Genomic DNA, 72089 nt, shown 5'->3' on the forward strand with positions numbered 1-72089 from the left:
GGTTGGACACCGAGTCATGGGGAGCATCGAGGTGGTGCTCAGGACTACCGTGTTGATTCAGCAGGTGCGCGACCGACTACGACTCGCACAGAGCCGTCAGAAAAGCTATGCTGACCGGGATCGATCAGATCTTGAGTTCCAGGTGGGGGATTTTGTTTTACTGAAATTGTCGCCATGGAAGGGAGTCATCAGGTTTCGGAAGAGGGGCAAGTTAGGGCCCCGATATATTGGCCCATTCGGGATTTCGACTCGGGTGGGCAAGGTGGTTTACCGTTTGGATCTATCGGACGAGCTTATCCAGATTCACAACACCTTCCACGTGTCTCAACTTCAGAAGTGTATCCCTGACGAGGTCGTAGTTATTTCATTGGACGACATTCAGGTTGATGAGAGCCTGAACTACATTGAGGGACCCATTGCGGTTTTGGATAGGAATAATAAGGTTCTTCGTAACAAGGAGGTGAAGCTAGTGAAGGTGCAATGGCAGCACCGAAAAGGCTCCGAATGGACATGGGAGCCGAAGGATGAGATGCGGGAGCATTACCCCGATCTGTTTGCGTCTGCGGACTTCGAGGACGAGGTCTAATTCAAGTGGGGGAGAGTTGTAACACTCCAAATCAGGTATTACCTTTGGAACCCTTGAAATTATGATTATTGCATAATGGTCCCTTAAATACGATGGGCGTACTTTGGGGTACGCTTAGCGTACCATGCATGGATGATCGCGGAGGGCCAGCATGTACGCAGGGCATACCAAAGGATACGCGGGGCGTACGTGAAGAATGTTCAAACCCTAATTTCCGGATTTAAGACCTATATAAGCATCCTTATCTCATTTGAGCCTCACGCTAACTAGCCTCCTTCACCCTCAGACGTCCCTGAAAACCCTAAAATCATTAGAGTGTATGTTCTTGAGCTTATGAGTGTTTAAACACCATCCTTTTGGTGTTCTAGCTACCAGGAAGAAGAGGATACAAGCTTGAATGAAGAAGAGCATTTGGATCTAACATTTTGAGCAGCCTAGGAAGCTTAAGGAGGTAAAAAGCCTTTACCTTGGTCATTATTTTCATTTCTTGAGCTAGGGTTTTCTCTTTAGTCTTTTTTTTGTATTCTTGGACCACCTCTTGAGAGTTGAGCAACTCCAGAGCTTAGAGAGGATAGATCTGAGGCCCTTTGGTCCATTCCTAGCATAAAAATGGAGTCTTGATGGATGTTTTGACCTCATGCATGGATTAAGATTCTTGGAAAGGTCTTAATGGGTTGTTGGGAGCATATGGAACTACAAAGGCATAAAGTTGCCAACTTTATGCCTTAGGACATCTTAATGAACTCAGATCTAAAGATTAGACGTTGGAACAACAAGTATGAAGCACTTAATGGAAAAGTTGCTTAATATGTTTGTACGCGGGGCGTAGCATAGTGTACGCATCGCGTACAACTCAGGGACTCAGTACGCTAAGCGTACAGAAGTGGTACGCAGGGCATACGCACTCAGATAGGCTTGGACTCGTTTTGGTCTTGAAAGCCCTTTGGGCCTTAATCAGTTATTGGGCATGGACATGTTTTGAGTTAGTGGGTCAATTTAGCTGTTTTGGGCCATGGTTGCTAAGTTGGGCCTTATTGGGCCATGAGGCCCATTAATGATTTTGGACATGGACTTTGGGCCCATTAGCAAAGGAAGACTTTTGGTCCATTATGAAAGGACTTGGGGCTTGGGTTCTTTAACTGGATTATGTTCAGCCCTATCTGTGGGTTAATGGTATTATGTGATATGCTAGTTGGTTATGGGATATATGGTATGCTAGTTATATGTTATACTTGCATGAAAGACCTCGAGGGTTCCCGAGGCACTTAGGTGTAAGACCTTGGAGGGTTTCCATGGCATCCTTGGGCTAAGACCTCGGGGGGTTCCCGAGGCACCCGGAGTAAGACCTTGGAGGGTTTCCAGGGCATCCCTATATTTTTGTATGTATGGTTTATATGGTAGTGGGCTAAGACCTCGGGGGGTTCCCGAGGCATCCGGAGTAAGACCCTGGAGGGTTTCCAAGGCATCCTTGGGCTAAGACCTTGGGGGGTTCCCGAGGCACCCGAAGTAAGACCTTGGAGGGTTTCCAGGGCATCCCTATATGTTGTATGCATGGATTATTTGGTTTATGTAGCTTTTATAACTAATTTGGTTTATGTGATTATGTGGATTGTGTGTGGGGTGTGCTCTAGGGAACTCACTAAGCATTAGCTTACAGTTTATGGATTGTTTCAGGTACTTCTGAGCCTAAGGGCAAGGGCAAGGCTTGATGGCGCGACATACACTCTCCGGTATTTGTTTTGATGGGACACTCTGTTGTTTTGAATAAAATGTTAATGTTATGAATTTTGAAAACAATGGTTAATGTTACTTCATATTTTATGGGAATGTTTGGTTAATTAAATATGAAAAAGTTTATTAGAAAAATTGGGTTGTTACATTGTATGCATGAAATCCTACAGTGATCATCAACTCTCTAATAGACTCCAATTTATCCCCTGGATCTTACTATTTTCAATAAAAACAATCCAGCTGTACGCATAATTCCTCACAAAAGCAAGCAAATGAACAATCAAGTTCGTAATTCGTCAACAACAGGAAAACATAAGGGAATTTTTCAAATAGAACGTCTTCTATGATGTGAAATCAAGTATTAGACATTCGATTAGTCGTTCATTATAAGCTTAATTTCATGAATTTCGTGATAAATCGAGTCAATTTAGGTTGAAAAAATGCAAGTGTATAGACTTAAAAAATACTACCTAAAAGCTCTCATAGACCGTCTTTGTATAGATCAACTTCACTGTCGATTGCGACTTGCTTTAGAGATAGTTAACGATGAGTTTCGTCGATGGTGATGGTGGTTCAAATTACTCAGAAAGATATGTAGAGAGAGAAATAGGAGATAGATATGTAGAGAGAGAAAGATATGTAGAAAGAGAAATAAGAGAGAGATACGTATAGAGAGAAAGATGAGAGAGATACATAGAGAGAGAAAGAGGAGAGATAATGTCTATAAAAATAAAAATAAAGTTCTAATTATGATTTAATAAAATTAAAATATTTTTTAACATATCATTAAAATTTTAACATTTAAAAATTAGTAATCAAAATTTGTTCTCAAATTTTCTCGCAATAAAAAATATTCTCGATATAACATACTTCTATATATATATATATATATATATATATATATATATATATATATATATATATATATATATATATATATATATATATATATATATATATTGTTATTCTGATTCCCTAATTTTCAAATAGCTTTTAAGTGTTTTTAACATTTAACATTTATATTTTACTTTATACATTTCAAAAGATTATAATTATTTTAACGAATACTCTGAACCAATAAAACCTTATGTTTTTCAGTTTTCAACATTCAACTACCGGCTTCCAGCTTCGGGTTAGTTTGTCAAACACACCCTAAAACTATTAGAAATACAATATTTTTTTTGACTAAAAGTTAAAAAAAACATAATGTTATATATATATATATATATATATATATATATATTCTAGTTAGGGTTGTTTATTTATTATTGTGTAGTATAGGGACCCCATTATAACTTATCTTTATATATACGCTGATGAATATATACATCCCTATGTAAGAGGGATTTCCACAATTTTCAATATGGTATCAACCTATTAGGTTACGGATCCAATACCTTTCTTGTAACCCTTTTTTTATTCTTTTCTCTCGATACATACTTGTCGCCTGGACCTGCTCACGCTACTTCATTTCTCTCGACCGAAGTTGTACTCTGAGCTTCTCGGAATTCCTTCACAACAACAGTGGTTACTGCAATCATCACAACTCTTCTCATCCCTCACCGATCTACCGCGGACACCTATTGTCCCCCACCAAAAACTTCTGAGCATTGGTTCATCAATCCATTACTATCCTTCTACCTACGTTTAGCTTTCTGCTCTCCATTTTTTGTCTTTAATTACTCTTTATTTTTACGATTTTTCCTTTAGGAGCATGGCATCTATGCACTCTAGAAGCAACTCTGTCAGTCCCACTTATCCCACTATTGCTGAACTATTTTTTCTTTGACAAATGTGTACTCCCATTTTAGTTTTATACTATATGTTGATGGATCCAAATACAAACTTTGGCGCATAAAATTTATTTACATCTATACAGGTGAAAAGGTTCATGACCACATCACTGGAAAATCCAAACCTACAAGCGATGATTATGAAGATTGGGTTGTCATTGAATCCTGAATTAAGTCCTGGTTTTACTCTATTTTCTATAGTGATCAGTGAACCGCCAAAGATCCGTGAGACAAAATGGATGAATTCTATCTCAATAACAAGATGTCAAGAATGATTCAGATTTAGGAGCAATTTGTCAATACAAAAAAGGGTTGTTACTCTATCACTAAGTTTTGCCACTCTCTCATGAACTTAGCTGATGCTTTGGCTGACTGTGATTCCAAAATTGATGAACTAGAATTAGTAATGCAAATTCTAAGGTAACTTCATCCTTCCTACTGCAGTATCGTCGATGTAATCACCAACACAAATCCTTTCCCTTTTTCCTTGAAGCTAAAAATATGTTCCTCATGCATGAATCTTGCAAAGAGTCAACCAATCCCGCCGGTGATGCACCACTCACCTCCTCGACTACTTTGTACACATCCGCACCATCGAGGAAAAAATAGTGGGTGGGTTGCTTCCAGGGCGGGTAAAACTAATGTTTCTGGTGGTTCCAATTCTCTTTCAGGTACACACGACATTCAAGGATTCTACAAAGCTCATTTTGGCGGTCAACAACATCTGGGAAATCCAACCACCTTGCAACATGTTCTCCTCGTTCCAACTCCACATCAATATGCCTTCGAATTTCAGCCATTTGCTTGTAAGAACCCAAAATTTAGAGAGAGTTGGCTTTTAGTCAACTATTGACCAAAAAGGAAAAATGGTCATTTAGAAGAATTATGTAAGATTATGAAGTTGCAACTTCATGAAAATGCCCAATATGATTTTAAGTCACTAAGATGAGATTATATATGTGTGAGTTCAAGAGAAAGAATGCATGAGAAGATACATTTTGGCCAAAAGGGTAAAATGGGTACTTTTATGCTTTTTGGGCCAAGTTTGCGACTTAATAGATTAATAACAATATTGATTCGGTAAGAAATGACTTAACATAGTTGTAGAGTATGTTATCACCTTTGCGTGGATATAAAGATCATAAAAAACGAGTTTAAGACGAAGAAGATATGTAGGTTTGAAGATTGAAGAAAAATGCCCCCAAAGTTGGAATGGAATCAACAATGCACTTTGTTGATCTCCAGTTACCGTAGCATGGTAAATATCTCACCACGGAGTGGTGAGGGATGATGAGGATTCATACGAAACTCTTCATCGTAAGTGGTAGGCAACCTACCTTGCACCACAGTGTGGCGAATGGGCACCACGTGGCGGTGGTGAAAGTAGATTGTTGTTATGGAAAGTCATCGCGGCTCGGTTAGAGGTTGACCATGATTTCATTAGATGCACCACATCATGGTGAGAGGCCATCCGCGACGCGGTGTCGAAAAAAGATTAAAGGTTGTTAATCCTTCATTCTTATCATAACGCACCCTCAAACCCTCCATAGTCAAGCTCTAGCGATTTTGAGATTGGAGAAGGATCAAGAAGTGATCAAGGGTGTTTGTGGATTCGATTAGACATGGAAAGCTCCTAAGGCATAAGAGAAAAGAAGATGGATCAAGATGCATCAATGGAAGAAATGAGCCATGGGTAGTTAGTGTTTACTAACTAACAAGGTGACTTATATCACTTTTTCTTAGGACACGTGAATGATTCATGCGGGAATGAGATGATCGTTCCTTAGGATACATAGATACAGTATGAGATGGGACCATTGGGTCTAGATGAGAACAGAATGTTGAGGCATTAGAGTTGAGAATAGAAAGATGAAGAATATGAGACAAACATTCTAAGAGTAATAGATATGTCAAGAACAGAGTAAATGAATCATCCCAAAAATACGATCTAAAAATTTCGTATCTAAGTATAAATAAAACCATAGTTATCCCAAACACATGTCATAATATCTCAAACATCATATCAATGTATATCAAAATATCAGAGTATAAACATCCCAGGCTGAACAAATGGTGTGTGCACTGCAATCATCCCGAGCTCTTCCCCTTGCTACCGGAAGTACCTGAAACCAAAACTAAAAACTGTAAGCGCGAAACTTAGTGAGTCTCCCCAAACTACCACATACCATACACATATAACATGAAACTAAGAGATACGGGCCCCGCCTACACTCATGGAGATATGGGCCCCGCCCACACTCCGCTATCTGGGAGATGCGGGCCCCGCCCACACTCCACTAGCTATGAGATACGGGCCCCGCCCACACTCAGCTACTATGAGATACGGGCCCCGCCCACACTCAGCTGCTATGAGATACGGGCCCCGCCCACACTCAGCTACTAAACATACATACAAGTATCACACAGACCACAAGTATAACTAAATTTATCAATCATTCATATATCCATACTCAAACTAAGCTATGAGATACGGCCCCCGCCCACACTCGGCTAACTGGGAGATACGGGCCTCGCCCACACTCAGCTACTAACATATCATACTACGGGCCGACCTTGGTGCTGTAGACCCGTTCCTACTAAAGGAAACTCACCTCGCAAGGCTGACTGCTGAAAACTCGAGTGAGGAATCTCTGACGGCTGCTCCCATGACTCCCCGGCTATTATTATCACAATAATACTTAGTCAAAACCTGATAATTCTCCTTAGGGTAAAATGTGTTGGGTTTTGGTATACTACAACATCCTATGGTGCACATACAACCCTAAATACCTTGGATCTATGTTTTCACTAATTATACATGCAAATGGTTTCCAAGGTATTAATCTTACAACTAGCATGCATTTAACATAAAAATATAATATACTAGTTGGCATGGCATACCTTTTGATGGAGCTTGAAGTCTTGGTGTATTTGGCCTTAAAGAGCTTAGCCCCAATAGTGTGGAAGCCTCAAATGAAGTCACAACACATCATGGACAAAGGTAGGACTTGAGAGAGAATTCCATGCACCAAAAACCTCCATATTTCTCTAAGAAAATAATTGTACACGTTGTTGGTCATGAAGTAGCACATTTATATGTTGGATTCCAAGGGTCATGGGTATAACCCAAATCCATACCCATGGGTGTTATGATCCATGGTCCATGTGGCCCAACTCTTTATGTATCCATACATAAACTTGGTCCAATATGGATGATAAGCCCAACACATATAAATATAACTAATTACCATAATTAGTCCCCATAGATTTAATTAGTATCTTTTGATCACTAAATTAATTTCAAATTAATTCTTGATCAATACTAATTAAAACATATGATTTCATATTAATATATTATAACTTATAATATATTAATAAACCATAAATAACCTTCTCTCAAAAGTCCATCCTAACAAATTGCCCTGATGATATGCAACCCAAATGGACCATGCTACTCTTGGGTCGAATACATACCAATAATAGTTATGAGCTTAGACACCTAATCCAACAGTCTCCCACTTGGATAAGTCTAAAACTATTATTCAAGTATGACTCCAAGATCCCGACTAGCAATCGTAGCTCTTAAAAGTCGCTGTCGAACTCTGAACAAATCAATGACATGTCCATTAGATAAGGGATCATATATTCCTCCCTTCTAGATATCATATGGACTGAGACATGGATTATAATCATTCTCTCTGTCCATTTTTTGTTTCTCGATTTCCGATTTATGATGACTGACTAATTGAACAAATCAAATTAGTCCAGGCCCGGCCGAGCACTTACATTTTGTCATCACCAAATCATCGAGGGGCCCACAGATATCGCTTTTATCCCGAAGGTAAAAGGAATGGATAAACTTCGACTCATATGGCTTGTTCTACTACTTGTTGAATCATACACAAAGGCACGTTTTATAACATCGAGTTACCGAATGCGTTTTCATGCAATCAATGTACAACCAACTCATAGTAACAACTCATATCTCTAGGTTTGAAGAATATAAGATATTATCGTCTCATGATCACTCGTGATAAAATCCATGAAGTGATTCAAATGAGCGTGGGTTGAATCCAATACAAGAATCCCTATTCCAGGAGTACTCATGAATGTTGTAGTAACTCTTACTATGTCCACTACCTTGGACATCTACAAACCCGATTCATGACAGTCTTGCCTTAATACCTACTTCCAACGTATTATCAACTGTGGATGGTTTGAATAACTTAGTCATTCGGAAAGAATAACCTAGTTATTCTGGAAGTCAAAACATGCAAAGTGAAACACAAGAATAATACTAATCGTCTATGGTCCCAAGCACCTTTGAGAGTAAATAAAACACCTTTTATTTAAACACCATATTGATTACTCATTATTCATTGTATAATGTTTCAAATAATCAACTTTATACTTGAATTAAAACAATAGTTGTCCCATGCTCCAAGCATGTAAACTATGTTTTCTAAACACTAGTCATGCCATACAACAAGTATGCACACTATGTTTATCTATGATCTTTACTTTGTGAAATAGATCAATTGAACATGATTCCAATGATGCTCATTTCACAATCCCAAATCTCTATCGTAAATATAAGAATTCCAAATTCCTACCATTTAACGAAATTTGTTAGATTCTAAACTTATATGCATTGACCCTCTCGTAATGACTATGCACAAAGTCACAAAGACTTGTCAACATACATTACAGAGCATTCCTATGTAGATCAATTCCATGGAAACGAAGTCTCAAAATTCAAAGTACATTACTTTGAACATCCTTCTTGCATTAAGCTTTCTAATCTTACATAGATTTGAAAGAACAACTTCCACCTATGGAAATATTTCCATATTCTCATTTTGACTATCACTTCTGAACAAGAGTTGCCTCTTTTCAGAATATGTCAATTATGGTCCTTTCCAAAAATTAACACTATACTTCCAACTGTCCCAGAGCAACCAATCTTTGGTAAACCTTAGATTGTCCTCGACAATTGTTTAATCATTTTAGTCATATCCAATTCTAGACTTTTCCCCTCTTAATGCCCTGAGCATTTGGAAAATTTAGAAAGGATGAATATTGCGGCACATGCAATCGATCCTATATCCGAAGCATATGGGACACGATTCATGATGTCTCACATAAAGACATGACCATAGACCAGTCTTTTGCTACAATATTTTTTATTTGCCATGTTCTCAAACTTTGACTATGAAGAGGGATGCCGTAATCATAATCGAATTTTGAAAACGCAATATATATAGAATTTCCTTAAGTCGAACCATTCCAACATAAAATTCATATATATACTTGACTAAACATGATTAAAATCTCACTATCTAAGATGATTTGAAATGAAGTATAATTTCCTCTCCCTTAATTATAGCAAAACAACTTTTCCCAATTGAAACCCTTTTGTTTTCTGTAATTAACACTTAACATAATAATCATGCTCCCACTAACATGATAATTATTAGCATAACACTTATGCTCCCACTAGCTTTGACATGTATCCAGAAATTAGCTGGGCTTATAGAAATCAATACTTTATTGACTCTCTTACCAAAGTTTAGATTTCTGGTACAAGATGCTTTGATAAACTTTATCAAAATCATACACCTTTCCTTAGATAGCTCATATGAGTGTCTAAACAATTTTTGAACTATGAAAAGGGATGCCGTAATCATAGTCTCAAGTGTTTAGACATTTTCCATTTCTCACAAGTCCATGCTAGTGTGCCGGTTACCCACACACGCTCCACTAACGACTTTGAGAATGCAAATATCACAATTGCTATCTACTTAAAAAACTACTTAGTGAAAGTGTTTCCTCACCATCATTTTCATGAATCGGAGAGAAAACTTATGACACTTAGATTTTATGGTGTATGAGTTCCTATCCATATGAATTTTTGTCAAAACCATAATCACAAGACAAGGTTAGTGACACTTCCAAATTCATATGGATTGAACTTGTGCAGACTTAACTTCTTGCCACCTGGCAGCCCAAGGGCCTGCCATTGCTTCCAAGTAGTTATGCAATCAATTGATAACTCTCAGAACTCCTATGCAAAGCCAACTTTAACTGGAATGGGCATAGAAATGTCAACACGATAGGTTATAAACCTCAAGTCGTGTGCTAGTGAAGAACTATAGGTTTTATCCTTGATTAGTTCTTGAAACTTTCAAGACCTTCAAGACTCCCACTATCCTCTTGACATATAAGACTCTCTTGTCAAGAACTATTTCTTGACAAAACAAATATTCAAGGGATAGTGCGGATTCTTATCAAGACTAACACTTCACGCAATTGGCCTAAGTTGGTCTCTGTTTTATCCAAAACATCACAACTTACCAATTTCAAATGTACAAGAGTAGAAAACATTTACTCTTACATTTGACTAGTGTTAATAAACCTTTTTTAAGATGTGTCACTCAAGTTACAATTTTGGAGTATGACTCTAAGACTTTGTTTTTGGAACGAAGTATGACTCGTCTTCTTGATTTAACCATTCCAACAATTCATGACTCCTCTTCTTAGCCATAAGAATGCACTAAGATGTCTTTAGAGGATTAATTGTGATATGGTATCTTAATCATTAAGATGATCATAAAACATGATACTAAAGTACTCTCCCATCTTTTCAGATTTGAGAAACTTTTATCTTTCTGCCTAATTTGATTCTTCTCATTCGTTCTGCCATACATCGAATATTTTCCAATGTTTCAGAATTATACTTAAACTTGTAAGTATAACCATATTTACTAAACTTTAGTAAATCATGACGAATAGTCTTATCAATCTTTGTGGTGGACTTGACCAGTGCACACGAATGTGTACTCAATCCCTTAGTCCTTTCACTTGACTTAATTTTCCAAAGATGAAAATTCTCATTCATCATACAACTTGTATGATTCCAAGTTTCGGTCCAATTGAAACTTGGGTGATGAGAATCTTTCCTTACTTGGTAAATTATGACACTACCACATCCGAAAGAATCAAATCCATTTTCCAATATTGCTATCAATGGAATCATATAAACAACCATTTTCACAAATGCCACTGTAAGGATATTTAAAATAAATAAAAATAAATAAAATAAAACCTTATCTTTTATTTAAAACTTGCGGAAAAACTTATCCTTACAATGCAAATGCATATGAAAAAATTGTTGTTATCTATTCCTAAGCAATACATCATAACTCTTAAGCAACAACTCATAATTCTGATCACCGAACCATGCGATCGAAATCCATCTTCGCGATCAGAATCAGCATATACTTCCTTTAAGCCTCCTCTCTTCGATTCTACAAAACATCAAAATGTGATCTGGTCACATCATGTATAAGAATCTCAAATAGGAACTTAATAGAGTTAGATAGTGCACGTTACCCGAAGTAGAGTCAAACTCTTTGACTTTACCAACCTTATGATTGTTCAGGTAAATTAGGCAGCTTCGCAACCAATGCCCCATCCTTTGGCAATAGAAGGTTTGGGAAGTTGATCTTCTAATCAAATTTGCTTTACTAGTCCTCAAATCATTTCTGATTCAGCAGCACCAAGAAAATAGGTAAGATCATTAAAGGTCAAGTCATGATCTGTCACATAGTAGTCCCAAAAGAACTCACTATGTGACTTAGAAAGTGATTGAACGTCCAACTTTCTCAAGACTTTGACACCTAACTCTCCCGGTCTTGTTAATATGTGACTTCATCTCCAAGATGTGATCACACATAGATCTTGCTTGCCAATAGGGCATGAGTGACCTTGAACTTGTGGGTTAGGGAGAATAATTGGAGGGGGTGGAGGAAGTGAAATTCCAAGAGATTTGGGAAGATCATAGATGTCTAAACTAGACATCTAAAATGGGAGATATTCAAGTTAGTTGATTTTTAAGTCCTTAATATAACACCCAATATGAAATATTAAGGCTAGGACCCAACACAATATTTTATAACTTGGAAGAGGGATGCCGTAATCCAAGCTATAAGATATTTGAAGGTAGGCGAATGACGATTCACCAATTTCCACCATGAAAAACGAAATAATTTATTAGGTTTTAATTGGATTTAAAACTCCTAGATCTTTTGAGATTCATTGGACTTTTCAATGGCATGTTTCAATCTCGATTGTGCCCTCTCAAATTTTGTGACTGGGATGCCGAGGATCACAAAACAAGGTGTGAATAACCATGCAAATTCACTTGGTACCCTTAATATTATCACCTAATCGATGTGCCGGTTATCCACACGCGCTCCACCGATCTATGATAAACATTAAGTCACCCTTTGTTATCCTTACTAGTCCAAGTTAGTGTGCTGGTTACCCACCCACGCTCCACCAACGACTTGGTAAGGTACAAAGTGTGAATTTCATGGGTTAGCACCAAATTCACATTTTCCTAAGTAACTAAGATTGGAAATTTAATAAGTGTTTAGTTACTTAGTATTTATCATTATACTTTTAATGAAGGGAGAATTATAGTCCTGTCAAACCCGTTCGGCTAACGACCCTCCACCAGTCAAGGAAGCGGTGGGTGAGAGTGGACACCCATTAAACTGCCATTTTATAGGCAGTAACCTTATACCCCCCTTATAGACCGGCTTCGTGAATGAGGCTTACTAACGGTAAGACTGACTTTGTTCTTATACATATATATAAGTATTAACTATTAATATTATAATAGTATAAGGGTGTATTTTAAACATTTAAAATACTTGGTGGTTTAATCTATTAATTAAACTATACTTTTAATTTAATTAAACTTAAACCATATCTTTATGGAATTATTAACTCTTTTAATTAAACACTTTAACTAATTTAATGAAGTCCATAAAGTTTGAACTTTAACTTTTAAAATTCTAGAGTTTGGAATTAAAGTGTATATGGGGGGTGACTTTACAAATTCCAAAACTTGAGGAAAAGTTTTGAAACTTTTCAAAACTTTATGGTTTCCATAACTTATGAGTTTTAAAGTGGTTTAATGGAAAAACTCTTCAAGTTCCATAACTTGTAGACAAGTTATGGAAGACTTTAAAAGCATTTAAAAAATGTGACTCTTCATTTTTCATAACTTATGGAAATTTTATGAGTTTTAAAATTCATAAATGTGACTTTTCAAGTAACTTGAAGACAAGTTACAAAAACACATATTATTACCAACTTCTAGATTAATTTGGATTGAAAACAACTATCTCATAATTTTTTCTATTAATCTAAACAAACTCATAAACATGAACATTCATAATCAACATTTTTCAAGCATCATATAAACATGTATAAAACTTGAAACTTTGATTATTATCCTTTATTTGGATGAGAATAAACATTACCATAGTATCAAAAACAAATTTTATGAAAAAAACACTTTGTGGTAATGATTCTAATCCAAAACAGGCCAAAAAACTCGAAGATATGCTATCATGGGGTCCAACTCGTCGAGTGCATGAACCAACTCGACGAGTTGGATGAATTTGTTCATGGACTCGTCGAGTCTCCTGTTCAGAAAGCAAAAAATTCAATTTTTTTTAGTTTTTTTCCAGCAACTTGCATCAAGTATAATTGAAAACAACCCATGGCTCTGATACCACTGTTGGGCTTTGGTATACTACAACATCCTATGGTGCACATACAACCCCAATACCTTGGATCTATGTTTTCACTAATTATACATGCAAATGGTTTCCAAGGTATTAATCTTACAACTAGCATGCATTTAACATAAAAATATAATATACTAGTTGGCATGGCATACCTTTTGATGGAGCTTGAAGTCTTGGTGTATTTGGCCTTAAAGAGCTTAGCCCCAATAGTGTGGAAGCCTCAAATGAAGTCACAACACATCATGGACAAAGGTAGGACTTGAGAGAGAATTCCATGCACCAAAAACCTCCATATTTCTCTAAGAAAATAATTGTACACGTTGTTGGTCATGAAGTAGCACATTTATATGTTGGATTCCAAGGGTCATGGGTATAACCCAAATCCATACCCATGGGTGTTATGATCCATGGTCCATGTGGCCCAACTCTTTATGTATCCATACATAAACTTGGTCCAACATGGATGATAAGCCCAACACATATAAATATAACTAATTACCATAATTAGTCCCCATAGATTTAATTAGTATCTTTTGATCACTAAATTAATTCCAAATTAATTCTTGATCAATACTAATTAAAACATATGATTTCATATTAATATATTATAACTTATAATATATTAATAAACCATAAATAACCTTCTCTCAAAAGTCCATCCTAACAAATTGCCCTGATGATATGCAACCCAAATGGACCATGCTACTCTCGGGTCGAATACATACCAATAATAGTTATGGGCTTAGACACCTAATCCAACAAAATGACCATTTTACCCCTGGTCAAAGCCAATGCTTTGGTCAAAGTCAACTTTCTGGTTGACTCAACTCGTCGAGTTGCTCCATCAACTTGTCAAGTCCTAGAACCTGAAATCGCGATCTAACTCGTCGAGTCTATCCCCGACTCATCGAGTTCACAGCTACTCATGGTCGCGATCTACCGAATCAACTCGTCGAGTCCCTTTACCGACTCATCGAGTTCTTCCTTAATCTAAAACGGGACAAACCAACTCAACTCGTCGAGTCCCTCTATGGAATCGTCGAGTTCCCTATCTGATTGATCTATCTCAATGGATTAAGCTCCTACCCTTCAGATCCAAACTCCATACTTCATCTACACACTCGGGATACACTTTTAAGGGTAAAGTTTCCAACTTTACCCGGTATTAGTCCTTCTTAATAGGTTTAGCTCAAACCCTAACTCTCTAGAAGATAGATCTTGGTCCACAAGCCATAATACCCTAAACCAAAGCACACTATACTAGATCTAGGCTTTGAACATCAGTTGGACATGTAAAGTTCCTAGCTTTCCTTCCAAGCATGGCCTCTTATGGCTAAAAAGGCCATATTAACGCTTATAAGCTTGCATAGGGCTTCCATGGTCATAAATTTTGCACCTTTATGCCATTGAACCCCTTCTAGATCCCAGATCTGAAATATAAGTCACTTGGGACGTCCAAATCCCAAAGACCAAGGTTCTTGCACCAAAACCCTCATAAAATGGAAGTAAGTAGATCTAAAGAATGAATGATCAAGTTAGAGACTTGATTACCCGAAAGTGATGAGGATGGAAGGAAATCCGTGGATCTACTATCTTCTCCTTGAACCCTCTAGCTCCTTCTTCTTCTTCTAGCTTCAAGAACACACCAAATCACTCAAGAATGGATCACAAACTCACAAAATGATCTAGGGTTTCGTGGATTAGGGTTTAGGACTTGGAGGATGGAAATGAGGCCAAAAGGTGGGGATTAAGATGCTTAAATAGGGTGCAAAACCCTGAAATTAGGGTTTCACTCTGACAGAACTACTCGCCGAGTCGAGGGCTCTCGAATCGTCGAGTAGATACCTGAAATCCCGCGTCCAAGACTCAATTCTACTCGAAGAGTCTGGGGATTCCAACTCATCGAGTAGCTCTATAAAAATGAATAATTTTGCAAATAAATGCGTACATGAAACCGGGAATTACAATTCTCCCCCACTTGTCTTAGACTTCGTCCTCGAAGTCTGCTGCGTCTGAAAACAGCTCCGGGTAGTGCTCCCTGATCTCCTCCTTGGGCTCCCATGTCCACTCTGAACCCTTGCGGTGCTGCCACTGCACCTTCACTAGCTGAACAACCTTGTTCCTCAAGGTTTTCGTATTATGATCCAAAATCGCCACCGGCCTCTCAATATAGTTCAGGTTGTCGTCAACCTGAATATCCTCTAAGGGCACAATCGTTGAATCATCCACTAAGCACTTCCTCAACTGGTAAACATGGAAAGTGTTGTGGATCTGGTTTAGCTCTGCTGGAAGATCCAACCGATACGCCACCTTGCCCACCCGGGCTATAACCCTGAAAGGACCAATGTATCTGGGGCCCAGCTTGCCCCACTTTCAGAATCGGATGACACCTTTCCAAGGTGACACCTTCAGGAGGACCATGTCGTCCACCTGAAACTCCAAGTCTGAACGCCGCTTGTCGCCGTAGCTCTTCTGCAGAATCTGAGCAGTTTGGAGCCGGCTCCGGACCTGCTGGATCCGCTCTGTAGTCTTAAGTACTACCTCAGTACTCCCCATGACTCTCTGACCGACCTCGTCCCAATAGATTGGGGTCCTACATTTCCTCCCGTAGAACATCTCAAAGGGAGGTCGGTCTATGTTGGCGTGGTAACTATTGTTATACGAAAATTCCGCTAACGGAAGATACGTATCCCAACTGCCACCGAAATCCAAAACACATGCGCGTAGCATGTCCTCGAGAGTCTGTATCGTCCTCTCGCTCTGTTCGTCCGTCTGAGGGTGGAATGCGGTGCTGAAGTGGAGACAAGTACCCATCTCCTCGTGAAACCGCTTCCAAAACCTGGAAGTGAAACAGACATATCAGTCTGACACCACCAAGACAGGCACTCCATGTCGTGCCACTATCTCGCGCACGTATATCTCATCCAGCTTCTCGGCTGAGATACTCTCCTGGATCGGGATAAAATAAGCGCTTTTGGTCAACCGATCCACGATGACCCATATCGAATCTACTCCATGTGCGATCCTGGGAAGCTTGGTAATGAAATCCATAGTGATATCTTCCCATTTCCACACGAGAATATGCAGCGGCCGCATCTTGCCGTGGGGGTGCTGGTTTTCGTCCTTGACCTTCCTGCAGGTCAAACACCGCTCTACGTACCAAGCCACATCCCGCTTCATGCAGGGCCACCAATAATCAGGGCGAAGATCCCGATACATCTTTGTTGCCCCGGGATGGATGGAGAACCTCGACTTGTGGGCCTCATCCATCAGAACTCGTCGTACTCCTCCCTAGTATGGAACCCAGACCCTCCCATGCAGGGTCAACAACCCTTGGCTGTCATAATCAAATGAGGCCACCCAACCTACGATCCGCTCATACTTCTGGCACTCTCCCTTCAAGCCCCCTCCCTGCGCATCCCTAATCTACTCTAGTAATGGAGTAATCACTGTCATCATCAGCCATATATCTCGAATCGGAGTCGTCACTGCCTTGCGGCTCAGGGCATCGGCCCCTACATTGGCCTTGCCCGGGTGGTAAAGGATCATGTTCAGATTCGTCTGATCCATGAGGTACCTCAAACTCTTGTGGTCCGTGTAAATGGTACAAAGGACCCCGTAGAGGTAATGCCGCCAAATATTGAGGGCGAAAACCACATCCCCTAGCTCTAAATCATGCGTCGGATAGTTAGCCTCGTGAGGCTTCAGCTGCCTCGAAGCATAAGCTATCACATGACCCCTCTGCATCAAAACTGCACCCATGCCTGTAATCGAAGCGTCACAATAAACCACGAAATCATCGACCCCCTCTGGCAAAGTCAAGATTGGTGCCTCGCACAACCGCTGTCTGAGAGTCTCAAAAGCTGCCTGCTACTCAGGCCCCCAACGGAAGGTCACCGACTTCTTGGTCAGTCGGGTCAAAGGAACAACAATCTTGGAGAAATCCTGGATAAATCTTTGGTAATAACCCACTAGACCAAGGAAACTCCGAATCTCAGTTGAAGACCTCGGAATCTCCCACTGCATCACGGCCTCTATCTTGGCCGGATCGACCAGAATACCCTTCTGGTTGACAAGGTTCCCAAGAAACTGCACCTCACGCAACCAGAACTCACACTTGGAGAACTTTGCAAAAAGTATCTCCCTCCTCAGTGTCTCCAGCACCTCCCTCAGGCGCTCCTCATGCTACTCCTGAGTCTTGGAATAAACCAAGATATCGTTAATGAAAACTATCACAAACCGATCTAACATCGGTCTGCACACGCGGTTCATGAGGTCCATGAACGAGGCTGGAGCATTGGTGATCCCAAACGGCATCACCATGAACTCATAGTGACCATAGCGAGTCCTAAAAGTTGTCTTTTGCACATCCTCGTCCCTGACTCGCATCTGGTGATAACCCGATCGCAGATAAATCTTGGAGAACCAAGATGCACCCTGTAGCTGGTCAAACAAATCATCAATCCTCGGGAGGGGATAACGGTTCTTCACTGTTACCTTTTTCAGCTCCCGATAGTCTATGCACATCCGATGCGACTCGTCCTTCTTCCTCATAAACAGGATCGTGGCTCCCCATGGCGAACTACTCGGTCTGATAAATCCTTTGTCTAGCAGCTCTTGCAGCTACATAGACAACTCCTGTATCTCGGGAGGAGCCAACCAATATGGTGCCTTGGCTATCGGAGCCGCACCAGGGACTAGGTCAATCCTGAACTCAACCTGTCTCTCCGGAGGTATCCCAGGTAAATCCTTCGGGAATACGTCCGGGTACTCTCGCACTGTCGGTACATCATCGACTGTCGCCTTACCCTTATCCCGGGTATCCATGACATAGGCGACATAACCCGCGCAACCCTGCTGAAGGTAGCGCCTCGCTCTCGCTGCTGAGCATAGAGTCAATCCACCATGCGGCCTCTCGCCCTGAATCACTATACCTCCCCTACTAGGAGTCCGAATCCTCACTATCTGCTACTCGCAGTCAATCACTACCCCATTGGGGCTCAACCAATCCATACCCACTATAACCTTATTCCCTCGCAGTGGAATAGGAACTAGATCCATTGAGAACTGCTCATCAAATAAATGTAGTGTACAACCTCTGTGAACCCTCGCAACCCTAACGGTCATGTCATCTGATATCTCCACATCAAGTGGGAAATCCAGCTCCCCCGGAGCTCCTACGAATCACTTGCTGAGCGCGAGCGACACAAAAGATCGGGTGGCACCCGAATCAAACAGTACCAAGGCTGATATACCATTCATTAAGAACGATCCTATAACAAACACATAAAAATAAGCAAAAATCAATAGAAATAAAGAGATAAGGAGAAGATACATACCCGTAACAACATCAGGAGCTGCACGTGCCTCCTCTGCTGTCAACTGGAAGGATCTGTTTGATGGGTTTTATGCATAAGAAACAAATCTATGAGCTCATACAAACCCTAATGCTTGGATCTAGGTTTCTCTATTGTACATGCTTTGAATCCAAGACTTATAAACCATAGATCTATCAAATAAGAACTGAAATAAGGGTTTAGTAATTACCTTTGATTGTTATATAGCAATAACAATCAATCCTTGCTTTGATTTGCTTCAGAAAACTTAGTGCCTCAAGTGTTGCACCTCTAATGGAGTCACAAACACCACTAAGCAACTTGGATGAAGAAGGAGGAGAGAGGAGACAGCCAAAACGTCCAGAAACCCTAATCTAAGAGTTGTCCACGTTTTTGGGCATAAGGGGCTCTTTATATAGGTGTAGGCTATTAGGGTTTACAACTAGGAAACCCTAATCTGACTGCTTAGGCCCTAAGCAGCCCATGGATCCCTTTCTCTAGAGTCATGGACGAAATCTTATGGGCTTCCCCATAAATTTCGTCCACTCTACTCTATGGAGTCCATTAGCCCACTCTTGCAATTATCTTATAATTACAATTCCAGCCCCTTAAGTTTAATTAATCTCTTTTAGCCACAAAATTAATTATCAACTAATTCTTGACTAATATTAATTAAACGATATGATTTCTCCTTTAATATATTATTCTTATAATATATTAATAAATCATAATTAAACCTTTCTCTCCTTAACTCACCCTACATATTGCTATGGTGAAGGCAACCTAAAAGGACCATGCTCATAATCGGGTCAAGTACATACCAAAATAGTTATGGACTTAGACACTAATCCAACAGTCTCCCACTTGGATAAGTCTAATAACTATTATGCGTATGACTTCAGAACTTGATCAGCAATTGTAGCTTCCAAAAGCCGCTGTCAACTCTGATCTTATCAGATACGCGTGTCCTTTAGATAAGGGATTATATATTCCTCCATTCTACAAGATATCGTATAGACATGAGACATGGATTGAAATCATTCTCTCAGTCTATGTGTCGTTTCCCGATTTCCGATTTATGACGACTGACTAATTGAACAAATCAAATCAGTCCTGGCCCGGCCGAGCACTTTCCTTTGTCATCACTAAATCATCGAGGGGCCCACAAATATCGCTTTTATCCCACCTTGGGTAAAAGGAATGGATAAACTTTGACTCAAATGCTTGCTTGCACCTACTAATCGAATCATACACAACAATAAGTTTTATAACACCAAGTTACTGGTGCGTTTACTTATCATCAATGTGCAACTGATCAGGAAGTAACAACTCACACGTCTTGGTTTCAAGAATATACAATGTTATCGTGTCACCAATCACTCATGATAAAACCATGAAGTGATTCAAGTGAGCGTGGGTTTAATCCAATACTTTAATCTTATCAAAGCACTCATGAATTCTGCAGCAAACTTGTGCTATGTCTAAACACTTTAGACAATCTACAGACAGATTCATGACAGTCTTCCTTCATACTTACTTCCAACGTATGACCGACTGTGGAGGTTCGAATAACCTAGTTATTCTGGAAGTCAAAACATGCAAAATGAAACGCAATAATAATATTAATCCTATATGGCCCCAAAACTTTTGAGCATAAATAAAAAACACTTTTATTTAAACACCATATTGATTACTCATTATTCATTGCTTACTGTTTCAGAAAATCAACTTATTACTCGAATTATAACCACAATTGTCCCATGCTCCAAGCATGCACACTTTGGTTTCCTATGGTCCATACTTTATGAAATAGATCACTTGGAAAATTTTTCCAATGAAACTCATTTCACAATCCCCAATATGTCAGATGCTAACATTTTATGCAACGATCTTTTCGTAAAGTCATAGCACAAAAGACATCAAGACTTGGCCAATGAAATCACAAAGTACTCTATCTAAAATTGTTACAAAACAATTATATAGATGTGATGTCTCTCACTCAAAGTACATTCCTTTGAACATCCTTTTTGCATAAAAGTTTCTAATCTAGACATATTTCTTAATACCCAACTCCCATTAATGGAAACATTTCCATATTTTCCATATGACAACTCATTCTTAATAGAATCTTATCTATTCACAATAATGTCAATATAGTCCATCCAATACTATACTTCCAACTACTCACAAGCGACAAATCCTCAGTGAACCTCAGATCGTCCTTTGATAGTTGTTTAATTATTTTAGTCAGAACCAGTTCTAGTCCCTTTTCCCTCTTAATGCCTTAGGCATTTGGAAAATTTTAGAATGGTTAAATATTATAGCATTATGCTATCGATCCTATACCCGAAGCGTATTGGACACGATGCACAATGTCTCATATAAAGACGTGATACTTTATCAGCCTTATGCCATAATATTTTATGTGCCATGTTCCCGCAATTTGAACTATGAAGAGGGATGCCGTAATCATAATCGAATTTTGAGAATGCACTATGTATCCTTGACTAAATTTATTAACATTTCTCGATCTAAGCTTTAGAATTTTGAAACGAAGTATAATATTCTCTCCCTTAATTATAGCAAAACAACTTTTCAACCCTTGCAACTTTGCAAAGTGAATCTTTGTTTTCTATAATTAATATTGCTAACTTGCAATACTTACCATAATAATCATGCTCCCATTAACATGATGATTATTTTCTTACCAGCATAACACTTATGCTCCCACTAGCTTTGACATGTATTCAGAAAATAATTGAACTTCTAGAAAACAATGCTTATTGAATTCCTTAAGTTCATATTTCTAATACCTAATGCTTTGATAAGCCTTTATCTAAGCTTTTTTAAGCTCATACACCTTTGCCTTAGAAAGCTCATATGTGTGTCTAGACAAATTCAGAACTTATGTTACTAAGTCCCAAATGTTCAGACTAATTGCCAATTCTCACAATTCGAACTATGAAAAGGGATGCCGTAATCATAATCGAATTTGAGAATACAATTCTCACAATTGCTATCTTCTTAAAATCTCTCTTAGTGAAAACATTTCCTCACCATCATTTTCATGAAGGAGGAAAACCTTATGACACTTAGATTTTATGATGTATGTGTTCCTATCCATATGAATTTGTCAAAACGAAAGTTTGTGACCGATTCAAAACCATATGGACTGAACTTGTTCAATCTTGATTTCTTGCCTCATGGTAACACAAGTGCCCACCATGTCTTCCAAGTGGTTTAGCAACTCACCCTTACATATCAATGTACTTTCCATTGATCAAGGTGCTTTGTCTTTATGTATTCAAATGAGAACTCATAGAACTCACATACATATTTAGCTTAATTGGAATGGCACAGAAAAGGAGTATGTCATCCACGATAGGCTTTAAACCTCAAGTCGTGTGCTAGTGATGATCAACTAGGTTTACTCTTGATTTGTTCTTGAAACTTTTCAAGACCATTAAGACTCCCACTGACTCCTTGACACATAAGATTCTCTTGTCAAGAAACATTTCTTGACAAACAATTATTCAAGAGTTAGTGTAGCCTTTTGTCAAGTTTAACACTTCACATAATTGGTCCTGGTTGGTCTTTGTCTTATCCAAGACATTACAACTTACCAATTTCAAATGTGCAAGAATAAGAAAACTTTTCCAAATTCCACATTTGTCGAGTGTTATAAACCTACTTAAGACTTGTCACTCATGTCAGAATCTTGACTCTAAGACTTGATATTGGAACGAAGTATGATTGACTTCTTGATTTAACCATTTCTACAATTCTCGATTCCTCTTCTTAGACATGCAATTGCACTAAGACTCACTTAGAGGATCAATTGAGATATGGTTCTTAATCATTAAGACTTATCATAAAACACAATAAAAGGTACTCTCCCTTCTTCTTGGAATGGAGAAACTTTTATCTTTCTGCCTACTTGATTCTTCTTATTCGTTCTGCTATTGATTGAAACTTTCTCGATCAACTCAGAATTATACTTAATCTTATAAGTATAACCATATTTACTAAACTTTAGTAAATCATGACGAATATCTTTATCACTCTTGTGTTGGACTTGATCAACGCACAACCTAGTGTACTCGATCTCCTAGTCCTTCTCTTGACACTTTGTCAAAGAATTAGTCTTATTTCCAAATATGAAGTTTCTCATTCATCACGCAACCAAGTTCCATGACTCCAAGTTTCTGTCCAACTGAAACTTGGGCGATGAGAATCTTCCCTTATTTGGCAAACTCTCGACATTTCCACAAATAACATAATTAAGAATCAAATCCATTATAGAAACAATTAAACATCAATTTTTCATACACACCATTGCAAGGATAAATAAATAAGACAAAATCAAAATTTATTTTATTGCGGAAAAACTTGTCCTTAAAATGTAATTCAACTGAAAAACTATGCTATTACATATTTCTTATCAATCTATCCTAACTCTAGAGTAGCAGCTCAAAAATCTAATTCTCGAGTCCATGCGATCGAAATCCATTTCTTCATGATCAGATTCAACACGCTTCTGCCTTAAGCTTCCTCTCTTTTCTTCGATCCTGCAAAAACATCAAAATGTAATCTTATCACATCATGTATTAAGAATCAAAGAATAGGAACTTATAGAGTTAGTTAATAGATTTTACCTGAAGTAGAGCCATACGTCTTGACTCTCCCATATCTTAGATCTCTCAGGTAAACAGGGCAGCTTCGTCTCCAATGCCCCTTTTCTTGGCAGTAGAAGCAGATGGACTCTTTTGGAATGGCACAAGGAACTATCTCAGAATTTACCTTTTCCAGATTTCCAATGTCACCATTTTTAATGTCCATTGAAGTTTGGAAGTTTGATTTGCCAGACAAATTTGCTCGATCAGCACGCCAAATTATTTCTGATTCAGCAGCTATAAGCAAATAGGTCAAATCAATGAGGGTCACGTCATGGTCCATCATATAGTACTCTATAATGAACTCACTATATGATTCAGGAAGTGACTGAAGAACCCAGTCAACAACCAACATTTCTGAGATATCGACACCCATCATCCTTAACCTATCAATGTGTGACTTCATCTTTAAGATGTGTGCACACACAGGTTTCCCATCTTCGTGTTTACTTGCCAATAGGGCTTGAGTGAGATTGAACTTTTCAAGCCTTTGAACTTATGGGTTAGGGAGAATAATTGGAGGATGTGGAGTAGGTGAAGCATGACTCTCATTTCCTTGATCGTATCGTGGAACGTCATCTTCATTTGGAAAGCTTGTTCCAAGGGACTTGGGAAGACCATTGTAAGATTTAGACATCTACAAAATGGGAGAAAATTCAAGTTAGTTGATAAGAATCCTTGATGTAACACCCAAATGAAACATCAAGGCAAGGATCCAACACAATATTCTACAACCTAGAAGAGGGATGCCGTAATCTAGTTGCAGAATATTTGAAGGTAGGTAAATGACGATTTACCAATTTCCACCATGAAAAACGAAAAAGAAATTTAAGTTTTAAATGAATTGAAACTCCTAGATCTTTTGAGATTCATTGAACTTTTCAATGGCATGTTTAATCTCGATTATGCCCTTCTATTTGTGACTGGGATGCCGAGGATCACAAACAAGGTGTGAATAACCATACGAATCATGTGGTGCACCCAATTGCTACTATCACCTAATCAATGTGCCGGTTAACCACACACGCTCCATTGATCTATGATAAACATTGAGCCACCCTTCGCCACCAATGTCAATCCCAAATTTAGTGTGCCGGTTAACCACACACGCTCCACTAACGTTTGACAAGGGTACGAAGTGTAATTCCATGGATTAGCATACAAATTCACATTTTGCCCTAAAGTAACTAAGATTGGGAATTTGTAAAAGCATTTAGTTACTTTGTACTTCATTATACTTATAATGGAAGGTTTCGTCCTATCCTACCCGTTCGGCTAACGACCCTCCACTAGTCAAGAGTGCGGTGGGTAAGAGTGGATACCCATTCAATCGCCATTTTATAGGCAATTTCCTTAAACACCCCTTATAGACTAGCTTCGTGAATGAGGCCTACTAACGGTAAGACTGACTGTTTACTCATATATATATAATATTAGACTTTTAATGTTACATATATATAGTATAGGGTGTATTTTACACTTTTAAAATACTAGGTGGTTTTATTAACTTTCTCTTTTTAATTAAACTTTTAATTAACTTAACAAAACCATGAGGGTGTAATTTGAACTTTTCAAAATACTAGAGTTTTAGAATTTAAATATTACATAATTAAACTATTAATCAAAATTTTAAATTCCAAAACTTGAGGGAAAGTTTGAAACATTTCAAAACATTAGGTTTTAGAATTTAAATATTTCAACATTAAACTTTTAATCAAAATTTTAAATTCCAAAACTTGAGGGCAAGTTCTGAAACTTTTCAAAACATTAGGGTTTAACTATTTAAATTTCAAAAACAAAACTTTTAAGTTCAAATTTAAACTATAAAACCTAGAGGGAGTAATTTGAAACTATTCAAACTTACTAGGGATCAAATAACAAATAATATAAATCAAACAATTAATTTAGTGATTATCTATATTTGATCTAATTCAATTTCTTGCAAGATAAGTTACCCAATTAATACAAATAATCAATTTTAATCATATAAGGAATTTATTATCTAATCAATTGGTAATTATCTTGTGTTTTGGCAAGGATAATCATTTAATTAAGATCAAATTCGGATTTTAACTTCAAAAAACGATTTAGGCATCAAATCCAAGTCAAAACAACAACTAAATCCTGAAATACCCTCTGTTTGACGCTCGAACTCGCCGAGTCAGCTCTGAACTCGCCGAGTAGGGGCCAACTCGCCGAGTCCAGATACTGACTCGCCGAGTTGAGTCGGGCAGAGGCAAAAAACTCGATTTTCAGCAAGCAAAACAGTTAAGCATCACATACAATTGAAACCAACCAGGCTCTGATACCACTGATGGGTTTTATGCATAAGAAACAATCCTATGTGCTCATACAACCCTAATGCTTGGATCTAGGTTTCTCTATTGTACATGCTTTGAATCCAAGACTTATAAACCCTAGATCTATCAAATAAGAACTGAAATAAGGGTTTAGTAATTACCTTTGATTGTTATATATCAATAACAATCAATCCTTGCTTTGATTTGCTTCAGAAAACTTAGTGCCTCAAGTGCTGCACCTCTAATGGAGTCACAAACACCACTAAGCAACTTGGATGAAGAAGGAGGAGAGAGGAGGCAACCAAAACATCCAGAAACCCTAATCTAAGAGTTGTCCACGTTTTTGGGCATAAGGGGCTCTTTATATAGGTGTAGGCTATTAGGGTTTACAACTAGGAAACCCTAATCTGACTGCTTAGGCCCTAAGCAGCCCATGGATCCCTTTCTTTAGAGTCATGGACGAAATCTTATGGGCTTCCCCATAAATTTCGTCCACTCTACTCTATGGAGTCCATTAGCCCACTCTTGCAATTATCTTATAATTATAATTCCAGTCCTTTAAGTTTAATTAATCTCTTTTAGCCACAAAATTAATTATCAACTAATTCTTGACTAATATTAATTAAACAATATGATTTCTCCTTTAATATATTATTCTTATAATATATTAATAAATCATAATTAAACCTTTCTCTCCTTAACTCACCTTACATATTGCTATGGTGAAGGCAACCCAAAAGAACCATGCTCATAATCGGGTCAAGTACATACCAAAATAGTTATGGACTTAGACACTAATCCAACACTGTTCTCCGCCACTGGCGCCTCTGCCCGGCCCTGACGGCCGTCTGTAATCCTCAATGTGGCAGGGGCGGGTGCAGCCACTATCCCCGTTGCTGCTAAACTCGGACACGGGGACCTCTTGTGGCCCCTATTATTGCACTAAAAGCAAATCAGATCAGATAATAAGGTGGTAGTGGTGGTAGAAGTAGCAGTACAATCCCTGCTCACATGCCCAGTTCGGCCGCACTTAAAGCAGCCCGGACTAACCGCCATGCACGTCCCCTCGTGCGACCTACCGCATTTGCCGCAGCAGCCTCAGCCCTGATGGCTCTTCCCTCGGGAATCTGTCTTGGGCTTCTTTCCCGAACCCTCCATACCAGATGCCGTATCTGGTATCCTCTTCCTCTCCATCTCTAAATCAATCTCTCTCTCTAGCTCTGGCAATCGTATCCTCCAGCGTTTTGCAGTTGGATCAGCTCACAAACTGCCGAATGCCACTCCTCAACATCTCATGTTATCGGGCCTTTTTCATTTCCTCGTCCGCCACATACTGCGGAACAAGAAGGGCCCTCTCCTTAAACTTGGCAGTGATCTCCGCCACATTCTCTGTCGTCTGCTCAAGATCCTGGAACTCCCTCGCTAGTTGTTGCACCTCAATCACTGGTGCAAGCGCGACCCTGAACCTGGTCAAAAAATCACTCCAGGTCATCGCATCCAAAATTGCATCATCTACAATGGCTCTCCCAACCTCCTCCCACCAGTCACGTGTCCTGTCCTTCAGAAGACAAGACGCAAGTCTAACCTTGTCCCCCTCGGGACATTTGCTGGTGTGGAATGCGTTGGCGACATCCGCCAACCATCTGGTGCTCGCAATGGGGTCCCGAGCCCCATGGTAGTTGGGAGCTCCACAAGCCCTGAACTCCCTGAAAGTCAGTGTGTGCGACCCCGTCATGGCCGCCACCTCGGTGCGGAAAGCGCTCAGCTTCTCATCCAGAAGCTCCAAAATACCCTCCTTGACCGAACCAAAGATCACAGGAGTCTGTTCTAGAATGGTATGTGTGATCTCAAACGAGATGAAGTCCCTTGTCTGCTCGTCAAGCTGCCCGGCTCCAGAGCCCGAGCCTGATCCCTCACCAGTGCCTGAAGTGCCAATTGGCCTAGTGCGTAGCGTCACCATACTGAAAATACACCATAACAAACATCATCACGCTCCTCATAACTCGAGGGATCTCACATTCTACAAGTTTCCTGAGCTCATCTCAGCCTTCCTTGATTCGAGTACGGATCCTTTGCTTTCAGTAGTACGGACCCATACTATCTTCCATATCTATCCGTATTTTCCTCAAGAACTGCCTCGACTCCACCAAGTCCCTTCTACTACTAATACTACTACTGATCTCATGCTAATCTCATCCTAGTCTTGCCCTAGGGTAATCACCAACCCACTATCCGCTATCAGCTGCATAAGAAGTCCCTGATATCTCCCCTAACTAGCTCGTGAATACTATTACATATCACTAAGACTAGATAATTCTTCGAATGAGAGATCCTACCCTACAACGGTTGGACTCAAACAAGAGTTGTGCAATAGAGCTAGACCTAACCTTCTGAAATTATTTAATCCTCGCTATATGTAACTTAACATATTCATTTACTAGTTAGTAAAAGATAACCAGAACTCCTAAAAGCACAAAGCAAGCAACATTCGAGCATCGAGTAAACATAATCAAGCATATCACATTCAGGCCATTACTAACTAATCTGTACTAGCATGCGGTTCATAAAGCTGAGATACATATAACAGGCACATAAGGCATCCTTCCTAGATCCTTATTTGTAATCTAGCATGCAATTCTCAAAAAGCTGATATCATAACAATAACGTGTATGGGTAATTTGGGAGTACTTACTTCAGCTCGGCTGATTGCATGCACCACACCCTTTTTCTCTTTTCAAAATTCTTTTTGTAAAAATGATTTTGTTTTGAAAATTTTCATACCAAGTCCTTAGTTTGAGTTCATACACACCCAAGAGTGTGCCCGAATCCCTCAAACCAAGGCTCTAATACCAACTTGAAACATCCCAAAAATACGGTCCAAAAATTTCGTTTTTAATTATTAATAAAACCATAGTTATCCCAAATACATGTCATAATACCTCAAACATCATATCAATGTATATCAAAATATCAGAGTATAAACATCCCAGGCTGAACAAATGGTGTGTGCACTGCAATCATCCTGAGCTCTTCCCCTTGCTACCGGAAGTACCTATAACCAAAACTGAAAACTGTAAGCACGAAGCTTAGTGAGTCTCCCCAAACTACCACATACCATACACATATAACATGAAACTAAGAGATACGGGTCCCGCCCACACTCATGGAGATACGGGCCCCGCCCACACTCCGCTATCTGGGAGATACGGGCCCCACCCACACTCAGTTGGCAATGAGATACGGGCCCCGCCCACACTCAGCTACTACGAGATACGGGCCCCGCCCACACTCGACTACTATGAGATACGGGCCCCGCCCACACTCAACTGCTATGAGATACGGGCCCCGCCCACACTCATCTACTAAACATACATACAAGTATCACATAAACCACACGTATAACTAAATCTATCAATCAGTCATATATCCATACTCAAAATAAGCTATGAGATGCGCGCCCCGCCCACACTCGGCTAACTAGGAGATACGGGCCTCGCCCACACTCAGCTACTAACATATCATACTACGGGCCGACCTTGGTGTCGTAGACCCGTTCCTACTGAAGGAAACTCACCTCGCAAGGCTGACTGCTGAAAACTCGAGTGAGGAATCTCTGACGGCTGCTCCCATGACTCCCCGACTATTTTTATCACAATAATACTTAGTCAAAACCTGATAATTCTCCTTAGGGTAAAATGACCATTTTACCCCTGGTCAAAGTCAATGATTTGGTCAAAGTCAACCTTCTGGTTGACTCAACTCGTCGAGTTGCTCCATCAACTCGTCGAGTCCTAGAACCTAAAATCGCGATCTAACTCGTCGAGTCTATCCCTGACTCGTCGAGTTCACATGATACTCATGGTCGCTATCTACCAAATTAACTCATCGAGTCCCTTCACCGACTCGTCGAGTTATGCCTTAATCTAAAACGGGACAAACCAACTCAACTTGTCGATTCCCTCTATGGACTCGCCGAGTTCCCCTATCTGATTAAGCCATCGCAATGGATTAAGCTCCTACCCTTCAGATCCAAACTCCATACTTCATCTACACACTGGGGATACACTTTTAAGGGTAAAGTTTCCAACTTTACCCGGTATATAAATATAACTAATTACCATAATTAGTCCCCATAGATTTAATTAGTATCTTTTGATCACTAAATTAATTCCAAATTAATTCTTGATCAATACTAATTAAAACATATGATTTCATATTAATATATTATAACTTATAATATATTAATAAACCATAAATAACCTTCTCTCAAAAGTCCATCCTAACAAATTGCCCTGATGATATGCAACCCAAATGGACCATGCTACTCTCGGGTCGAATACATACCAATAATAGTTATGGGCTTAGACACCTAATCCAACAAAATGACCATTTTACCCCTGGTCAAAGCCAATGCTTTGGTCAAAGTCAACCTTCTGGTTGACTCAACTCGTCGAGTTGCTCCATTAACTTGTCAAGTCCTAGAACCTGAAATCGCGATCTAACTCGTCGAGTCTATCCCCGACTCATCGAGTTCACAGCTACTCATGGTCGCGATCTACCGAATCAACTCGTCGAGTCCCTTTACCGACTCGTCGAGTTCTTCCTTAATCTAAAACGGGACAAACCAACTCAACTCGTCGAGTCCCTCTATGGAATCGTCGAGTTCCCTATCTGATTGATCCATCTCAATGGATTAAGCTCCTACCCTTCAGATCCAAACTCCATACTTCATCTACACACTGGGGATACACTTTTAAGGGTAAAGTTTCCAACTTTACCCGGTATTAGTCCTTCTTAATAGGTTTAGCTCAAACCCTAACTCTCTAGAAGATAGATCTTGGTCCACAAGCCATAATACCCTAAACCAAAGCACACTATACTAGATCTAGGCTTTGAACATCAGTTGGACATGTAAAGTTCCTAGCTTTCCTTCCAAGCATGGCCTCTTATGGCTAAAAAGGCCATATTAACACTTATAAGCTTGCATAGGGCTTCCATGGTCATAAATTTTGCACCTTTATGCCATTGAACCCCTTCTAGATCCCAAATCTGAAAGATAAGTCACTTGGGACGTCACAAATCCCAAAGACCAAGGTTCTTGCACCAAAACCCTCATAAAATGGAAGTAAGTAGATCTAAAGAATGAATGATCAAGTTAGAGACTTGATTACCCGAAAGTGATGAGGATGGAAGGAAATCCGTGGATCTACTATCTTCTCCTTGAACCCTCTAGCTCCTTCTTCTTCTTCTAGCTTCAAGAACACACCAAATCACTCAAGAATGGATCACAAACTCACAAAATGCTCTAGGGTTTCGTGGATTAGGGTTTAGGACTTGGAGGATGGAAATGAGGCCAAAAGGTGGGGATTAAGATGCTTAAATAGGGTGCAAAACCCTGAAATTAGGGTTTCACTCTGACAGAACTAATCGCCGAGTCGAGGGCTCTCGACTCGTCGAGTAGATACCTGAAATCCCGCGTCCAAGACTCAATTCTACTCGAAGAGTCTGGGGATTCCAACTCGTCGAGTAGCTCTATAAAAATGAATAATTTTGCAAATAAATGTGTACCAGAAACTGGGCATTACAGTAAAATTATGAGAAGAGCATGATAGGGTATGAGCAAAACAGACAGAGTTTGAAAAAAAAAGAGATGTATTAGAGAAGAGTATGAGAGAGATAAAGAAATAGTAGATAGAGTATGCACAGAGTATGAGACGACCTTCAGAAGATGATAAGAAAAAGTATGTCTAGAGTATGAGAAGAGGCTAAGAAAGAGCATGAAATGAAAAGAAAAGAATATAGAAGAAGAGTAGAGTACAGAAAGAAAAGAGAAAGATGAGATGAGATAGAAAAAGAGTAAAAAGTAAAGACAATAAGAATAGTAGAAGAGATAGATGAAAGAAGAAATAATAGTAGTGTATGCTATTAGAGAAAGAGATTAGATTGCAGAGTAAGATAAGGAGGAGAAGAGAAAAGAAAGAAAGAGTAGATGAAACATGAAAACATATTAGAATATAACTCACCAGACATGTGGTATGATGTAGTAGATATGTTTCATGTTTTGCAGATTCAGATAGCAGCTGTGGTACGTGAGAAGACAAGAGCACAAAGACCTAGACTATATTTTATTTCCTTGTTGTTTCAAATTATAAGTGAGATTTTATTGTAAACTCGTTATTGGGGTGCAAAACCAATCCCACATCGGTAAAAAAGAAACTAGATGCTAGCATATAAGGCAATGGATAACCCCTTTTATCACCAATTGGTTTTAGAAAATGGAACCTCATTGTTCTTCTCTATTGAGCAAGTTTGGGCTAGTAGTGATCCTAACAAATGGTATCAGAGCTACGATCGTAGCCCAGGTGATGTGGTAGGTGTAGGTGGCACAATCCCCAGTAATTCCTAGTCCAACGATGTTGATCATGAAGCCTTGTATCAAAAGTCTTCTTGATGGCCCAGGTCAGGTGAGCGTGTCCTGAGAGTATAAGCAATATGAAAAAGGATTTAATCTATTGAAAAGTCATTGGAGGGGAGGCCAAGAGCAGAACTTAGGTTTGAGGGGGGGGGGGGGATTGTTGGGGTGCAAACCCAATCCCACATTGGTAAAAGGAGAAACTAAATTCTAGCATATAAGGCAATGGATAATCCCTTCTATCACCAATTGGTTTTAGAAAATGGAACCTCATTGTTCTTCTGTGTTGAGCATTCTTAGGATAGTAGTCATCTTAACACCTGCGATTAAACTTAGGATGTAAAGTGTTTTAATTTTAGTAGAGTTCTGCATTTAGTAGATAAAATTGATGGGTTTCTTAGGTTATAACATTCATGTACAATGCGGAAAATTACACTTAACATTTAAGGGTACATGCAACCTATTAAGGATCTATGTCTTCATATTAAGGCAACATAATATGAACTACAATTCCTAGATCGAAATTATGATTTAGTGTTACAAACCTTTGAATTGTTATTGTAAAAAATTCCGTCCTTTGTAGACCTTTAGAAAGCTAACACCAAAATGATGATTCCTATAATGGCTCACACCCAAAACTTGAAACTAGAATAAGAGAGAAGAGAGGAGAGGGGAGCAAATTTTTGGCTGGAATATCTCTAGCAGTAGTAGTCGAAATTTTCTAGCCAATGAGCCCTTTATATAGCCGCTAGGAAAACCCATATAACTCTGATTGGAACTTAAAATTATATTATTCCAAATCTTGGTAATTATCTGCTTCTCTTTGATGGAGCATTCTATATTTCCAAGGAAGGAAACCAAAACCGTCCCCATTAAGAGGTTTCTAGAACCTCTCCTTTGCTCAACTATTAAGTAATTACCAAGCAGCCCCTACACTTCTAATTAATTCCAATTGACCCCAAATTAATTCTAATCATTTATTAATTAATTTAATCTATTTCTAATTAATTGATTAATCATATCATAAGCTAATAAATTATTTACTCTATCTACAATTGTTATTCTAATCAGTTTCTAGTTATGAGGGCAACCCAAAAAGGACTTCGATTATAATTACAAATTTATACCAATTTAGTTATTATCTTAGACACCTTAATCCAACAATTTCCCACTTGGACAAGCCTATAACTACTATTTCTAGTATAACCCTTGAACTAAACATCAAAGAGTGCTTTCTAAAGCCACTATCGAACTGATTCAAATCATACATTATCCCTAAGATAAATGATCAACTACTCCTTCGTTCTTCAAGATATCGTATGGACACGAGACATGTATTATAATCAATCTCATTGTCCAAGATTTTTTTTCCCGATTTCCTAATTTATGAGGATATCATCAGACTACCTATTGAACACATCAATCTAGTCTTGGCTGGGTCCAACACTATAATGTCAACATCAAATCATCGAGGGGCCCAAAGATATTGCTTTTCCTGGTAGGGAAAAAGGAACACATTACTACTGATTCATAAACTATGAACTATATATCTCCGCTTTAAGAATAGTAAATATTATCGTCTTAGAATTACTCGTGATAAAATCCATGAAGTAATATCTAAGGTTGGGTTATTCGATACTCAAAATCCACATTTTCAAAGTACTCATGAATATTGTAGTAGTCCTCATGCAATGCCTCATCTCCATAGATAATCTACAATCAATTCATGATAGTCTTGATTCACTACTTCCAAAAGTATGTATGACTGTGGAATTTGAATAATAAAATTATTCAGGAAGTAAAAAATGCAAAATGAAACACAATGATAAATAATTGAAAATGGCAGCTCAAATACTCATAAATAAATCACCATTATTCAATCACCAAAAACAATTACAATTTATATTGTTTAAAAGTTTCAACCTATCAACTAATTACTAAAACTAATGTTGTCTCTCAAACCAATGCTCCTAGCATGCTTGATGTGTTCAGTCTTGCTCAGAGCCATTATGAATGAATCTAAAGGATTGTATTCTAATGACACTCGCTTCGCCAAGAGATGCCCATATTCAACTCGATGTCTGATGTAAGGATATTTCATGTCAATGTGCTTAGACCTTCCATGATCTTTTGGTTCTTTGGTTAAAGTAACCACGCCTTCGTTATCACAAAAGAGTTCCATTGGTTCCTCAATAGTCGGAACGACTCCAAGAAGCCTGATGAAATTCTTCAACTAGGTTGCTTCCTTTGACACTTCACTCGCTTCTATGTACTCTGATTCATAAGTAGAATCAACCACCATCTTCTTTTTGGATCTCTTCCACGTCACTGCCCCACCATTTAAAAGGAACACCCAACCATATTGTGAAAAAAAGTTATTTCTATCTGTTTGGAAGCTGGCGTCAATATAACCATTCACTCTTAATGTATCACTGCCACCATGAACTAAGAACATTCATTTGGTTCTTTGCAAATAATTTAGAATATTCTTGAATGTTGTCTAATGGGATCTGCCTGGATTATCTTGAATTCGAATAACCATGCTCAAAGCATAAGACACATCAGGATGAGTACATGTTATAGTATACATGATCGATCCTATAGCAGATGCATATGGGACTCAGCTCATGTCATCTATTTCTTCATCAGTACCGGGACACTGATCCTTACACAATTTAACAATATGATGAATTGGTAAGTCCCCTTTCTTGGAATTTTCCATACTAAAATGTTTTAATATTTTATCCAAGTATATACTTTAGCTAAGTCTAATCAGACATTTCTTTCTATCCCTGAAAATCCTTATCCATATAATGTATGTCGCTTCCCCTAGATCCTTCATAGCGAAACATTTCCCAAGTTAAGATTTCACTTCTTGCAAGGTTGGAAAATTGTTTCCTATAAGTAGTATGTCATCCGCATACAACACTAGGAACGTCAGTACAATCCTATTAGCTTTGACATATACACATGACTCATCTTCACTTCTAGAGAATCCAAAATTCTTTGACTTTCTCATGGAAAAAAAGATTCCAGCTGCGAGTTGCTTGTTTTAATCCATAGATGGATTTATGTAACACCAGTGTACCAGTTATGTTCATTTGTGGCTCAATTCTTTAAAACGTTTGCAAATATGGTCCCTATGTTGGTCGTACGAGACAGGTACGTCGGGCTTAGGCATGTAGCGGAGGATCGCGAGCCCCTTCCGTATGTTGGGCGTACGACATAAGAGGGCAAACCTTAATTTTTAGAGTTTGGACCATATTTAAAGATCGTTATGGCCTCCCACCCTTTCTTAACTCCAGCCTCCGTCTCTCTTAGCCTCCATTTTGAAACCCTAACTATGTGTGTATGTGTTTTGAAGATTTGGAGTGTCATTTAGGTGTTCTTGGTGGTGAAGGAAGACTCTTGGAGTTGTGGTGTTTTACTCAAGCCTTTGGATCCAACAATTACCCATCCTTGTGCATCTTCTGGAGGTATAAAGCTCCAACCTTGATGCATATTTCTTTAGATCTAGCTATATAGTGAAATTTGTTCATTAATGGCCCCATAGCCTTTGATCTTGTGAGTTTGAGCAACTCCAGACCTAATGAGGAGATTTTCCTTTCATTTTGAGAATGGTGGTTCATAAAAATGGGATCTTGATCTTTCCCAATCATGCATGTTGGATCTATTAAGCCTTTAGGTCATGAATAAGACTTAGAGTTGGATTTTGGACTCCTTGTAGCCATGCAAACGCATAAAGTTTGCAAATTTATGACTATAGACGTTCATTAGACTTGGATCTAAAGTTTGGACGTACAGTCTTAAGGCTTTAAGACCTTAATAGAGTTTTTGGAGCCAATCGCGTATGTTGGGCGTAACCCAGGGAACGTTGGGCGTACCAGGGTGCGACCCTATAAGCCTCCCGAGGATGAGTTGTACGTTGGACGTAGCTCGGTGTACACCGGGCGTACGCTCAGTAAGCCTTTTGGGCCGTTTTGAGACTTTTGGTCACTAGTAAGTTTTTGGGCTTGGTTGGTTGGGCCATGTGTGGAGGGGAAATGGTATTTTTCCCTTGGTAGGATAAATTATGTTTTGGACCATTATGTGTGGGTTAAACCCTGATTATTAATTAGGGTTATTATTGGGTTATGATTAGTGCGAGGAGCCATTTTAGTAGCAACTCGAGTGTGCGATACAGTTATCTTTCGTCATAGGTGAGTTTCCTCACTGTATCCATGGGTTAAAGGCACCAATAGCGGCCCATTATTATGTTATGTAGAATAGTAGTTATTATGTGACTATTATGTTTGTATGCTCGAGTTGAAATAAACCCCAAGTAGGTGCCCACTATTGTATGATCGGGTTGAAATAAACCCCAGGGTCGGGCCCATTATGGCTTTTTGGGTTGAAATAAACCCCATGGAGGGGCCCACTATCGTATGATCGGGTTGAAATAAACCCCATGGATGGGCCCTGTTAACGTTACCTAACGGTCACGTTAAATGTAACAGAAAATATAATAGAGATGTTACTACCTTGGTTAAGACCTGGTCTTGGCCTAAGAGAGCCAATGCCAGAGCGGTAGCTCATTTCTCATCACATGGGAAGAACATTCCATGTGATCTCCTCATTCACTCAAAACCAATGAGAAGGCAACGAATAGCCCGGGTGACGCCCAGAACTGATGTCATCTGGCACTCAGTTAGCGTGAGTAGCTCTCCCAGTAAGAGGAGGCCACGTTTCATGCTCACGAGGCGCGGTCCCCACGATCCGTTAGTAACAGGTATAAAAGGATCTCTTCCGTATCAAGGAAGGGATCCATCTTCTCTCTTATGAAGATTACCCTAAAATTCCTCTCTCTCTCTCTAAAAAGTAACTTGATCTTCGGAGCGACGTCCTAGGAGAACACCCGGTCGTCCTCGAACGGTTCTTCTGTGATTGTGTTCTTAGGAAAGCTCCCGAATTAATACGCTATTAGGCATCCAAACCCCTTGAAGAGCATGTCACAACAGGCCCATATTTATTTAGTGGGTTGGAATATACCTTAGGGCTAGGCCCAGCTTATACGTTTGATATGTGGTAATTTGAGGAAACTCACTAAGCTTTGGTCTTATAGTTTATGTTTATGATTTTAGGTACTTTTGGTACAAAAAGGAAGACCCGACGTGATGGCACAACATCCACCCCTCATAATTTATGCACTTTTTGGATACTATTACTTTGATTTTTGGATATTGTACACTGTTATTTACTTGGATCTATTGGATGATTGAAACTATTGATTTTTAAATGAAAAAAAAATTATCATGGTTTTTGGGGGATGTTACAATTTATCAAGCTTACACACTCTATCAGGAAGTTTGGCATGTACAGAACCTTCTTGATGACTCATGTAGACGTCATCAGTTAACTTCCTACTTAGGAAATCAGTCTTAACATCCATCTGCCATATTCCATAATCATGAAAGGCTGGAATGGCAAACATTATCCTAATAGATTTAATCTTAGCTACTGGTAAGAAGGCTTCATCATAGTCAATCCTTTGGGTTTGAGTAAAGCCCTTTGCTACCGACCTTTCTTTGAAGGTGTGCACTTTCCCATCCATGTTGGTCTTATTTTTGAAGATCCATTTTCATCCTACTGTCTTTCGACCAGGTACATGATCAAACAAGTTGCATACTTGATTATCATACATGAACTGAATCTCATTGTCCATTGCCTCTTTTCATTTTGCAGCCTTAGGGTCTGTCGTCGCTTACTTGTAGTTAACAGGCTCCTCCAAATTCACCAATGTATTATCACTAATGAATGTGTCTCCATCTGTAGTTATATGAAAGCCATAAAACTCATATGGTATGGTAATTCTACCGGATCGGCGAAGAGGTAAATAATTGGCAATGGGCTACTCTGGAATCTCATCCTCAGGTTGAGTGCTAGTGTCATCTAAGGTTCGTTCATTGGATGACTATGAAACATCTTCCAAGTCAATAACACTCCCACTATCCTCTTTGAATATGATTTCTCTCTCTCTCTCTCTCTCTCTCTCTCTCTCTCTCTTTCACGAAAGACTCCCTTTTGAGCTACGAAGACCACGTTATCACTAGATATGTAGAACAAGTGTCCAATGGATTACCGAGGGTAACCAATGAAAATACACTTCCTAGCTCCGGGTTCAATCTTTTCATGAGTTTCTCGTCTTACGAGAGCCCCACAACCCCATACCTTGATATGTGCGAGCGAAGGAGCTTTCCCTGTCCACGACACATAAGGTGTTTTGGCAACCTTCTTTGTGGGAACAATATTTAGGATATGGGCAGTTTTCTCTAAGACATACACCCGAATGATGTAGTAAGAGTGGCTCGAATCATCACGGAACGAACCATGTATAACAATGTTCGATTGCGGCTATCAACCACACCATTAAGTTGTGGTGTCCTAGGAGGTGTCAATTGTGAAACGATTCAACATTCCTTGAGATAGTCGTTGAACTCGATACTAAGATATTCTCCACCTCTGTTAGATCAGAACATCTTTATCTTCTTTCCCAATTTATTCTCAACCTCATGCTCAAACTCTTTGAACCTTTCAGAAGTTTCTAATTTATGTTTGATTAAGTAGATATACCCATACCTGTTATAATCATTTGTAAATGCCACATAGTATCGATTAGCATCCCTTGTGGTAGATCTGAAAGGCCCACATACATCTGTATGGATCAGATCTAGTAGTCCTTCACCTCTTTCGCATGTTCCAGTGAAAGGTGATTTTGTCATCTTGCCCAATAGACAAGATTCGCATTCATTTTCTGACTTTAAGTCAAAAGATTCCAACACTCCGTACTTTTAGAGTTGGGCGATGCGTTTCTTGTTTATGTGTCCAAGATGACAATGCCATAAGCATGCCTTGTCAATACCATTAGATGAATAAATATTGAATACACTATTGCCTAAGTTACATATGATAGTTTCATACACGTCATTACAAGGAAAAACTTTGAAAATAGAAACACCATTTTTGTAAACTAAAACAGAACCATTGCCATTATCAAATGAAAAACGATAGCCTTGTCTAAACATTGCATGAAATGAAATAATATTTCTAGTCATATGTGAAGCATAACAACAATTAACTAAATCTACTATAACACCACTATCAAACATAAATCTATAAATCCCAACCTTGGTGACATGTAACATCCCAAAAATCAAGGTAAAAATTTTCATTTTTGAAACCAATCCAAAACCATAAGCGTTTACAAATCATAGTTTCCAAAAGTTATAAGCATGAATGAGAGTATCCCAAAATCATAATCTCATAAAAATCCATGATGATGTGCACGATTAAGCCTTCGCCTTGCCCCGATCATCTGAAGTACCTGAAACATAATACTGAAACTATAAGCCAATGAGTTCCCCCAAAGTACAACACACAACATATAACATATACAATCATGCATGCTGCGTCCAATCAGTCATCAGACTGGAATACCCTTAGGTTCATAGCCATCGAGCTGGATTACCCCCGCCCCAATCAATCATCGGACTAGTATGCCTCGGCCCAATCAGTCATTAGACATGAATGCCAATACGCAACGGGTCTAATCGGTCATCGGACTGGTATACCCTCGGGTTCACAGCCATCGAGCTGGAATACCCCCGGTCTATTGGATCACGCACATAACAGTAAATCCTCAACCCAAAAACCGTACTATGTCGACATATGCAGTAGATAAACATATAACCAGTCAGCAGACAAACAGGAAGATCTACAGATCACCAGGATACAAATCTAACATATCACTACAGCATACCAACATCCTATATACCAGAATACAGATCTAACAGATCACTAAATCATAGCAACATCCTATATATCAGGATATGTAACCTAGTGGGCTAGCATTGGTGCCTTCGACCCACATCTATTGTGTGGAAAACTCACCTTACAATCTAACGAAATAGCTGAACAACACGCTGCTCCGAATGCCAACTCTACTGGTCATCTTTACAACAATCAGTAACTTAATATCATACTATAACTCAAAATACCCAAAATACCCCTAGGTCAAACTTGGTCAAATCCTGTTCAAGGTCAAAAATGTCAAATCCTAGTAAAAAAGTCAGCTACTACGCCTGGCTTATCATGCTTCTTGATCGAATTGCAGGGTCTTAACCACGTATGTGCAACGCCCAACATACTACGTATGTACACCCTCCTTCTCATTAAGTGATTATTCCTTAAGTCCTTTCCATCTAAACTCATATCTAGACTCAAAACATCGACTTAAGTCATAAATTTTCCACCTTTATGACTTTCCATGGCTAGAAAAAGTCCAAAACGCTAAAACCCTAACGTATTAATCCATTAAGACATCATAGCTCTTGCATGGAAAGGATAGAAGGACCAAGATCAGATTTTTATGGTTCCCCATAGCTCCATAATGGATAAAGTTTCCAAATTTATCAATTAGGATGGTCCACACAACCAAGATCTAGTCTTAAAGTCTCATAGGGACCAAAAGTGCATCTTTATCAACTTAATTCATTAAGTCCAAGTCTCCAACTAAATTAACTTTAATTAATTAATCTATTAAATCATTATCAATCATCAAATCAATAATGCATATTTATCTTCCTCTTTTAATTAATCAGATTCTAACAGATTTAGATAAAAATTAAAACTAAACATAAACCGTAAATTTGAAAAATATTGCAAAAATCCAAAACCACCAAAAACTCAGCAGGCCGCGACAAGCCAGGCTAAGGTGCACCGCATCCTGCGATTCAGGTTTCTTTTTAGAATTTTTTTCAGTTTTAAATCTTGTACATATAACAAAAACTTAAGGCTCTGATACTACCTGTTGGGTTTTCTATGCAACTATACGCTAGATTAAGGCAACAAAAACATTCAAAAATCATCATAAGTGTACATGCACCCTAGGATATAAGTTTTACTGTTATAGAAACGTACTTTTAAAACATGAATATGAACTATCAAAAGTGAAAATATTGCTAACTTTTCAAGTATAATTGTATATACTTGTGCTCCACTTGAAGATCTCGAACTCCATGCAATCACTTGGAAGGACTAACACCGAAAGCAAAATGCATATAATGACACACACCCAAAAGACTAAAACCCTAGAATATTTAGGAGAGAGAAGAGGGAACTTAGAGAATTCGGTTTCTCTAAGTATATAGAGAGTTAAGAACAAAATAAATGAAGGCCAAATGGTCTATGTATAGCTGAGGTAACTTGCAGGCAAAGCAGATTTGGATCAATTAAATAATCAGATTTAATCCATATTCAAATCATTTTCGTATCTAGTACCTAGATTAATTCTGGAAGCTTCCAAGAGCTTCTAAAACCGTCCATACCCTTTAGGGATTCTAGAATGCGCCTCTTGTTCAACTTTTGAACAACTAACATTCAGTCTCTACACATTTAATCAATTCTTGATTAATTCTAATTAACTCCAATTAATTCCAAATTAATTACAGTTACGTATTAATCAATTCTATTTATTTTCTAATTGATTTATTAACATGTAATAAATCAATTTATTCATTATCTCAATCTCTTAACCTATTCTAGCTATTATAGCTCTTGAGGGTAACCCAAAAAGGACTTTGTTATTATTTCCAAAGTTATACCAATTTAGTTATGATATTGGACACCTATTTCCATCAAATACAAGAGTTGGTTATTTATCAATAATCATATTACTAATAAATATTCAATATGTGCCTATTTGATTAAGGTGTGACCCTATAAGATCATATGTTATTAGCAAATATCATTCAATAAAGAGTCTTGAGCATATAGATCCAAAAATTTGTTCAAGAGATTCTCTCATGTGCGGATATGTCTACGTGCAATCCATGTAACACTCTCGCTGATACGAAATCCAAAATTTCCGTTGCTAGAGAGTCGGTTTTTGATTTGACTCTCTACCGAAGCCTTGCAGGAGCCCTTTAATATTTGACTTTCACTCGTCCTCATATTGCTTATGTTGTTCAGCAAATTTGTCTCTTCATGCATGGTCCACGTACTCCTTATTTTTTGGCTCTTAAGCGCATCTTAAGGTATCTTCGTGGTATCCTCTCTCACGTTCACATTCGTCATTCAGTCGTCGATCGCCTGATTTCTTATTCTGATGTTAAATGTGATGGATGTCATATTATTCATCGGTTCACATATGGGTTATGTGTTTACCTTTTCCTGGTCCTCGAAACAGCTGGACGTCGACTCTTGTTCTAGTGCCAAAGTCGAGTACATAGGGATAGATAATGTATTTGTTGAAAATGCTTGGCTATGTAATCTCCTTCTCGAACTTTATTGTCCCTTGTCTCATGCTACGGTTGTCTTTTGTGACAATGTCAGTGCTATGTACCTATCCTCTAACCCGATCCAACACCAAAGAACCAAGAATGTGGAAATTTATTTATATTTTGTTATGGAACGTGTTACGAGTGGTCATGTGCGTGTTTTGCATGATCCATCAGTATATCAGCATGCAGACATCTTTGGGTCTCCCTACACAATTATTTATAGATTTAACAGATAGTTTAAGCATTCGATAACCCCATGTTCAAACTAAGGGTGTTATATATATATATATATATATATATATATATATATATATATATATATATATATATATATATATATATTCTAGTTAGGGTTGTTTAATTATATACATATTAATTCTCATGAGATGGTGAACAGGAAAGTTTGGGTATTTGGAATTTAGCCACATCATTCTCCGGTTTAAGATATTTGCCACGACATTTTTGAAGTTTTACACTTGCATCCCGTAGCCATCTTCCTTTTATCCGCCTTCGCTCTGCTTTTGCGTTACGGCCAAATTTGGGGGTCGTCTTTGAAAAGTCTGCTGGCTTGCATTCATACGTGTTATGTTCCGGGTGTTTTGCCGCCACTATCTTCCAATGATCTTCCTTCATTCGCCGCCTATCCATGTGATTGCTTCTTATTTTACTAGATTGCTTCACCCACGATTGTGCATTGGTTGTACCTTTGGAGGTCTGGTTGGGAACGGTACCTCTTACGTTCCAAAGCCTTTTGGTTGCCACTCCTCTTTTTCACGTTTTTTGGAATATTTTTCCTATACTTGGTATTTGTGTTGGATTTTGTCACTTAATGAAGTGGCGATCAAAGCGTGAGGATTTTCAGACTGCTGGCTTCATCTGTGTTTCATCTTACTTTAGGGCTTTGATAAATTTCTTGCTTTCTATTTGACGCATGCGATGATGAGTTTTATCTGTGAAAAAATTCGGATTCAGCACCGTTTTTGGGCAGGGCAACTCGGAAGGCATATCCGATTGGAATATGCAACCTGTGTTTGCAGCCATATGTTGGATTCCCATTTTTTTAGCCTCCATTACATATTCCCTGGCGACGACGCTCTAAGTGAAATTCTGCAATTCGACTTTTGTACTGTCATTTTTTTGAGTTTTGTTGGGTTTTTTCTTACTGTTATCACACACTGTTTCTCTTTCCATCCGTTCACACCTCAAAGTAAATGTGAATATGGTTAGTGTTTATATTTATGTTATTTATGATAAAAAGGATTTCTCTCTTGATTTTCTTACCGCAATAAAAATGTTTTTATATATATTTTTCGGTAGATGTAAGATTTTAAACTTTCAGATTTGGTGTTGGCTTTAATGAAGATCTGGTGCTCAATTCCAGCTTACCATTTTTTTTACCTACGTTCTGTTTAATTCAAATGCAATTGATGTAGAAGTGATATTTACTTTTATAAAGGGTAAGTTTGTCATTTTTGGTTCTGTTAGGGTCCTACCTATCCTTACAATGAAATATGGTTGGAAGGAATATATTATACTACTTTAATTTTAATGTTTTTTCTTACCATTTATATGTTAGGCTGCTATCTTTGGATTTCCATCTGTTAATGGTTGGTAATACAACAAAGCATACGCCAAAGCAATTTCGGTAAACGGCTACCCAATTAAGACCATATGTTAAAGGAATGTTGATGGACTTTGTCTCTCCATTGTTTCCTTCAGCATTTATATTCATTCTCAGCATAGGAAGGTTGTCAAGATGTTTTAGTAATTAATGTTTTCCCTTTTTCTACTTTTTTTTTTTTTTTTTTTTTTTTTTTTTTTTTTGTATATTTACTCCACTTGCAAAATTGGCCAACACTTTGTGTAATTTGCTACCCTCGTGATCAGTATGACCAAAATACCCTTTTTCTGTTGCTTTAGCTAGTGTTGCCAGTGGAGCAACTACGACTGCTTTGACCCAACATTTTGCTCTTCAAAATAACACAGCAGATATAGCTGCAAAGGTAGTTTTCTTGATTTTATATGGCTATATAATAAGAACACAATAATAATAAATTAATAAATTAAAATATTTCTAAGGAAGGAACCCATGAGACAGTGGCAACAATGATGGGAATGGCTTTAGAGATTCTTCTTGCACACTTACAATAGGACACTCAACTATCATATTGTTCTCTTTTCTGTCCCTCACAATGTTTCACATGTATGGTTAGTTATGCTTCTACTTCTTATTGAAAAAATCATTCTTAAAAAATATATATATTTTACTATTTCTTTCATGTTTTGTAGTTAATTACAAAGCTGTTAGCTGCCTTAATCCCACTGCATTAAAGTATGAAAGACGCTCAATTCTTTTGTTGCATTTAACAGAGACCGGTGGAAGTGATTTTCAAATCTCTCTCTATTACAACATTATAGTTTATTAATAAATTAATAAACGTAATTGCATTTTTCCTTACTTCTTTCTGTCTCCAAAAGAGGACTGTTTTACAATTTTTTAGAATAGTTAAAGATCAGGGAAGACTAATTTTCGAATATGCTATGAGAAAATTTTGAACCTTATAAGTTGCTTCATGCTTTTCATGTATACTTTGGATGATGCTTGGACTCAGTTTCTTTTACAAAACTTGGCATATTTCTTATTATATAATTTTTTTTTTCTTTCCATTTTTTATATACAGGGAATAGCTGGAGTTGCAATTGTTGGTCCTCTTGGACTTGTCATACCTTAAAGAAAACCAATGATCGACTTCCCAAACCAAAAGATTGTTGTTGCTGATGATGTAAGGTTCTGCAATCTTCTACATAGAACTTCACACTCTAAACTTTATTTTAGGTATTAAATAATTACTTAAATGTTGTTAGGAATGAACGAAGAGCGCGTACACACACAAAATTGCAGCTTTTATAAGGAAAGTGTAATGCTATAATTGGGTATATTTTTTTAATTATAATGTCTTAACACATTTAAACTGAAGTCAAGGAAACCGTCTTATCAGTGAAAAGTGACAAAATAGAAACTTATGAACATTTAAACAAACCTTATCCAACCCGGCACCAACGGTGCGGGCAATTCCTGCTAGTTATTATTGTTTAGTATAGGAACCCCATTCTCAATACATAAAATTATATCGCAAAAACTATCCATAATAGGCGAACCCATTGCATGCCACATAGACAAGAACATCTCTACGGTTTACAAAATTAGAAATACCCATTGCATGTCATATATACAAGAACCTCTCTACAGTTTATAAAACAAAAAATTTTGAATTTTAACGCTACAACTAATTCTAGAATAGAGTGTGTGTGTGTTTTCCATTTTAAAAAAATCGATACCACAACAAAAACTACTTGACAATTACAAACAAATAGATTGGTCGTATCGACTTCATCAAATTATTGAATATCAAGAAGAAAATAGAAACCAGATTATGTTCAGTTTAAATCACAAGTAAACACAATAAAACTTATACAACCACAAAGCTTCTACACGGAGGATGCATTAGTAGAAACAAGAAGGTTGAGGCAACCGCGGATGGCGGATTGGCGGCAGTTTCAAAAGTTTTTGGGCAAAGGGTACGTCGGACAGGGGTTGTAACGTTACGTTTTCCATTTGAAAGAGGAAAGAGATCAAAGGGCTTGTAGTCTAGTGGTAACAGGTGTTAATAGAAAAGCCTCCATCGTACATGGCTTGACAAGTTTAGGATTCAAGTCTTTGTGCGCGCGGAATAACTTATGAGTATAATATATAGAAACTGTTTCTTTGATGTTCTAAATAAAAAAAAATTAAGAGAGAAAGAAAGAGAGAGATCTAACTAAATTGGTTGGGTTTTACGGAATATGGGCCATGGAGTAAAGCAAATATTGGGCTAAATTACTAGATCTTTTCTTGGGTTCTTGGCCGAAATTACATGAGAGAAACAACCAAAAATCAAACCAAATGGAATGGTTTAATTAATTGCAAAAGTGTATTCAAACAGCATCAATTGGTTCGGATTGATTTTAGTAGACTGGTTCGGATTGATTTTAGTAAACCAGCGTTCGGTCTATTGTCTTTTTGAAATCGATTGTACAGAAAAGACAATAAATGTTGTGATATAGTATGCATTACCTCTTGTTATAGTTACACTGCTCTTCAAAAACAAAAAGGATAAACCTAAAAGAAATGTTGATTAGACGTGGACAGAGGGATTGGTTAAATTATTTAAAAAGTCATCGGTAAGCACTGTATATAAATTATTTAAAAAATCAAGTCGTAACATTGGAAAATTAAAAAAAAAATGTTATATTATTTGAAAACGCATCTATTAATACTATCATGTTAAAAAGAGAGATCATATTTTCATATCTATTTGTAATGGTGCATTTTTTTTATACATGTTCGGTAAGTTCTAAATCTAAAAGCTAAGTTCTAAATCTAAAAGCTATTTCAAATAGCTTTTTAAAAAAATTATTATAATTTTGTAAAATGGCTTAATTACCCTTTTCAAAATCAAAAGTGTTTTAAATAAGTCATTTTATGTAATTTTACATGTTTAAAAGATTTCATCTATTTTTACCGAATAATCATAAAAATATCAGCTTCTATCTAATTTTGTCGAACACACATTTTATGTTGCTCTTATTATAAATTTGTCAATGCAAAAATGACTTAAGAAATTGGAAAGTAGTATTGTAAGATTAAGAGAAATGTTAAAAAAACTAGTGTTACAAAATCAAACATATATTTTATATGTATTAAAAAGTGTCTGGACGTCTATTGTCAGTGCAAGATACCATAGAAAATGTCCATGGTTCAAATTCTAACGCGATCAAAATATTAGTAGTGCTCCCTCGAGTTTGGTTTAGGTTGCTCAGATGGTGTGGTTTACTATTTTTTTTAATACATATTTATACACAAAATTATGGTTTGAATGTAAAAAAAAAAAAAAAAAAAAAAAAAAAAAAAAAAACCTTGATTTATATAAAAATATGGTTTTTAAATGTAAAAATGTATTTATACGGTTTAAAATGTATTAAAAAATATTTATACGGTTTAAAATGGAAAATGGTCAACATTAAACAAAACAGGAAAAAATGATGTTTGATTTGGAACAAAAAACAGACTGTCGAAATTGAAAAAAAAAATAAACATAGTGTCAAAATTGAAACAAATGAAAACTTAGTGTCTTCTGTGAAAAAAAATTCAATTTGACACATCAACATGTCATGTCAGCATACCACGTTATCATGCCACATCAGCAGGTTACCGGGTTGATCGGTCAAATGGTCAAAATTGTATAAAATTAAAAAACACTGTGTCAAATTTGAGACAAAAAAAACACAGTGTCAAATTTGAATTTTGATGTAAACTTAGTGTCTTTTGTGCTATTTACCCAACATTAAAAACTCTAAGTAATTCAAAAGATAAGTCTAAGTATTAATGTTTAAGAACGAACGAAACCATTGTTCATGCTGGTTTATTTAACCAAGTAAACACAAACTCATGTCCATGTTTACTTATTAAATAAACAAACATAAACAAACTTGTAACATCTAGTCTGCAGGAATTCTTTTCTTAAGTTAATCTTTTTAAAAGTTGGAATTTTATATGGCCACGACGTGGCATTGGGTGGGCCACGGTGTGACATTGGATGAGGAAGAAGACGCATCTGCGCAACACCATGACGTGGTATATAGTTGGCTACAACGTGGTGGTTGTATTGGGCCAAAACCCTAATTCCGGGATTGAGGCCCTATTGAAGGGCATTAACTCCAAGGGTTTCTCATTTTGCCAACCTCCACTATCTGATATCGAATTCCCTCCAAACCCTAGCCTCCATATGTGTGTTTTGAGTGTCTAAAGCCATTCTTGTGAAGGATGAAGAAAGAATGAGCTCATTTTGGTGTTTGGTTGCTTGGTTCCAGCATAGATCTGGCATCTTCACTTCGTTCCTAACCTTTAGGAGGTATAAAGTCTCTGCCTTTTTCATTAAAGCATGCTAGATCTAGGTTTTTGCCCACTTTTCTCTATTTTGGGTTGAGTAGAATGCTTGGAATCCATAAAGTTAGCAACTTTATGGATTATTAAGGTCCCTTAGTGGACATATGTTACAGATCTAAAGTTTGTTGCTATTTTGGGCTTCATGTATGTGATCTTTGGTGGTATTTCTCCATTTTGACCTAATTTTGAGTGTTAGAATTGCATTGGTCATGCAAGACTGAAAAGCTTATTTCCTTGTAAAGTATTAGGCCTTAGGAAGGGATCTGGAGAGTTTGAAGGAATGGCTTAATAGGTTTGGAGCTAAATCTGTTAAGCTGCTGGAACCCAGTACCCACAACGTGGCATTTTGGAGACCACGACGTGGCGACTGAGGAGGGTGCCTGAATGTTTTGTCTTTTAGTGCCCACGACATGGCCTATGCGTGGCCACAACGTGGAGTCCTGCTGAGGTTGACATTCACCTTGACCGTTGACTTTGTCCATTGTTGACTTTTGGTCAATTTTTGGGTTTTAGGGTGTAGACCGAGAGGGTACTTCTTTATTGTTGTTAGGTGTCTCATTGTACTTGTCTACCTTGTATGTGAGCTATTGTGTGTCAGCTGCTATTCGTGAGGTGAGTCTTCTTGCTGTATTTGCATGTATGGTAGTATATGTTGACCTGCTGTGTAACATCCCAAAATATGGTCCCAAAAAATTCATTTTTAAAAATAGATAAAATAGTATTTCCAAATAACATCCATACGTCTCGAATAACCAATGTATCAAATATCATATAAAATCAGAGTAAAACATCATATGCGGAATCTCAATGGTGTGTGCGATGCAGTCAACCCGAGCTCTTCCCTTTGTAACCGGAAGTACTTGAAACATAAAATGAAAACTGTAAGCACAAAGCTTAGTGAGTTCCCCAACATACCCCATACCATACATAATAAATCAAATAATGGGCCCCCGTCCGACCTCGGGCCTCGCTCGGCATCAGGCCCCGCCCGGCATCGAGCCCCGCTCGATATACAAATCTGTTATTCTCAGGCCTCGCCTGTCACTGGGCCTCACGTGCTATACACATCTATATCACATAATCGTACTAATACACATAATGATCATAAACTCTAGCATATGTTCCAGTCTTCAAGCATTGCCTGGCATCGAGCCCCGCCCGGTATTCATAGCAGCACATGAAACATGCCAGGGTCACGCATACTCCTAGCATCCTAGCATAACCAATAAGGGTCAGCACATGACACATGCCAGGGTCACGCAGACTCCTAGCATCCTAGCATAACGAATAAGGGTCGACATTGGTGTCTTAGACTCGCTATAGCCCGGTAAGGAAACTCACCTCGAAAGCTGAATCTCACAGAAAGAAATCCCTAGTTGCTGTCCTGACGACTCCTCGAGCTATCAGTACAAAATAACACCCAATCAATACTTGGGTTCCAATATATGTCTAATAATCTATTATTGGGGAAAAATGACCATTTTACCCCTAGCCTAATTTGATCCATGACTAAGGCCCAAATCCACCATATAAAAGGCCCAACACTAAATAATCTTCCAAGGCCCACTAATGGCCCACTTATGGCCCAATTTTCCAAATTAGGCCCAAACCCCTCAAACGGGCCTTACCCTAAAGCCCAATCATATCCATAGTCCAAAAACCTGATTTCAGGTGGCCCACTAAAGTCCAAAGCAATCAAGGTCCAAGAAAAAGGCCCAAGGAAGCCTATTGATGGATCGAACATTGGGTGTTCCCTTGTGGAACATTGGGCGTTCGTCACCTGCCAACTGTTCGTGAGCCTCAGCCGGAACGTTGGGCGTTCCTCGACCCAATGTTGGGCTTTCGCACATTGATTCCCAAAAGTGATTATTAAGCACTTAGTGCTTAAAGCCACACGACTAAAACATAGATCCAAGTCCTAAAGAACATCTAGAACCATAAAGTCTCTTACTTGGTGGCTTTGCATGCCCCAAAAGGTCCCAACTTCAAGATATAGCATTCAACTTCCATAAAAAGGGCTTAATCTCATGCATGGGGCTTATCCAACTCTAAAGATGCTAACTTTATGAATCTAGAACATCATAAACACCAAGAGAAGCAACTCAAAGCTTCTGGAGTGATCATAACTACAAGATCTCAACTATGGGACCAAAATGGGACTAAAATCCATAAAAATTTAGATCTAAACTTCTAATGAGCAAGGTTAGAGCTTTATACCTCAAATATGTTGGAAATAGAGCAGAGAACCAAGATCTATAAGCTCCTACTTGAACCACCACCTTGAACCAAGCTTCTCTTCCTTGAATGAGCTTCAAACACACACCAAAACACACACAATGAGCTCACAACACTCAAGGAGGCTCTAGGGTTTCGAGATTAGGGTTAGAGGCTATGGAGGCTGGAAAATGAGGCCAACACCTGGGACTTAAGGTGTTTAAATCGGTCTTAAACCCTAAAAAATGAGTTTGAGCTCCACGCGTAAACGCCTCGCGTTCGAGCTCCGCCTCCAAAACTCCAATCTTGGCAAGAATGGTCCCTCATCCCCCACAAACATGCAAAACAAGGCCAAAAAGCAATAACTTGATATATAAGGGACCAAAAATAAATAATACTTGGATCGACCGTTACATGTTGGGTCTTATATGTTGATTATTGCTATATGTGAATCGAGTTGCTGATAACTCCTAGACTGTTGTGAGTCCATGTGACTGCTAATAGTCCCTAGGGTTGTTGATAACCTATGATGTGTGTTGTTAATCCACAGGGCATGTTGTTAGTCCATTGAGACTGCAGATAGTCCCCAGGATTGTTGTAAACCCATAGTTGATTATATTGTGTCTTGTATGTGACATTTGTGACTGTTGTTAGTTCCAGGGATGCTGTTAGAACATAGTTGATTATTATGATGTGTTGTATGAGATATTTTAGGGAAACTCACTCAAATTTATGCTTACAGTTATGGATTAAATATTTTGCCGGTACTTATCGGATTGAGAAGGCGGTATGGTACAAACACATCGGCGGATTTATGATTTGAGTTTCCGCATTGTCTTCTTAATAACTCTGATTCTCAAATAATTGTTTATGAACAAATGATCTGACAGAATGTAATTTTGTTAAATTTGATGTTTTTATTATCTTAAAAATGAAAATTTTGATATGGTATTTTAGGATGTTACAAGTTGATATCAGATCCCTGGTTTGAGGGGTTTGGATGAACACTAGTGGGATTCCAAATTAAAACTATGGAACTAAGAGTTTTACTAAACCTTTTTAGAAATAATTCATTTCAAGACAAGATGCAATGCGTACAATCAGTCGGAGCTCGAAAAGTGATTTCCCAAGATATCCATACTTGTTTTATATGTTGTAGTTGACTTGTTGTTATATGTGTTATAGTATGATGTGCATGATACAAGTTAGACTAAGGATCTACTCAGGGTTGCATGCTAGAGTGTATGCTTAGGAGAGATGCCTTCTGTGTCTGATATATGAGTTGCTAGAGATGTAGGATAGTGTGTAGACTAAGGATCCTCAACAATTGCATGCTAGAATTGCATGATCCTTCTGATTCCTTTTTGCCTGTTGTCTTTCTGCTTGAATGTTGCTTGCTCTGTGTTATGTCAAATTTATATTGATGTTAGTCAGCTATTAAGCGAATACGTTAAGTTACATGTCATAAGGATTAATAATTTTAGAATGTCTGATTTGGCTTATTGCGCAAAACTTGTCTGAGTCCAACTGTTGTAGTGCAAGATCTTTCAGTCGAAGGATTGATTAATTTTTTATGCATGTAATTCTATTTGTAAGATAGTTAGTTGACATTGGTAGAAGTTTCTTTTGCATCTGATAACAGGGTGGGGGTGAGTATTCCTAGTGATCTTGGTAGAATACTAGAGTGTGCTGGTGTGCGTACTTGCGTATGAGAAAGTCTAAATTGAGAATATATGCAGTTTGTGATGGCTTTTATAAGCTTTTGAGTGTGCTATGAGATGTGCTTAGATCTTGCTGAAAAGTTTCACAAGAAAGCATGTCAAGAGAGGTATGAGGTCGTCAAATCATTAATGGCATGCAAGTTGAAGGAGGGAGAATTTGTCTACAATTAAGTGCAGAGAATGCAGAGATATGTGGAGGGTTTGGAAAAGATCAACGTGTATTTTGACAAGGAGTTGGCCATAGACATGGTCCTAAACTCTTTGCCGCCCAGTTATGATCAATTTATCTTAACTTATCATTTGAACAACACAGAGACCACATTGACCCAACTTCACAACTTGTTGTAGACAACTGCAACGGGTATGAAGAAAAATCAAGTCCCTTCTGCGACAAGTACTCATGTCCTTTCCATTGGGCAAAACAAAGGAAAGAAGAGGAAAGCAAATCCTCAATCAAACTGGAAGGGCAAGACCCATGCTGGAGCGTCTGGCAGTGGGTCCAACTCAAATCCCACTTCTGATATTCTTGATGTTAGTGACCCCAAAGAGGCCATTTGCTACTATTTCAATGAAAAAGGGAATTGGAAAAGAAGTTACCCCAAATACTTGCATGACATCAAGGATGGCAAGGTTAAGCCATCATCGGCAAATATGTACACTATTCAAGTCAATAACTCACAACTTACTTGTTCTTGGATCCTTGATATAGGATATGGTTTCCACATTTGTTCTGATTTGCAGGGACTAAGTGGAAGTGAGGAGATGGAGCATAGAAGAGTAAGTATGATCATGACGAATATGCGATATTCACCTGTTACCAGGATTGGAACTTATGGTCTTGTGATCGGTGGTGATGTTAGAATAGATTTGATTGATTGTTGCTATTCATCAGAAATGACACAAAACATTATTTCTTTTCATGTGTTGTTTAGACAAGGTTTTCGATATTCATTTGATGATGTGAATGGTTCGGTTTTAGCTTATAAAAATGGTGTTTTTATGTTAAAAGCTTTACCTTGTAATGGTGTGTATGAAATTGTGATTTGTGTTTATAGCTTAGGAAATAGTGTATTTCATATTGATTCGTCTACTGGTGTAGACAAAGCATGCTTGTGGCATTATCGTCTTGGGCACATTAACAAGAAATGCATCGCCCAACTACAAAAGGATGGAGTGTTGGAATCATTTGACTTAAGGATAGATGATGAGTTCGAGTCTTGTCTTTTGGGTAAGATGACAAAATAACCATTCACTGGAACATGTGAAAGAGGTGAAGGGTTGTTGGATCTTATCCATACTGATGTATGTGGACCCTTCAGATCTGCTACAAGGGATACAAATTGATACTGCATGACATTTATGGATGATTATAGTAGATATGGATATATCTACTTAATCAAACATAATTCAGAAACCCTTGAAAAGTTTAAAGAGTTTAGACACAAGGTCAAGAATCAGTTGGGCAGGAAGATAAAGATGCTCTGATTTGATGGAGGCGGAGAGTATATTAGTATCGATTTCCACGACTACCTTAAGGAATCTGGAACAGTTTCACAATTGACTCCTCCTAGGACACCGCAACTTAATGGTGTGGCTGAGAGTAGAAATCGAACCTTGTTATACATGGTTCGTTCCATGATGAGTCGAGATTCACTTCATATTTCTTTATGGGGGTATGCCTTAGAGACAGCCTCCTATATCCTATATCTTGTTTCTACTAAGAAGGTTGCCCAAAGTCCTCATGAGATATGGACAGGGAAAGTTCCATCGTTGTCACATGTCAAGGTGTGGGGTTGTGAGGCTCTCGTGACATGAGAAACTCATGACAAACTAGAACCCATAGCCGAGAGGTGTATTTCCATTGGCTACCCACAAAAGTCTTTTGGATACTTATTCTACAGACCTAGTAAGAACATGGTCTTTATAGCTCGAAGAGGAGTCTTTCGCGAGATAGATCTCATATTCAAAGAGGATAGTGGGAGTGCAATTGACCTTGAAGAGATTCAATAGTCACCCAATGAAGTAACCTAAGCAGATACTAGCTCTCAACCAGAGGATGAGACTCCTTTTGATCCCATTAACAATTCATTACCCCTTCGTTGATGTAGTAGGGTTAGCATGCCACCTTTGTTCTATGGTTTCCATATAACGTCGGATGGTGACACGTTTATCAGTTATAGTACACTAGTAAATTTGGATAAGCTAGCTAACTACAAGGAAGCGATGGTGAACCCTGAGGCAACCAATTGGAAAGAGGCAATACATAGCGAGATCCAGTCTATATATGATAACCAAGTTTGGAATTTAGTTGATCATGTACCAAGTCGAAAGACAGTTGGGTGCAAATGGATCTTCAAGAAGAATACCGACATGGATGGAAAGGTGCACACATTCAAGGCACAACTGGTTGCGAAGGGCTTTACTCAAAACTAAGGGATTGACTATGATGAGACCTTTTCACCAGTGGCTAAGATAAAGTCTGTTAGGATTATGCTAGCAATAGTAGCGTTTCATAATTATAAAATATGGAAAATGGATGTTAAAACCGCTTTCCTAAATGGAAACTTGACTGAGGATTTTACATGAGTCAGACAGAGGGTTTTGTACATGCCAAGTTTCCTCACAGAGTGTGTAAGCTTGAGAAATCTGTTTATGGATTGAAACAAGCATCTCGCAGCTGAAATCTATTCTTCCATGAGAAAGTCAAAGGGTTTGGTTTCTCTAGGAATGAGGATGGGTCATGTGTGTATGTCAAGGGTAGTGGGAGTATAGTGACCTTCCTTCTATTGTATATTGATGACACGCTCCTTATGGGAAACGACATTCCGACCTTACAAGGAGTGAGATCTTGGCTTGGAAAGTGTTTCGCCATAAATGACCTAGCGGAAGCGGCCTATATTCTTGGAATAAGGATTTTGAGGGATAGAAAGAAATGACTTATTGGCCTTAGTCAGATTACATACTTGGATAAAATAATAAAACATTTTAGTATGGAGAATTCCAAGAAAGGGGATTTAACCATCCATCATACTATTAAGTTGAGTAAGACTCAGAGCCCCGGTACTGATGAGGAAATAGTTGACATGAGTCGGGTCCCATCTGCTTCGGTGGTAGGTTCGATCATGTATGCTATGACATGTACTCGCCCTGATGTGTCTTGTGCTTTGAGCATGGTTATTCGATTTCAGGGCAATCATGGCAGAGCTCACTGGACTGCAGTCAAGAACATTCTTAAGTATCTATGGAGGACAAATGACATGTTTTTAGTCCTTGGCAGCAGTCATAAGTTAAGAGTAAGTGGATATAGTGACGCCAGTTTTCAGACAGATCAAGACAACTTTTTTTTCTCAGTTGGGTTGGGTGTTTGTGTTAAATGGTGGAGCAGTGACTTGGAAAAGTTCCAAGCAGGATACGGTGGCTGATTCTACTTGTAAATCAGATTACATCACAACAAGTGAGGCATCGAAGGAGGCGACTTGGTTGAAGAACTTCATCGGCGATCTTAGAGTAGTCTCGACCATTCAACAGCCATTTGAACTTTTTTGTGATAACGAAGGGGAGGTTACTTTGACAAAAGAACCAAATGATCATGGTAGATCCAAGCATATCGACAGAAAATACCATTATATCAAATATAAGGTTGAAGAAGGTCATATCTTGGTGAAGTGAGTATCATCAGAAGACAATCTTGTAGATCCTTTCACAAAGGCTATAAGTAGGGTTAAACACAACCAACATGTTAGGAGCATTGCCTTATGAGACGATGTTAGTTTTATTAGTTAGTTGACAGTTTTGAAACTTTGTAACAAAATAAATTTAATTGATTTTGGTGATTAAGTAATAGAGAATTATTTACGAGTATTGTACTGCTTTTTTCAATTATTTATTCTTGAGTTTCACTTTGCATGGTTTACTTCCTGAATGATTTGATTATTCGAAATTCCACAGTCTCTGAAACTTTTGATAGTAAGTAATGAATTAATATTTTCATGAATATATTGTATATTGTCTATGGAGATTAGACATTTCAATAGGTTGCTACAGTATTCATGAGTACATAAAAAATGTAGATTTTGAGTGGATAAACTCACACTCAGAGAATTACTTCACGGATTATATCACATGTAATTCTGAGATGATAATATCTTTTATTCTTCAAACAGATATATATATATAAGTTGTAATTTACAACTCGGTTGTACATTGGTATTGCAAAAACGCATCAGTAACATGATTTTATAAAACGTAGTGTTATGTATGATTTGGTGAGTAAATTATACAAGTATATAAGTCGAAGTTTATTCCTTCCTTTTTCCCTAACAGGAAAAGCAATGTATGTAGGCCCTCAGTGATTTGGTGTTGACATTATAGTGTTGGGCCCATCCAGGATTGAAGTGATGTGTTCAATTAGTAATTTAATGACGTCATCACAAAATCAGGAAATCGGGAAACAGATTTTTGGACAATGATATTAATTTTAATCCATGTCTCATGTTCATACGATATCTTGAAGAACGAAGTAATATTTGATCACTTATCTTAGGGCCAATGTCTGATTGGATCAAATTTCGGCAGTTACTTCGGAAAGCACACTTTGATGTTTCATTTAGAAGTTATACTTACAATTGTAGTTACAGACTTATCCAAGTGGGAGACAGTTGGATTAAGGTGTCAAATCCAATAACTAAATTAGTATATACTTGAATTAAAAGCAAAGTCCTTTTTGTGTTGCCTTCAAAACTAGTAATTGACTAGAGTGACTTTTGGAGAGAGAGAGAGAGGTTGATTTATTGATTTATTATATGATTAATAAATAGCAATAAATAATTTGTTAATATATTATAAGATTAATATATTAATTATAAAAAGTATTATTTAATTAATAATTAATCAGAAATTAAGTGGAATTAATTTTAGGATTAATTGGATTAATTAAAAGTGCAAGGACTTAAGTTGTAATTGTTCAATAGTTGAACAAGAGAAGAATTCCAGATTCTTCCTTGGGTGGGCCGAATTTTGGCTTGCATCTAGGGTGTCTAGAACGTCTATGTGGATAATGTGGATAATTAGGAAAGTAGATAATTTTAGATTTCAAATAATATTATTTTATTTCAAATTAGGGTTTCTAGGGTTTCCCTATCAATTATAAATAGGACCCTTGGGAGTCCTCATTTTCTTCCATCGCTTGTACCAAAGGAATAGTCGAAATTCCAGCTCCATATCCTCTCTCCTCAAGTGTTCTAATTGCTAGGGTTTGGGTACAAACCATTAAAGGAATTTGTTTATGGTGCTTGCTTTCCAAGACATTTGAAGAAAGGAATTGCTTTGATTATTTGCTATAATAATCAAAAGGTATGTAAACATTAATCCCTTGTTATTTTTATTATAGTAGGGCCTCCTTAGGGTTCTTGATGTCCATAGATTATAGCTATCAATGGAGAAAACTTAGATTCAAAATAGGTTGCATGTGAACTTCAGGGTTAAGTTATTTCGTCTTATGCTTTGAATTATAAATTATAAAACCTATCAAAGGCCATGTCGCAAGTGGAATACGTATTATGGATTCGAGAAGATTGGGTATAACCGAAGAGACATCAAGTTATTCCCATTTTGGGTAAAAGAGTTATTTTGATATGTTGAGTTTTTCAGAGTTATATTTTGAGCATCTGTAAGGATTCTTGAAGTTTCAAGAGGAGGATGAGGTTGTGGATCAACTCTCCAAGTGTAATGTTTTTTGTGCGAAAGCTCTGTTTGGAAGGTGTTTAGTCTATCCAATAGTATTCTAATCGATTTCGCTAAGTTTAGTTGGTGATGCTGGGGGAAAGGTATTTGTAGTCTCCATCAAAGACTCGGAGTTTTCTTGTTAGAAGGATCATCTTGTGCTTTTTCATGCATTTTGAGATTCATGTCGACTATGTTCATGGTTAAGACGATTTGAGGCTTTGGTGTTGCAGACGTCAGTCGATGATGGTTCGAACCCTAAGTTGGGGGAGAAATTGGTATTCTGTTTGGAGGATCATCGGCCGGACTAATTTTTATGGTTTCATCACGATGGGTCAGTGGAATCTGCAGTTTAGGTAAGCTAGATTTTGGTTTGGGTTTATGGTTGCATCGGGGAAAGAAAGTGGGTTACCATCGAAGTGCTTGTGATTAAGAAGTTTCTCGTTGTGTTCTCAAGTATTTATCGGAGTCCTCCATGGTTGCAGAAAATTTGAGGACTGATAAGATTGTGAGTGTAGAGCAAGTTATTGTCACGTTATACCTTCAAGGGCGCATGCATTGTCCTCGCAGCGGGAATCTGATGGGTAAGGAACTTGTTGTGGTCAGTACTTCCTTGTAGAAGATCCAAGGATATTGATAGGGGAGCGTTGAGAAGATCGAGTGGTGCATCGGATTTAGATATCATTGTTAGCTCGCGATATGGTTCGGTTATTTATGGCCGAGAATGGCAATCATTGATGTGTCGGGCAACTTTAGAGTTCGATAAGAGTAATTTCATGAGGATTTTGTTCAGTATGTGTGGGGTCATCGACTTTGGTTCCCGATCAATTTTCGATCGTTGGTTGTTCGTTTATCAGTAATAGTTGAGGTTATTCAAAGGATTCAGGCTATATCAACTAAGGGTGCGACTGATGAGTCAACCCTTAGTCAAGTTCAGTAAAGATGTGTCTTGGTCTCGGTGTAGGTGTCCTCTCGATTTCTTGGTTGTGAAATTGTTGCTTCTTGTGGTTTGATATGATAGTTGGTCTTAGTTATTGGAAGGTCGGATATCAGATCAACGATGTTCAGTTTTTAGGTAAGATCGTGGTTGCGCAAGATTCAGTTTTGACAGGTCGCATCGGCTGGGTTGGTATTGGGATTGTTTTAAGCAAGATTTTGGCAGAATTTCTGGTCACTTTTGGAATCTTTTCTGAAATTTAAGGTTTTATTGATCTTTTGTACATTGGTGGGATATGTTCAGTTTCATCATGGTGTGGGATCTTAATTTTGGTCGATAGAAGAATATGTCTAATAGTGGTTGGGGGTTCGTCGTTTCGTTCGATTTGCCGGTACGTCACCTTGTGGGTATATTCATGTTTAAGAAGAAACACAGTTGGCTTGAGGAGCGTTGTGTTCTCTCCTAGGGAGCGTGTCATAATGTCTTTACAAGTTGGATCATGTGTTCGGCTATCTATTTTGTTTACTGATTGTGTGTGGTCATGTTTCGTCTAACATGGTGCCAGTGGCAGTTGGACTGTGGAAGAGTGTGTGTTTCAGAATGGTATGTGTTGGGTGAAAAATATGGTTTATACTTTGCTTTTCTAAGCATTTATTATTTTTAGTCTTGGGCCGAAAATAATATTTAGTTTAATTGTAGCTTGGACTGAAAACCCATGTGTTTTCTGTCTAGCATTGGGTTTGGGCCTTGAGTTTGCGGTCCATTTGGGACTTTTGTTTTTGATTAAATTTGTTCATATTTTCTTATATGCACAAATTTAAGGGGGGGAATTAAAAAAAAACAAAACAAAAAATTTTTAAAATTTCAAAAATACAAAAATATTTTCATTTATGTTTTTATTTCTTTTTCAGAAAAATCAAAAATCAAAAAAATAGTGTTTTTAAGCGTCTTTTACTTTTATTTTTATTTCTTAGTGTGCTAAGTTTACTTTTATTTTTTATGTTTATCTCAAAAATTTTCATTTGTCTTGAAAAGTGAATTCAGGAGAAGATGAGACTCAAGGAGTATGTATCGAAATATTCTAAGAAATGAGAAGAAGCCTGAAAGTGGAAAGGAATTGACGGTCATTACACTTCACTCTACTTTCACAAGGAATTGACGGATGATTCACATGCGAGTGATAGAATCTTCCATATTGAGACATATACCAGTCTTAATAGGAGTCTTCGCATCAAATGTTAATGATCAAAGGTCATTTTCACCATGACCAATGTGAAACACCCAACCATTCTTCACCTATATCTAAAATTTTCTCCATCAAATCACTTTCACGTACCGGTACCCCTTGAGGTTCGAGTATAAAACAACTCGGCTGACAGTTGCCAAAAAGTCTGTGTTTATGATCTTAGATGTTGTTGTCAACACGACTCTAAGTGATACCCAAAATCCAAAACCATTTATTAATGAATTGACGGTGAACATTTTATATGTTCTAGATTTCACCCATGAATTGATGGATAATGGCTCATACCTGGTGTGACATTGTACAAAATGTCAGTCAGGCAGTTTCTTTTTAAGAACTGTCGTATCTAAGGAATTGAAAGTCTGAAACGATACAAATTGTTAGATTGGTCTTGTCAGCTTTCTTTACCTAAGAACTCTCACGGCACCAGGGCGATTCACCCAACAGGGAAACAGGTATCGCTGAACGTCTCGCCAAGGGCCAAGTTAACTCGTTAACTTGATAACTTTATTTAGATCTATGATATACAGGGGCTAACATCAAAACTAGCAATGAGTAGTTCTCCGATACTCAACAAATCGCAGTGCGTTCCTCCGAGTTCACACAGATACTACGAGAAGTCTCTTTCTGAGCCAAGGATTCATCCTTGAACAACTGTGGTGAGAAGGGTATTTATGATTCTTTCTGTGATCCACGGGGACTTTTTAGTCTCAGTTACTTTGCAAGGCACAACGGAGATCATTCTAGAACATTCATTCGAAGGAACTAGAAGTGAAAATCATTTTTCAACATACAATCTTTCAACCCCAGAAGCAAGGTGAAGCTGACTTGAAGATTATGTGACAAATTGCATTGAAGCCTCCTCAATCAATTTGATGCTATCTATGTACCTACTGAAGTGATCCAGAAGTTTCGTTCTCTCTGATATTCTCTCTGAAGATTCTCAAGCTGAAAGCGCCAATTTTCAAGAATCTTTTCACAAAGTCTCCACACCCAACGTGCATTCAATGTAAAATTTGAAGAGAAGCCCAACTCTTCAAGATGAAGTCACTCACGTAGAAGATTCATATGTTCATCTTGAAGTCATGAATAAATCAAAGATTAATGTTGAAGCCAAGCTCCAAATGAAGATTGACAAGAAACGCTAGCTACATTTTTAGGGGGAGTTTGTTGGGTCAAAGAAAAGAAAGCTATAAACCAAGGGGGAGATTGTTGGGTCAAAAATATGTTTATACTTTGCTTTTCTAAGCATTTATTATTTTTAGTCTTGGGCCGAAAATAATATTTAGTTTAATTGTAGCTTGTACCGAAAACCCATGTGTTTTCTGTCTAGCATTGGGTTTGCGCCTTGAGTTTGCGGTCCATATATGTATAGATGTAAGGGTGAGGAGTCTAGAGGAGCATTCATTCATAATCATATTGTAGAGAGAGAAAGTTAGAGAGAAGAAGAGTGTGTGTGTGTGTTGGAGCATCAATCTTATCATCAATACATCATAGATTCATCTTCTTCTTCTTCTCCTTCTTCTCCATTTGATCTTGCATCATCTACTTGATTGGGATTCCGCACCATCAAGTGGATTTGATTGATACATCAAGCAAAATTTTGGACTTACAGTATGGCTCATGCATTTTGATAGTGATGAGTGGGATGTTGACAGAGTTCCTACCGGTCAGTGGGACGATGACTCTGTGCCTTTAGGACGTTGGATGTTGGTCGATATTCCTCATATTTGTGGTTCGGTGATATCAAGAATGGCGAGGAACCGTTAGCTTCTCATCGCAATGGTTGGATGGTGTCACGACGTGTTGTGATCCATCAGGAATTTCACTTTTGTGAGTGGGGTTGGCTGTTGTGTAGCGGAGACCCTTGTGTTGGTTTGTTAATCATGTGGCATTAACGGTGCTTGAGCAGTATGGTGTTGTCATTGATGGCTCAGTGACCGTCGGGTTGGGTCGAGCAGTTGTAGGGTGTTGACGTGTTGGAACATCATGGTGGTATACTAGCAGTTCATTATTGGGATTCTTCTTAGTGGATTCATGTTCATTTTACGATGAGGTTTCACATGAATTCTCTCACTATTTTACCTATGTCATAGTAGGCTACCTGCTAGACTATATGAGTCTTAGTAGTTGATGATTGTTTTAGTATTTACGGAGTTGGTGATAACTCTAGGACTGCTGATAGTCCCAGGGTTGCTAATAACACATAGCTATTTAGATTGACATAAGGGTAGTTGTATACTGGTTAGAATATTAGGAGGTATGTGATCTGGATGATTATAAGTCTCATAGGTGTCTATGATGATAATTATTCACCTGAGCAGTTTAGGAAGCTTGGATGTCACACGAGTTCGGTTTTGACCATGGTTTCGCTTGTGGAAGCAGTTGGTTAGTCACGATTCAGGAAGCCAAGTGTGCTGTTAGGGGCTTTTAGGTGATTTCCGAGCTTGGGATGGGTTGAACTTTTGATTGGGATGTTTTGAATGTTGTTAAGCACATGTTAGCAGTGTTCCAGGTTAGGGACTTGGGGGTACGTATGACGAGTGGATGATCATTAGCCGATATGTATGTCTCTAGTTCTTAGACTATTAGGCTTCCGGTTTGTAAAGTACATATGAGTTGGTTCGGTGTTGTAGTTGAGTGTTTTAAGTGACTAGGTTGGCTGTTGGCATCAGTTGGATTCTGGATGGTCACCTGAGTTTGTTATGGATGTGTTGATTATAAAAAGTGGTTGACAGGATCAGGTGGATTGTGTTAGTGAAGTTAAAATTCTAACCGAGTTAGACTTTGAGGACAAAATCTAGTTTAAGTAGGGGAGACTTGTAATATCCAGTCTGTAGGAATTCTTTTCTTAAGTTAATCATCTTAAAATTTGGAATTTTGTATAGCCACGGCATGACATTGGGTGGGCCACGGCGACGGCGTGACATTGGATGAGGAAGAACGCGCATCTATGTAACACCACGACGTGGTGGCTTTTTTGGGACAAAACCCTAATTTCCATATTAGACCCTATTTAAGGAAATTAACTCCAAGGGTTTCTCATTTTAACAACATCCACTCTCTAATATCGAATTCCCTCCAAACCCTAGCCTCCATATGTATGTTTTGAGTGTGTAAAGCCATTCTTGTGAAGGATGAAGAAAGAAGGAACTCATTTTGGTGTTTGGTTGCTTGGTTACAGCATAGATCTTGCATCCTCACTTGGTTCCTGACCTTTGGGAGGTATAAAGTCTCTGTCTTTTTCATTAAAGCATGTTAGATCTAGGTTTTTGCCTACTTTTCTCTATGATGGGTTGAATAGAATGCTTAGAATCCATAAAGTTGGCAACTTTATGGATTATAAAGGTCCCTTAGTGAACATATGTTCCAGATCTAAAGTGTGTTGCTATTTTGTGCTTCATGCATGTGATCTTTGGTGGTATTTCTCCATTTTAACCTAAGTTTGAGTATTAGACTTGCATTGGTCATGCAAGACTGAAAAGCCCAGATCTTTGTGAAGTATTAGGCCTTAGGAAAGGTACTGGAGAGTTTGACGGAATAGCTTAACAGGTTTGGAGCTAAATCTGTTAAGCTAGCTGGAACCCAGTTCCCATGACATGGCATTCTGGAGGCCACGATGTGGCGACTGGGGAGGGTACCGAATGTTTTGTCTTTTAGTACCCACGAGGTGACCTATGCGTGGCCACAACGTGGAGTCCTGATGAGGTTGACATTCACGTTGACCGTTGACTTTGTCCATTGCTGACTTTTGGTCAATTTTGGGGTTTTAGGGTATAGACTGAGAGGGTACTTCTTTATTGTTGTTAGGTGTCTCATTGTACATGTCTACCCGACGTGTGAGCTTTTGAGTGTTAGCTGCTATTCGCGAGGTGAGTCTTCTCACTATACTCTCCTGTGTGGTAGTATATGTTGACCAGCTGGGTCTTCAGCAGGCAGTAGACATATCTCTGCATTTTCTGTAGATGAGCAGTGACAGACTCTCCGTCTCTCATCTTCGTCGTGATCATCGAAGTGATGATCTCGTATCTTTCCTTCCTGGCACTCTGGTGGTACCTGTCCAGTAAATCCTGGTGCATCTCCTAGGGATAGTAGTCCTCGTAGGACTTTTGGAGTTTAGCAGTCATGGTTGCTAGCATGATGCAATGGACTTTCATGGTATCATGCTCATGGGCCTCAAAGGCAGCGATCTTGTAACAAACCGTTATTTCAAACCTATGTTATAATGTAGGTCAATTTGTATTTCTTTTTAAAATAATAAAGAGAAATTTTAGCATACTGTATATATTTACATAACTGACCCTCAAAAATAAATTATTAAACAATCTCGATTGGGATGAACCAAGTGATAGAAATTGTAACAAGGTTTCCAAAAACATAAAGAACACTAAAATCCGAGTTATAACGAAGAAGTTATGACCAATCAAAGATTCGCGACAAAACCGGCAAAACACTGTTCAGTGTAAAAACTGAATTTTTCAATAAAAGACTTTTTAGCCTTAACAATCTAAATGAAAGTTGTAGTTTATGTTAAACTGAGAACTTTCATAAAAAGAACGTCAAAATCTGACTTCGTATGAAGAAGTTATGATTTTTCTAAGTTTCAGTATAGCAGTATACAGCTAAAAACTCAAAATAATGATCGAGTGATTTTTAGCCTACACAACCTAAATGAGAATTGAAGGTCTCGTCAATAGTAGTACAACGGTAAAAAGACAGACAAAAACGGACGTCAGATAAAGAAGTTATGAATTTTTAACGAATTTCATGTCCCGGTCTGTTAAAAATAATAATATTAAAAATAAATTCAAAATCAGCCGACGAAGTCTAAACGACAGTCGTAGAGTATAATTTTACCTACGCGTTCATATAAAGAACGTTGAAAACGGAGCTCGTATGCGAAAGTTATGATTTTCGCAAGTTTTTGGCACAAAAATCAAGAAATATTGAAAACCGGGCAATTTCGCAAGGCTGACCTTCGGCCACGTCACCTCGTATGCGAGGCCTCCAGGTGTCATCTTCTGGTTGGACTGCAGTTCACCATGTCGCATTCTGATTGGACCGCAGCCGAGGTCCACTAAGCAGCCGACACCCTCGCATGAGACACCCCTCGGACACCCGCCTCGCACCGTGCCTTCTTCTGATTCGACCGAAGTCCGGTCCAATGGCCATCTGACACGCCTCGCCAGCTGTCCGAAGCGAGCCTTCTCCCTTCGCCACCTGTCCGAACACGCGGCAGCCTCCCACAGCTTCGGATCCGAGGCTTCGGTGTATATAAGAGGTGTGAGACCCTCCGGATTTTTCACCTTTTTCACACCAATTTTCACACACTTTCACCCCTTTCACTTCCATAAGCTCACATACAACCCCTAAAGCCCCGGTATCAAGTCTAAAACCCTAATCAAGCCTCGAAGCCCCGAGATTCCCAAGAAGTTAACCTCTCTCCAGTCGAAACTTGCCCGATTTGAGCCGGTTTTTCGTCAAATAAACTCCTTTCCGGGAAACGAAACGTTGTCCGAATCACCACCTATCATGTGAGTTCATACCCCTGTATTTTCATAATTTCTACTGTTTTAAGGGGGGGAATACAAGCATAACACAAGAACTTTGTGTTATAAAATCATGATTTCAAATCATGATAAAACGACATTGAATCATCAAAAATACTCAAAACATTAAACTCTTTTATAAACTTATATTTTTCCCCAAAATTCATATTTGTATATATATATATATATATATATATATATATATATATATATATATATGTATGTATATAAATAAGATTTAAAAGGCTTAGGACTGATAACTCATTCTGGGTCCTTTTCCTTGTTTGGATGTGGGCTTATAGTACCGGTTATTTGTCCGAGTGTCGTTTAAATTTTACTTATATATTAAATTGTATATGTATATAAATATAAAAGTTATTTCATCAATTCAAATACCTTTGTAACATGTTGAGCAAGGGATTACATGCAAACATAGATAAATACCGATTCAGAAAGTACATATAAATTATAATAGGTATAATTTATGATACATAGAACAATAATTCATGATTCAAGTATACCAGAATACACTGTTTTACAAGAAACAAGGGTTTTGATTCAGAACAAATCAAGGGTTTACACTTGTCAAATACATGTTCGGAATACTAATTCAAGAACATACTGTCAATCATTTATTTCAGAATGATTGGGTTTTCATGACTAATGTACATGTAACATTTATATGCTTTTTATGAGACATTCAATTCAGGTTGTTTAATTCATTTTAGACAACCAAGGTAAAGTCCTGACATTATAACCAGAATCTCTAGCCCGGGGATCGAAACAAGTTGTGTGTAGATCTATATCGGGATTGACAACCCCGCACTCAGGCTGCTAGCTACAGTCAGGCATGCACGCCAATGAGTGGCAATTGTTATTAACAGTTTAAACGCCCACAAAGCGTTTGTTTCAGGCCATCCATCATAGTATGATTATAATAACTCATTAAAAAGATATTAACAATACGTTAATGTATAAACAACTAAACGAAAGTACACCTTCAAAGTACCAGTTTACTGAATACAAACTACAATGGTTCAATACAGTTTTCAATAACAGCTGGTGGAGCCAGGCACACTCTCAGTTACAAGTTTTCATAAAGGAATACAAATACAAAACATTAATACAAAGAGAACGGTTTTATGGGAATAAAACTACTTTTCATATACAACAGAAAATATAGGATTTTCTGGAATAGTTTACATATACAAGATACAGAGATACTCTTTCAAACATAAACACTTATGCACTCACTCAACTTTATGTTGATACTCTCTTTTCAAATTACTTGTATTCTCAGGGAAATAATACACAGGTACTCCCCGAGATTTTTGAGAAGATGGAGCTATGTTGAGTCATATCTTCTTTTGTATAACTATTTTCGTTCAATATACAATGATTGAACACATCTAAATACTTATACTTTTCAAATACAATGGTTGTTTGTACTTTGATTACTATGATGCATGTGTTGTGATACTACAATTAAAGTCCTCCACCCCCGGACGTTTCCGCCGTTTGGTTTCGGGGTGTGACAGATCTCCTCTGGAGTAGCAGTGTTGACATTCACCTCCTTCAGCTCCTTGTCGAGGACATATTCTTTGTCCTCGTAGCGGGTGACCATTCGAATGTTGCGGATCCAATCATTTAAATTGGTCCCATCGAAAATCACCCTCCCACACAAATTCATGAGTGAGAATGAGCCTGAAGAGGTTGATCCAGAAGCGTTGTTGTTGTTCGAGTTAGACATCTGAAAAGAAAAGAGACAAAGTTTGATTAGATAAGAATCCCCAATTAAACACCCAAATGAGAAATTAGGGCTAGGATCCAACAACATTATTTACAACTTAAAAGAGGGATGCCGTAATTTAAATTGCAAATAATTTAAAGGTAAGTGAATGACGATTCACTAATTTCCACCATGAAAAACAAAAGAGAATTAAGTTTTAAATGTATTGAAAACTCCTAGATATTTTGAGATTCATTGAACTTTTCAATGGCATGTTTAAATCTCGATATGCCCCTTAAGTTTGTGACTGGGATACCGAGGATCACAAACAGGGTGTGAATAACCATGCAAATGTACATGGTGCCCCCAATGTTACAGTCACCTAATCGATGTGCCGGTTAACCACACACGCTCCATCGATCTATGACAAACATCGAGTCACCCTCTACCACCTTTGCTTAGAGCCAAATTAGTGTGCCGGTTAACCACACACGCTCCACTAATGTCTTAGGAAGGGTACAAAGTGTAATTTCATGGAGTAGCATCAAATTCACATTTTGCCTAAAGTAACTAAGATAGGGAATTTTGTAAAAACATTTAGTTACTATATATATCATTATACTTTTAATGAGGAAAGAGTTGCCCTATACTACCCGTTCGGCTAACGACCCTCCACCAATCAAGGAAGCGGAGGGTGAGAGTGGACACCCATTAAACGATCATTTTATAAGTCATAACCTTATACCCCCCTTATAGATCGGTCTCGTGAATGAGGCCTACTAACGGTAAGACTAGAATTTATGTTATACATATAATAATTATTCTTATAATATTATAATAGTATAGGGTGAATTTTAAACTTGTAAAATTCTAGGGTTTGGAATTTAATTATTTCAAAATTAAACTTTTAATCCAAAAATTTAAATTCCAAAACTTGAGGGCAAGTTTTGAAACATTTCAAAACTATCTAGATCAAAATTCAAATAAATAATTAAACAATTAATTTTGGTGATTATCTAATTTTGACCTAATACAATTTAATGCAAGATAATTGACCAAATAATTCAAATAATTAACATTTATCATATAAGGAAATAATTATTTAATTAATTTGAAATTATCTTATATTTTGGTAAGGATAATCACACAATATCAATAAAATTCGTATTTTATCAACAAAAAACGTTTTTGGTAATTATCCCACAGCAAAATAGGCATAAAATCCCGAAAATCCCTCTGTCAGACAGGCCGACTCGATGAGTCCCCTTATGGACTCGTCTGTCAGGCAGAACACCAAGAATCGATTTTTTCAAGCATGAATGACATACAAAACATCAAATACAACAGAAACCAATCAAAACTCTGATACCACTAATGGGTTTTATACAAAAGAACAATCCTATGTGCTCATGCAAAACCCTAAAACTTGGATCTAGGTTTCTCTATTGTACATGCAATTCATCCAAGACTTGAATACCCTAATCTAGCATACATTGAAATCGATATCTATAATAAAACAAGTTTAGATGATACCTTTCAATAGTTGCAAGAATCTTCAATCTTCAAGAAGCTTAGTGTCACAAGTGTAACACCTCTAATGGCTTATAAACACCACACGCAAGAAGATGATCTAGGAGAGATGAGAAGAGAGGCACAATTTCGGCTATAGTAACCTTAGGGTTTCTTGGTGTAATCGAAACTGAAGCCCTGGGGTCCCTTAAATAGCTGAGCTGCTAGGGTTTCAGTCAAAACCCTAATCGGATGACTTAGGCCCTAAGCAGCTTGAGAACCTTCTGGAATAAGGCCTCCTTGGACGAAATTAGAGTAGGCTTCCATTCCTAATTTCGTCCCCCTTATGTCCATGAGAGTTCACAGCCCAAAACCAACTATCACACAATATACATTTCCAGCCCCCTTTATTTAATTAATCTCTTTCAGCCACAAAATTAATTTTCAATTAATTCTTGACTAATATTAATTAAACTATATGATTTCTCCTTTAATATATTATTCATATAATATATTAATAAACCATAATAACCTCTCTCTTTCCATAAATCATCCTGTCAAGTTGCTTTGGTGAAGACAACCCAAAAGGACCATGCACAACCGGGTCAAGTACATACCAAATATAGTTATGGACTTAGACACTAATCCAACAGTCTCCCACTTGGATAAGTCTAGTAACTATAAATGCAAGTGCGACTTTAGGATCCGATTAGCAATCGTAGCTCTCAAAGACGCTGTCGAACTCTGATCTTATCAGTAACCTGTCCTTTAGATAAGGGATCGTATAATCCTCCGTTGTAGATATCGTGCGGACAAATGCATGGAACATAGTCATACTTATTTTCCAGCAATTAGTTTCTCGATCTCTGATTCGTCTGACATAGAACTTAATTGAACACATCAATTCAGTCCTGACCGGGCCCGACACATAACTCAAACCAAATCATCGAGGGGCCCAGATATCGCTTTTACCCTCTTAGGATAAAAGGAAGATATAAACTTCGACTTATATGTATTTACTATTCACTCATCAAATCGTACACAACAATGCGTTTTATAACATCAAGTTACTGATGCGTTTACGGATTGTCGATGCACAACCAACTTGCAAACAATAAACCATATATCTAGGTTTAAAGACTATATGATATTATCGTCTTGCGATCACTCGTGATAAATTCCATGAAGTGATACCAGCAAGCGTGGGTTTAATCCAATGCTCAAATCTTAGTTCATAAGCTCTCATGAACGTTGTAGCAAACTTTTGCTATGTCTAATACCCTTCAGACAATCTACAAGCCAATTCATGATAGTCTTCTTTCATACCTACTTCCAAAGTATGAGCGACTGTGGACTGTTCGAATAATCTTATTATTCAGGAAGTCAAAACATGCAAAGTGAAACAATAGGTAAATGATTAACACAAGACAATTACTTTACTTATAAATAATACACATTTATTTAATCATCAAATGTTAATTACAATTTATCTATTACACGTTTCGAAGCTATCTAATCTAAACTAATATCGTCCTTCAACCCAATGCTCCTAGCGTGCTGCAAGTGCTTAACCCTACTCAGTCCCTTTGTAAGGGGATCTGCTGGGTTATCCTCTGACGATACCCTCTTCACTACAAGGAGTCCCTCTTCTACCCGATGTCTAATAAAGTGATATTTTCTGTCGATATGTCGAGATTTGCCATGATCCATCGGCTCCTTGGTCAAGGCAACCGCTCCTTCATTATCACAAAAAAACTCCATAGGCTCCTTTATGCCTGGCACAACTCCAAGGTCTCCAATGAAGTTCTTCAACCATATCGCCTCCTTTGATGCTTCGCTCGCCGCTATGTACTCTGATTCGCACGTTGAATCAGCTACGGTCTCCTGCTTGGAACTTTTCCAAGTCACTACTCCTCCATTTAGCGTAAAGACCCAGCCTGACTGAGAATGGTAGTTTTCTCGGTCGGTCTGAAAACTGGCGTCACAATACCCTCGCACCCTTAAGTCATCACTCCCACCGAGGACTAGAAACCATTCCTTGGTCCTCCGAAGGTATTTAAGAATATTCTTGACTACGGTCCAATGTGCTCTGCCAGGTTTTCCCTGAGATCTGCTGACCATGCTCAAGGCGAACGCCACATCAGGGCGAGTACAAGTCATAGCATACATGATCGAGCCAACTGCGAAAGCGTAAGGTACTCAACTCATCTCTGCCATCTCGATCTCTGTACTCGGGCTCTGAGTCTTACTCAGCTTGGCGTTGCTTTGGATTGGTAACTCCCCTTTCTTAGAATTCTCCATACTAAAACGTTTTAGTACTTTATCTAAGTAAGTATTCTGACTAAGTCTGATTAGTCTCTTACTCCTATTTCTCACTATCCTTATTCCCAGAATATAGGCAGCCTCTCCGAGGTCCTTCATAGCAAAACACTTCCCAAGCCAGGACTTAACTTCCTGCAGGGTCAGGATGTCATTTCCTATGAGTAGTATGTCATCGACATACAATACGAGGAAGCTAACTATACTCCCACTGGCTTTGACATATACACATGATTCATCCTCGCTTCGCAGGAAGCTAAACTCTTTGACTTTCTCATCGAAACAAATATTCCATCTGCGAGACGCTTGTTTCAATCCATAAATGGATTTCTCAAGCTTACACACTCTATTAGGATGCTTCGCATCGACAAAACCCTCTGGCTGACTCATGTAAAAATCCTCAGCCAACTTC

At 38.1% G+C, this 72089-nt stretch overlaps 1 long non-coding RNA gene across 1 annotated transcript; it reads left to right on the forward strand.

Moving 5' to 3' along the window:
• Positions 1-44329: 44329 nt before the first annotated feature.
• Positions 44330-45726, forward strand: LOC145128330 (uncharacterized). Its single transcript, XR_013716817.1, has 4 exons — positions 44330-44496; positions 44670-44952; positions 45039-45131; positions 45431-45726. It is a non-coding gene; the product is annotated as an uncharacterized LOC145128330 (long non-coding RNA).
• Positions 45727-72089: the final 26363 nt, after the last annotated feature.

Source organism: Lactuca virosa, chromosome 8 (assembly GCF_052849685.1).
Source record: "Lactuca virosa cultivar CGN04683 chromosome 8, Lactuca_virosa_CGN04683_v6, whole genome shotgun sequence".
In the NCBI taxonomy this organism is placed as follows: domain Eukaryota; kingdom Viridiplantae; phylum Streptophyta; class Magnoliopsida; order Asterales; family Asteraceae; genus Lactuca; species Lactuca virosa.